Genomic DNA, 72,089 nt, shown 5'->3' with positions numbered 1-72,089 from the left:
GAATTTAGCCTACCTTCAAACCGCGCAAAGACTAAATCCACGGCAAGCTCGTTGGTCTCTGTTCTTTGCTCGCTTCGATTTCGAGCTTCGTTTTCGACCCGGCGACAAAAATGTCAAAGCAGACGCTCTGTCCAGGCTTTCGCAGCCGGAGGACTTGGACGAAGAACCAGCACATATTTTGGATCCCTGCAAGATCATCACGGTGGCACCTTTGAGGATGACCTGTCCCCCTCCTGGTAAGACACTGGTGGCTGAAAACGACAGAGAGAGAGTTCTTCGTTGGGGACATTCCTCTAAATTAGCAGGCCATGCAGGGATAAAGAAGACCTTCCTTCTCATCTCTCGCCACTATTGGTGGCCTTCGTTGCGTCTTGATATTAAAGACTTTGTCACCTCCTGTCCTTCCTGTGCTAAATACAAAGTTCCAAGACAGTTATCTCATGGAGGCCTGCTTCCTCTTCCAGTACCTTCTAGTCTGTGGCAGCACATCGCCATGGACTTCATTACCGACTTACCAAATTCCTCTGGTTGTACAGTCATCCTTACGGTAGTAGATCGGTTTTCCAAGATGGCTCATTTTGTACCCCTGCCTGGTCTACCTTCGGCTCCAAAATTGGCGAAGATCTTCATTTCTAATATCTTCAAACTTCATGGTTTTCCTCAAAACATTGTGTCCGACAGAGGGGTACAGTTTACTTCGCATTTTTGGAGGGCACTATGCAAACTCCTGAAGATTTCTTTAGATTTTTCATCTGCTTATCACCCTCAGACTAATGGTCAAGCTGTATGAACAAATCAGATCGTGGCTACCTATCTTCGTCATTTCTCTAATGCCCATCAAGATGATTGGGTTAATCTTCTGCCATGGGCTGAGTTTGCCTATAATAACCATTCCAATGAGTCTTCTGCTAAATCTCCATTTTTTATCGTGCTCGGACAACATCCTAATATGCCTCTCCCGATCTCCTCTACGTCTGGAGTACCGGCAGCAGATACTTTGACTTTGGACTTTTCGTCTGTTTGGGGACAAGTTAAAAGCGCTCTCGATAAGGCATCTGTGAGGATGAAGAGATTTGCCGACAAGAGGCGATTGGATATTTCTCCGTCTCTACCCGGTGACAAAGTCTGGCTCTACTCACGTTACATTAGACTCAAGATACCTTCCTGCAAGCTTGGTCCTCGCTACATCGGTCCCTTTGAGGTTCTGAGTCGAGTCAACGATGTCGCTTACAAGCTGAAGTTGCCTGCTTCGCTCCGTGTTCCCAATACCTTCCATGTGTCCCTACTCAAACCGGTTACGTTTAATCGCTTTCACCCTTCTTCCTGCGCCTCTCCTCAGCCTGCCTGTGCCGATAATATCTTTGAGGTGAGGGATATTTTAGCTATGAAGAAGGTTCGTGGGAGAAAATTTTTCTTGGTGGATTGGAAGGGGTTTGGTCCTGAAGAGAGATCGTGGGAGCCTCTGGAGAATATCAATGCACCTCGCCTTCTAAACAAATTTCTCTCCAGTTTTGGAAGGGGGGATTTTAAGGAGGGGGGGTACTGTTACGGCCGCTACTCACCTTTGTGGCTCCGTCCCTGGCTCTCGGCGCGCCGCTCCTTCCGCCGGTGCTGCGGCTTCCGTACTCCTCGGCTCCTCTTCTTCCGGGTTCCGGCACGCGTCCTCCTCAGCGTCACGAACTCCTGCCTTCAGAGCGCGCTCCCGCTGTCCTACTACTGGTGGGCGGCGCGCTCGTTCCCGACACCTTGTTTAGCTTCTGCGCAGGCACGCAGGGGTTCGCAGCTGACGCTGATCCTCTATTTCCGGATTCCTTCTGTCTCGGCCAATCCTGGGTAGGTTCGGGGTATTTCAGGCCACCTCCTCTGTGCCTGAGTATCATTTGCTATTAGCCTTTGTCTCTGGCCCTTCTGCTTTGTGCTACTGTGCTTCAGTCAGCTCCGAGTTTTTCTCCTTTGCTCTCGCCCTTTTGTTCGCCTCATTCCCGTTTCTTTTTGTGCTTTCTCTTCCTCTGTTCCTCTCCTGTTCCAGTCCTACTTCTGCTCTTGCTAGTCGTCCTCTTCCAATCTTCGTTGCCATTTGTTCTTCCGCCTCCGTTCCGGTACTCCTGTTTGTGTCTTTTTCTTTGTCCTCCGGAGCCGTCCCTCTTGGTATCTGCTACCGTGGATTAGCGACCTCTGGGCCTGCTCCTGACAGTCCCTGTATAGGGGTTGGTTTCCTTAGGCCTGCTCGCCCAGGGGTAGGTCTCTTCCACAGTCCAGAGGGTCCACTCTCTTTTCACCTAGAACGTGATAGCAATATACTACGTGGCTGTGCAATGTACGACGCGGGCTGTGCAATATACTGCGCGGGCTGTGCAATATACTGCATGGGCTGTGCTATATACTACGTGGGCTGTGCAATGTACTACGTGGGCAGTGCTATACACTACGTGGCCTGTGTTATACACTACGTAGGCGGTTATATACTACGTGAGCTGTTATATGCTATGTGGGCTGTTATACACTCCGCGGGCTGTGCTCTATACTACATGGCTGTGCTCTATACTACATGGCTGTGCTATATACTCCGTGGGCTGTGTTATATACTACGTGGCTGTGCTATATACTCCGTGGGCTGTGCTATATACTACGTGGCTGTGCAATATACTATGTGGCTGTGCTATTTACTACGTGGGCTGTTATATACTACGTGGCTGTGCTATATACTACGTGGCCGGCCACGAACAATCAGCGAAAGGCACAGTCCGGCCGCGAATTGGCGCGGGAGTTGAACCACGCTTCGCTAATTGGCCGCGGCCGGCCATATCCTGTGTATTCAATGTATTATTCAAAAATTATCATAAATAAACTACATACATATTCTAGAATACCCGATGCGTTAGAATCGGGCTACCATCTAGTAAGTCATAAACTTTATAAAACAGAATTGGTGTGTGGTGAGCACACAAACAAGTGAGAAGAGGGTGCACACCAAAAAAGGTATCCAACAGGTGTAAAATATGTAAAAGTTGACTGGGGAAAGCTGTAAAGACGCATTCATTATATCTATTACATGCACATTGACAAACTATTTGTATTAATATATGGGATATCTTACCTTGCTATATAATTTGGTCTTCATTATCGCAGCTGTATGTGGATTGCATTTACTCCACCATAGGCCATCCTATGGTTTATGCATATACATTCAGTTACTGGCTGTTTTTTGCTGCATATATTACACAGCAGGTTCTTTCCCCTTTCTCCAGTCATCTTTTACATACTATTTGATACACGTCTCTTACCCTTTTTGACGTGCAGCCTCTTCTCCCTTCTTTGTATGTTCACTGCATGCCAATTCTGTTTGAGTAATACAGTTTATACCTTTTTATGACTTGATACAACCACTTATTTATCGCTTTTTCTAAATTGTGATTGAGCCCACAACCTTGGGTGAAAAGCAACAACACACATGAACAGTCTGATGATATCTTACTGTCTGTTAGCAGGACACGGAGACTCATGGTAGTGCTCACTTTGCCTTCTGACAATAATGCCTCCGGATGCCACAGTCTGAAGGGGGCTTAATCAGAGAATATAACAGCCAATCCCTGTGCTTTCTGTTAAGTTATTTTCTCTGACGAAGCCCCAAATTGGGCAACAATGGGTTACAATCAGTCAGGATTTGGCCCAGAAGCCAATATCCAACTACCATGGTGAATTGCAGAAAAATAATAAGGATGAACACTGTAAATAGAGTCTTTGCATAAACTTTATATATTTGTCACTAAAAGTTTAAAAACTTATGAAATGATTACAATTCTACTTCAGTAACCATAGAAACAAATGAGTAAAAGATCTAAAAACAATGAAGCAGCAAACCTTGTGAAAATAAAAAGTTTTGTGCCAGTCTCAAAATATTTTCACACCTGCAGCCTAAGGTTCTGTGAACATGTTGCATTTGTCACATTTTTTCTGCTCAGTTGCCAAAAAACCTAAAGGATTTCCTAGTCCCAGCAAAGTGAATGAGATTCATGAAGTCTCATGCAAAGATTGCTTATGTTCTCATTGCAGGTTTAAATCTGCAGAATGTCGATTCTTTCAGCATTTACCCTACAGGTTTCACTCATACTAGTAATGCCGGGGGGGGAGAGATCGGAGATAAAAAAAAACATCTCTTGGTTGGAAAAATGATGCTTAACCCCTTAATCCCATATGACGTACTATCCCGTCCAGGTGACCTGGGAGTTAATTCCCAGCGACGGGATAGTACGTCATATGCGATCGGCCGCGCTCACGGGGGGAGCGCGGCCGGGTGTCAGCTGACTATCGCAGCTGACATCTGGCACTATGTGCCAGGAGCGGTCACGGACCGCTCCCGGCACATTAACCCCCGGCACACCGCGATCAAACATGATCGCGATGTGCCGGCGGTACAGGGAAGCATCGCGCAGGGAGGAGGCTCCCTGCGGGCTTCCCTGAGACGATCGGTACAAGGTGATGTACTCACCGTGTACCGAGCGTCTTCTCCCTGCAGTCCCCGGATCCAAAATGGCCACGGGGCTGCATCCGGGTCCTGCAGGGAGTACTTCCGGGTCGCCTGCAGGTGCTGGTAAGCCTGCAGCGATGTCAGTGAGATTGCCGGTCTTACAGAGTGCTGTGCAAACTGTAAGATCGGCGATCTGTGATGATCCCCCCCCTGGGACAAAGTAATAAAGTAAAAAAAAAATTTCCACGTGTAAAAAAAAAAAAAAAAAAAAAAAAAAACTAAATAAATTAAAAAAAAAGATTATTACCATAAATACATTTATCTAAAAAAATAAAATAAAAAATAAATGTACACATATTTAGTATCGCCACGTCCGTAACGACCCGACCTATAAAACTGTCCCACTAGTTAACCCCTTCAGTGAACACCGTAAGAAAAAAAAAAAACAGCCAAAAAACACTTTATTATCATACCGCCGAACAAAAAGTGGAATAACACGCGATCAAAAAGACGGATATAAATAACCAGGATACCGCTGAAAACGTCATCTTGTCCCGCAAAAATCGAGCCACCACAAAGCATAATAAGCAAAAAAATAAAAAAGTTATAGTCCTGAGAATAAAGCGATGCCAAAATAATTATTTTTTCCATAAAATAGCTTTTATCGTATAAAAGCGCCAAAACATAAAAAAATGATATAAATAAGGTATCGCTGTAATCGTACTGACCCGACGAATAAAACTGCTTCATCCACTTTACCAAACGCGGAACGGTATAAACGCCTCCCCCAAAAGAAATTCATGAATAGCTGGTTTTTGGTCATTCTGCCTCACAAAAATCGGAATAAAAAGTGATCAAAAACTGTCAGGTGTCCAAAAATGTTACCAATAAAAACGTCAACTCGTCCCGCAAAAAACAAGACCTCACATGACTCTGTGGACCAAAATATGGAAAAATTATAGGTCTGAAAATGTGGAGACGCAAAAACTTTTTTGATATAAAAAAAGCGTATTTTAGTGTGTGACGGCTGCCAATCATAAAAATCCGATATAAAAAAACGCTATAAAAGTAAATCAAACTCCCCTTCATCACCCCCTTAGTTAGGGAAAAATAATAAAATAAAAAAAAATGTATTTATTTCCATTTTCTCATCAGGGCTAGGGTTAGGGCTAGGGTTGGGGCTAGGGTTAGGGTTAGGGCTAGGGTTGGGGCTAGGGTTAGGGTTGGGGCTAGGGTTAGGGTTGGAGTTAGGGTTGGAGCTAAAGTTAGGGTTGGGGCTAAAGTTAGGGTTAGGGTTGGGGGCTAAAGTTAGGGTTAGGATTTGGATTATATTTACGGTTTGGATTAGGGTTGGGATTAGAATTAGGGGTGTGTCAGGACTAGGGGTGTGGTTAGGGTTACTGTTGGGATTAGGGTTAGGGGTGTGTTAGGGTTTCAGGTAGAATTGGGGAGTTTCCACTGTTCAGGCACATCAGGGGCTCTCCAAACGCGACATGGCGTCCGATCTCAATTCCAGCCAATTCTGCGTTGAAAACAGTGCTCCTTCCCTTCCGAGCTCTCCGATGCGCCCAAACAGGGGTTTACCCCAGCATATGGGGTATCAGCGTACTCAGGACAAATTGGACAACAACTTTTGGGGTCCAAGTTCTCTTGTTATCCTTGGGAAAATAAACATGTGGGGGGCTAAAAGTCATTTTTGTGGGAAAAATAAGATTTTTTTTATTTTCGCGGCTCTGCGTTGTAAACTGCAGTGAAACACTTGGGGGTTCAAAGTTCTCATAACACATCTAGATAGGTTCCTTGGGAGGTCTACTTTCCAATATGGGGTCACTTGTGGGGGGTTTCTACTGTTTGGGTACATCAGGGGCTCTTCAAATGCAACGTGACGCCTGCAGACCAATCCATCTAAGTCTGTATTCCAAATGGCGCTCCTTCCCTTCCGAGCTCTGCCATGAGCCCAAACAGTGCTTCCCCCCCCCAACATATGGGGTATCAGTGTACACAGGACAAATTGGACAACAACTTTTGGGGTCCAATTTATCCTGTTACCCTTGTGAAAATACATAACTGGGGGCAAAAAGATCATTTTTGTGAAAAAATATGATTTTTTATTTTTACGGCTCTGCATTATAAACTTCTATGAAGCACTTGGTGGGTCAAAGTGCTCAGCACACATCTAGATAAGTTCCTTAAGGGGTCTGCTTTCCAAAATGGTGTCACTTGTGGGGGGTTTCAATGTTTAGGCACATCAGGGGCTCTCCAAACGCAACATGGCGTCCCATCTCAATTCCAGGCAATTTTGCATTGAAAAGTCAAATGGCGCTCCTTCCCTTCCGAGCTCTGTCATGCGCCCAAACAATGGTTTACACCCACATATGGGGTATCAGCGTACTCAGGACAAATTGCACAACAACTTTTGTGGTCTAATTTCTTCTCTTACCCTTGGGAAAATAAAACAAATTGGAGCTGAAATAAATTTTGTGTGAAAAAAAAGTTAAATGTTCATTTTTATTTAAACATTCCAAAAATTCCTGTAAAACACCTGAAGGGTTAATAAACTTCTTGAATGTGGTTTTGAGCACCTTGAGGGGTGCAGTTTTTAGAATGGTGTCACACTTGGGTATTTTCTATCATATAGACCCCTCAAAATGACTTCAAATGAGATATGGTCCCTAAAAAAAAAAATGGTGTTGCAAAAATGAGAAATTGCTGGTCAACTTTTAACCCTTATAACTCCCTAGCAAAAAAAAATTTTGGTTCCAAAATTGTGCTGATGTAAAGTAGACATGTGGGAAATGTTACTTATTAAGTATTTTGCATGACATATCTCTGTGATTTAAGAGTATAAAAATTCAAAGTTGGAAAATTGCGAAATTTTCAAAATTTTCGGCAAATTTCCATTTTTTGCACAAATAAACGCAAGTTATATCGAATAAATTTTACCACTAACATGAAGTACAATACGTCACGAGAAAACTATGTCAGAATCACCAAGATCCGTTGAAGCGTTCTAGAGTTATAACCTCATAAAGGGACAGTGGTCAGAATTGTAAAAATTGGCCCGGTCATTAACGTGCAAACCACCCTCGGGGCTTAAGGGGTTAAAATACAAATCTTGATTAGAGGGTAAGAAGCAGTATTTTACATCAGTGTTTGTAAGCCAAAACCAGGAGTGGGTGAAAAATACAGAAGTGGTGTCATGTTTCTATTATATTTTTCCTCCAATTAAGACAAAACCAGGACCGCAACAGTGAGAGGAAAAGTATAATAGAAGCACGTCACCACAATATAAATTCCACCTTCTATTTTTAAATTTAGGAAATGAAAAAAAAAATTATATACAGTACAGACCAAAAGTTTGTACACCCTTTTTCATTTAAAGATTTTTCTGTATTTTCATGACTATGAAAATTGTAAATTCACACTGAAGGCATCAAAACTATGAATTAACACATGTGGAATTATATACTTAACAAAAAAGTGTGAAACAACTGAAATTATGTCTTATATTCTAGGTTCTTCAAAGTAGCCACCTTTTGCTTTGATGACTGCTTTGCACACTCTTGGCATTCTCTTGATGAGCTTCAAGAAGTAGTCACCGGGAATGGTTTTCACTTCACAGGTGTGCCCTGTCAGGTTTAATAAGTGGGATTTCTTGCCTTATAAATCGGGTTGGGACCATCAGTTGTGTTGAGCAGAAGTCTGGTGGATACACAGCTGATTGTCCTACTGAATAGACTGTTAGAATTTGTATTATGGCAAGAAAAAAGCAGCTAAGTAAAGAAAAACGAGTGGCCATCATTACTTTAAGAAATGAAAGTCAATCAGTCCGAAAAATTGGGAAAGCTTTGAAAGTGTCCCCAAGTGCAGTTGCAAAAACATCAAGCGCTACAAAGAAACTGGCTCACATGAGGCCAACCCCAGGAAAGGAAGACCAAGAGTCACCTCTGCTTCTGAGGATAAGTTTATCTGAGTCACCAGCCTCAGAAATCGCAGGTTAACAGCAGCTCAGATTAGAGACCAGGTCAATGCCACACAGAGTTCTAGCAGCAGACACATCTCTACAACAACTGTTAAGGAGACTGTGCAGCAGGCCTTCATGGTAAAATAGCTGCTATGAAACCACTGCTAAGGACAGGCAACAAGCAGAAGAGAATTGTTTGGGCTTAAGAACACAAGGAATGGACATTAGACCAGTGGAAATCTATGCTTTGGTCCGATGAGTCCAAATTTGAGATCTTTGGTTCCAACCACCGTGTCTTTGTGCGCCGCAGAAAAGGTGACCGGATGGACTCTACATGCCTGGTTCCCGTGAAGCATGGAGGAGGTATGATGGTACTTTGCTGGTGATACTGTTGGGGATTTATTCAAAATTGAAGGCATACTGAACCAGCATGGCTACCACAGCATCTTGCAGCGGCATGCCATTATATCCGGTTTGCGTTTAGTTGGACCATTATTTATTTTTCAACAGGACAATGACCCCAAACACACCTCCAGGCTGTGTAAGGGCTATTTGACCAAGAAGGAGAGTGATGGGGTGCTACACCAGATGACCTGGCCTCCACAGTCACCAGACCAGAACCCAATTGAGATGGTTTGGGGTGAGCTGGACCAGAGTGAAAGCATCTCTGGGAACTCCTTCAAGATTGTTGGAAGACCATTTCTGGTGACTACCTCTTGAAGATCATAAAGAGAATGCCAAGAGTGTGCAAAGCGGTCATCAAAGCAAACGGTGGCTACTTTGAAGAACCTAGAATATTAGACATAATTTCAGTAGTTTCACACTTTTTTGTTAAGTATATGATCCCACGTGTTAATTTATAGTTTTGATGCCTTCAGTGTGAATGTACAATTTTCATAGTCATGAAAAATCTTTAAATGAGGTGTGTCCAAACTTTCGGTCTGCACTGTATATATAAAAAAAATGTAAAATCAGATAGTTTTTTCTTAATATGCTAATTTTCCAAGTGTGGCTTTTTATTTTTTATGTTCATAATTCTGGAAGTATTAATGTTGCCTGATCTGCCATTTACTATAATTAGAGATCTTCTTTACTGCAGCCATGGTGAGCAGGGGACAAATGTTCAGCGACTTTTATAAGTCTTCTAGGGGTGATCTGTGCAGAGGTCACTGTGGGCAGGAAGATTTGAGCACAGAATCACATCGCCCCCCACTAAAACCTAGAATGTGAGCCTAGCATATAATAGGCTTGAAATGGAAAAGCGATTAATCTTTTAATATTAAAGAAGTCCCCCTCCTCCCATCAAAACTTCTATCCGATTCATATATTGTAGTCATATCATATGGCACTGTGTAGTTACAATTGCTCATTTTGCATTTCTACCCATCTGATTCTTCTCTTTTCCATTAGGTCTATGACATCACATGATCATAAATTGACTAGCTGAACCCTTCTAAGCTCTATGTAAAACAGGAGGTTAATTTTTCCTGCATGACTCACTGCAAAAGTCCCTGGTAGTGGGGGGGAGGGTGTGAGGTGGTGTCTGGAGTTGCAGAAGGGAAGACAAATACAGGACAAGAGACTTCTGTATCTACCAAGAGCAGAGAAAAGAACTGAGTAGAAAGGTAAAATGAGCAATTGTGTAAATACACAGTACTATATAGTATGATGACTGCAATATATTAAGATAAAAACTTTGATGTGAGGAGGCGTGCTTCTTTACCACATCCAGCCTAGAAGATACTATTAAAAATTAACTTAATTAAATCATAGCTTAGCAAGAGCCTAAATCCAAACCTAAAGGTACCTTCACACTCAGCGACGCTGCAGCGATACCGACAACGATGTCGATCGCTGCAGCGTTGCTGGAGAGCTGTCACACAGACAGCTCTCCAGCGACCAACGATCCCGAGGTACCCGGTAACCAGGGTAAACATCGGGTTACTAAGCGCAGGGCCGCGCTTAGTAACCCGATGTTTACCCTGGTTACCAGCGTAAAAGTAAAAAAAACAAACATTACATACTTACCTACCGCTGTCTGTCCCCGGCGCTCTGCTTCTCTGCACTCCTCCTGCACTGGCTGTGAGCACAGCGGCCGTAAAGCAGAGCAGTGACGTCACCGCTCTGCTTTCCTGCTGACCGACGCTCACAGCCAGTGCAGGAGGAGTGCAGAGAAGCAGAGCGCCGGGGACAAACAGCGGTAGGTAAGTATGTAATGTTTATTTTTTTTACTTTTACGCTGGTAACCAGGGTAAACATCGGGTTACTAAGCGCGGCCCTGCGCTTAGTAACCCGATGTTTACCCTGGTTACCAGTGAAGACATCGCTGGATCGGTGTCACACACGCCGATCCAGCGATGTCTGCAGGGAGTCCAGCGACAAAATAAAGTTCTGGACTTTCCTCAGCGACCAACGATGGCACAGCAGGGGCCTGATCGTTGGTCGCTGTCACACATAACGATTTCCTTAACGATATCGTTGCTACGTCACAAAAAGCAACGATATCGTTATGTGTGACGGTACCTTAACACCTACTATCAAGATACTACAAACCACAAAAATTCCCATTCTTTAGCAAGAATGCTAGCGAAGGCCGGGTTGAGATTGCGTTGCTGGCGTCCGTTAGACGGACTACGTTACACTGCGGCATAATGCAGTCCGTTAACACCGCCATTAATACCCATGTCGCACACATCGCTAGCGAACGCCCACAATGGGCGATGTGCCGTCATTGAGTGACGGACCCCGAGAAGCAGGCTGCAGCGTTTCCGGGTCCGTCACTGCTAGCGCAGATAGAGCTAGCAGATGCTCTATCTGCGCTAGCGCGCTACCATACCGGCACTTGCATTAACAGCAGCCCGTTAACGTATGTTGTACGGGCTGCTGTTAACGCAATGTGAATCCGGCCTAAGAGGGAACCTCTTTTGGTATAATAGCTCCACTTGGGTACTGCCCTTGTTACGGTAGGAGGAACTGAAGAGGACACGACAGGGCAGAGTGACGGCTGCTTCTACCCATATGGACGTGATCCAGAGAACAGTCTGCACTTGTAACAATTTATTATACTATGAACTAGAGCATCTACACCTTAAACCATTACTTCCCTTGACAGAATAATATATTTTTTTTACTATATGTGACTATTCCCATTTATAGGTGTAATCATACTGAGAACACAGCCACATGCTCATTTTGCACGGTTAAAAACCAAGAACAAACATCCAATAAATAGCCGGCAATGACTGGGTTTTTCACATTGTTTATTTTCCAGCTCGGTAATGACTGCTTTGCTCTGCCGTATTCATATACAGTATATGGGATATCTAACTTTTGAGTCGCATACATAAAATTCCGTTGTACAAGACCGGGTCACCACAGTTCTCACAAGAGGCAGATTGATGCAGAGGCACAACTGTGTAATACAACTGGAATCTTCCTGTAATTAGATTTTCAAAAAACATACAGTTACAAAGAAAGAAATGTTTAACTCAATTTTTTTATATCTATTTCGTGCAGTGCAACCAGAATTTTACATCTGTATGCTAGGTGCAAGAGTGTACCCCATGTGAAATGTAACTTAACAGATCTAATATTCTTTTAAAAAAAAAAAAAAAAAAAAGAGAAAAAAAAAAAGAAAAGAAAAACCCACCAGCAACCAAACAAGTTTCTTTGTTGCATAAAATCATATCATCCTACTACACATTTCTATACATAGAAGGCATATCTAGATTGCTTTCAACCCAAAAATGCCAGTTAATATATGTATATAATATAGGTATACAATAAAGGTTTTTTTTTGTTATAATTTTTTTTTTTTTTTTTTTTTTAAATACAACCTGACTGAAAGTGTGATTAGAAAGATTAATTCAAATTGTCAATGTGTACCATGATTATAGCTCAAGCTTTTGATGGATAAGTATCCAGCAGTAAGGAAATATTATTGTAAAACTAAAAGCCAAGAAAAGAATCTTTAGACTAGAATGAATGGCTGGAAAAATAAAGCCGCTTGTAATACTGGTATAGCACTTGAGGATTGGAAAAAAGGAAGAATTTATGAACCCTAAAGAAAAAGCTTTTTATATTAAAAAAAAAAAAAAATGTAAACCTTCTCAGCCTACACATGCATGTTAGTATATGAACATATTAAAAGGGCTCCAACAGCTAAAACCTACAGAAATGTAAAATGTATGGTTTAGGTCACTTTCACACAAAGGCGCACCATAATAAACTACTAGACAAAAATGTTTGGTGCAGTTTTTATTAAAATTGAGGACAATAGGTGGGAAACAAAAAAAAAATCCACAAAGAGCACGTGGGGGGAATGAAATAGGGAGGGGAAAAAAACAAAACAAAAAAAACTCCAACAGTACAAGTTCAAAACAGTTTTGCAGAGAGAACATCATCCTCTCCTGTAGAGGATCCAGAACATTCTATCCTAAAGTCTGTGGCAAGAAGTGTAGAAAAGAGTAGTTGTCATGTCAGGAGACTGCACCCGTCCCTGACCTCTGGCTTCATCTCAAAGCGGAGTTGACAGGTTGAGGAGACACCGCACATTAGGCCCACCCTGCTGAAATCCCCCACAATGCGGTAACTTCGGGTGCTCAACACCGAGGATAACACCAGATTCCCCCACGCAAATGAACAATCTACACAGTGTGTGTATGTGTTTAATAGGAAGCAAGTACACCGCCACCAGAACATTCCGTATTATACGCCATCAACATCATGTTGGAAGCGTCAAGAAGCCCAAATAGAGATTAGGTGGTTGTCTAGTGGTGCCAAAGCTCGGGTGGTTGGATTAACTCTTCCATACAGCTAGCATCAAACCCAGAACAGTACTCTGTGGTACTGGTCCATCTAAAAGAGCTTTGCCAATCCTTATTTCAACCAGGTTAACTCAGCCTCTCCCAAATAATTGTTTTATGCACTTTAAGATTGTAAAAGAAAAAAAAGGATTAATAGCCCAAATAAGCTGTGTGGCAAAACCATAGGCCTCGATCAGGTCATTTCAACCAGGTTAACTAAGCCTCTCCCAAATAATTGTTTTATGCACTTTAAGATTGTAAAAGAAAAAAAAGGATTAAAAGCCCAAATAAGCTGTGTGGCAAAACCATAGGCCTCGATCGGGTTCAAAGCATTCTTTTTTTTAGGGGGGGGGGGGGGGAGGGAGAGAGAAATGAAGCTTTTTGGGCCAAATATTTAGCAACCAAAATGTGATAGGTGGGAGCCAACTGTGACCATACTGTCACTCAACTCTAGGTGCTAAGTTGGGGCCATTTTATTTTATTTATATGCATATATTTGGGTTTAAAAATATTTTTTTTAACTACAGAGTTAGCTGAGAAATTCTGACGGGAGAATTCTGTAACTCATGAGTCCTTTTTTTCTGAGCTCCTCTAGCCAATTTATGACCACAAAGTTGAATGTGCAGGGAAACAAAGAGCCTGGAAAGACCAAAAATGTGCCATTTTTCATGAAACCCAATAACACCATTTAAGAAAAAAGTTCCCAAAAGGTAGACCCATAGAGGGGCCCCTTTATGGTATCTGCATGCAGGGACTTGGGAAGTGCCAGTCGAAGAGATCGGTGTTAAACATGGGTTCAGGGCGAAGTGCACACACTTAACGTGGCATTAAACACGGTAAGGTCATAACTACAAACACAAAGGGCAATGGTGCAATTAAAAAAAAAAAAGTGTATAAAAGAAAAGCTTTATATTTTTGTGCCTGGTGTACTACACAGACCGGTCAGATAGCTTTACCCAATGTAATATTTCCTCCTAGCTCTCAAGTGCATTTCAATTACTGAGAAATCACATTCTAGTGCTCAGAAAAGATGGGGTTTATGGATTAAACGACTCGATCGCTCCAAAAATCAGATAGTGTTTAAAGATTAAGTATTTCCCACAGCACAGGGTGAACATGATACTGTCAGATTTATTTTCGCCCGTAAAATAGATCAGGGCATTGGTATTACTATAAAATAATTCTGCCACTTGATCAGAAAAACTGCAGAGCTAACAATGTACCGCACACTTGTATAAGCCTTCATCTAAACTAACCATGTGCCAATACTCCATAGAACCACCATTCGCTTACTAACCTCAATCACATACTCTTATGCCAAAATGAAACCGCATCAACCAGAGAAGACAAATGCCAAAGAAAGCTGATGGGAAATATGTCAGTATCCAAATTATTAAAGAAAAGATTTTAAGACTGCCTAAAATTTTTTGAGGATAAACTCTCTATCGAAAGAATTGGAAACAGTGACCAACCTCCAGATGATCAAGTAGGCTTGTGCTGTGTACTAGTCGTAGGGAGGAAATGGTGAAGGAGCACCCAACGTCTGATAACTAGAGAAATTGACAACCATTTCATGCCAGGATGAGTATGTCTGTAGTGCATCAATTTGGTTGCAGATACATAGTCGAGTCATGTTACTATACTTAACTCAAGGTTTGATATCACATGCAAATTACCATGGAAGTGCATTAAAAGCAATTATCTAAACCAAGTGGAGTGAAACCGTTCGATGCACTTCCTCCCTAATTGGTGTTTGGTCTCCGCACTGGCACAAAAGATTACGATAGGACAGGTTTTATTGTTAGACCACTTATGTAGTCATAGGCCTAGTTTCGTAGAAAGATTGTCCGGATAAGTTCCCTTAACGTTAGCTCCTTTAACATATGGAGAATTTAATTTGAGGTCCAGGGTTCGTATTCATAGTAAAAGCTCAGCAATGGGACTAATGTGAAGGGGTGCATCACAGATGCTCTTCGAAAATCTTATCCCACTAAAAAACTATGTTAAAATGCATAGCGACAAAATTAGAAAAACAAAATCTCTACAGGATCAAAAGAAAGTTCTCGTCTAGGAATAAGAAAGGACGAGAGAACAGCATGGCTTTTACATAGGAAGCGTTTGGTTTTTGGTGGCATGTCCAGTCACAATAAGGCGTCTTTCACATACATTCAGAAGTCCTGCTTTTCTTAAACTAATGCTTAGGAGAAATTCACCAGGGGACCTTAGCCTCATCTAAGATCACCTTTCTCAGGTTTGGTAGATTCAGTAGCAAGACCCTACATTTATCTTCTGTGGATAGGTTATAAATTCTGTTAATGGGACTATCCATTAACAGATTGTCCGCTTCAGAAAGTCTTTTATAGAAGTGTCCCAAGACCATAAATAAGAGAAGCAGTTTTATTTCACTGCACTGGAAATAAAGCATTACATAGCGCCCACTGAAACCACTGCACTCAGTGTAATGAATGGACACGCTGGGTCCTCCAGAGAAAGCCTTCGTAGTAGTTCTCCACTCGGCTAATAAAGGCCAACTGAGAACATGTCTGCTTTTCCCTTTGTTAAATCAGAATGCTCTAATCTGGTACATGAAAATGTGCTTTCTAAAACACTATTCAGCAAAAAGCTGCATTTCTGGCTCAGACTGGTTTCACACTTCCAAGAAACCAAGACTGATTGGACTGGTATCTGGCCCAACCGCTGGGTCTACTGACCTAAGCCAACTGCCTGATACATGCCGAGGAGAGAGGTCAGGACTAGAGTTTAGTGAAATTGATCAGGTCCCTGCTTATTCGGCAAGCTACAGCACTTGCCGAATAAGCTGCAAAAGAAACCCAGATACCTGGAGCGCACCGGCTGATCAGCTGTCCGGACCCCAGCTGTGTCACAGTCCATGCATGGAGAGCCTTGTGTTGGGCTCTCCATGCATTTGCTGTGACACGACTGTGACACATGCAGCTGCGGCACCAGACAGCTGATCAGCCAGAGCGATCCAGGTATCCCGGGTTCCCTCTGCAGCTTATTTGGCATGCGCTATAGCTTGCTGAATAAGCAGGGACCCCGATCAAATTCACTCAACTCTAGTCAGGAGAGGACCAGGAAGCTGGGTCGGGTCTTCTGATCGGCCATGAATACAGATCATGTGAAACCGCTTAAAATTGACTAATATAAAAGTATCAGTTACATGTATAATAGAACATAAAGTGGCAGATTGGCTTGTGGCTGCATGATATTGTTGCATGTAGACCCCATTAATGGAGGTGGTCCATTTCCCTCCCCTCCAAAAAAAATAAAAAATTAATACACTTGCTTATAGGAATGCCTACTCCACACATGTATCCCAGTGCACACCATCTCTTTAAATGTCTGGACTCATCAGCTGATGTCCTGCTGCCGAAACCACAGACTCCAGCCTGGCTTGTACTCCTTTGGTTTCTGCCATGTCACCTGACACGCTAAAGTAACTATGTTTGGAAACTGACAATCCCCATGGTGCAGAGCGACCGATGATGCAAAAATTGCAATTTGACAGTGCAGTGTGAAGTTAAAGAGCACTGTTCCCGTACACAGATAGCAAAAACCATGACGGATGCGCTGCAAAGGTGAACAACGCCAATGGCCTCCCCCAAATTCTCCACTGTGATGACACAAAATAAGACACTTTTCAGCTCATTCTTCTGCAACTAAGACCGTGGTAGTATTAAAATTTACATTAAATAGTCAAATCTTCGTGGATCACCTTCAAGAAACTGGCATGGTATTCAGAGATGGCAGCCCACCATTAGTAGCCACGACACTCACTCGGTGACCCGTCATTACACATTAGTGTTCACCAGGTTTCACAATGCTCTGCGTTTTCTGTAGGTCATCGTAAATTTATTTCAGTATGGAAATACATAGACTTTCTCTCAATTCAATATAGAAGCATCGACTACAAGTAAATGAAATTAAATATACTAGGTTGTTAGACTTTGTTTCAGAAGTGTAGATATGTCAACCATTCTTTAAAATGAAAACAAAAAGTAACGGCAAGTAACACAATCGTCAGGATTCATCGTGGACAAACATGATTAGCAGAGAAATACATTTCTACCAGGAAAATGACCTCAAGGTTACATTAGTAGAAGCTAGAAAGCAGCTTTGGAAAGAATGCACGACTACTGCCATATCATCAGGCTCATAGACTTTACATTAATACGTTTGCCTGTAATACATTATCAGATTATTTCTCTATACTAGGACAAAATGAAAAATAAAAATAAAAAGGAGGCACTTAAAATCACAATATGGGCTAAGGGATCTATGGGAGGACATAAAGGTGATAAACGGCGCCGATAGGTTGTAGAGCCGTAACGAAACAGAAAAGTGCCGAACGCCACATGTATGCTCGCGGATTATTATTATTATTTTATTAGCTACTTCATTAAAAAGAAGGTGGTTTCAATTTCATCAGAGCACTTGGTCAGATCTGCAGACGCCCAGGAATAGGAGCAGACGTTAAAAGAGATTGAGAGTTTGGAAAAAGTATCCCGTGAACTGAAGTTCATGGGGATAAGGGACAGAAAGCTCTTATTTAGGCTCCTATGCATACTTCTGGCAATAAGGCTGGGTACACACACTGCGTTTACAGAGGGTAATAGGTTTTTGAGACAATTCAGCCTTTTCCTGTCTTTGGATCCCATTCCTGATGCATTTAAAGTTTAAATATAAATTCAGGCAAAACTGATAGATCTAGTACAGATTTCAATAAATGGATGTATACAGAGAACTGCCGGCTGCATATTGACGATTTATACCCCCACATATATTTTCTACATGGCGACCACAAGCAAAAATGGAGACTATAACTACTGATTTTTATATGACATTGAGACACAGTTCCAGGTATATTTGTGTATTTATTTGTATGGCTTTTTCCACCTTACTGACATTAATGGCACAGGACATAAAGGAAGCTGCATTGGTGCACAGACCGATTTGGGTCCACTATACTATTTCGGAGGCCATGGGGTTGGATAAGGACTAACATGCCAGCCGTTGACCCCAAGATCCAAGAGGCACAGCCCTCTCCGGGCCCTGCAGCCACTCATGTGACTTTACACTAGAAGTCCCAGAAATTTCGAGCTCCAAAGGTTCCAAAAGGTAGAAATGTTAAATGACCCCTCTCTGGGACTTCTAGTGTTAATAGTCAGAACCTCTGCTTATCGGCCACTGATGCAAATCTGTCAGTGTCTAAATTAGGATTTGGTGCTAGTAAACGCCAACACTTCATGATAAGTGTGAGAAAGTTGCTACACAGAATAGAAAAAAAAAAGTGTAAAAAGGGGATGTCGCACTTAACTCCTTCATTGTAGGATGAATGGGGAAGCCATTAGATAGACCCTCAATCAAAGTGATGACATTATTTAAACCCCTTTAAGCTTTGCCCATCCTGGCAAAAAAAAAAAAAAAAAACGCCAAAATCTTCATTGCAAAGACTGAATAACAGATGGCTCCCGGAATAATCCTCGTACCGAACGTGAAGTCTTAAAAGACAAAATGTCAGTTCTGAGCACTTCATGTAACAAGAGGAATCGGCAAGAACAGAGGCTGTGGCCTATTTACTGCTACATAAGGTCTCAATTTAGCTATTAAAACAGAAGGGCCCTATAAAACGCGGTGTGTGAACCCGGCCAAATCATCATTCATATGGAAGTATTAATGCGCATTAACAAGAGGTTGCCACAAATCGCTTTACCATAGTAATGTCACTACAGAAATTCTGGCCAGAGATATCCTTTGAACTCATGAATTAAAGACGGCATGATTTCTTTTTCATTTTCCAACAGCTGAGAGAAAAATAAAACAATTTTTTAAAAAAATTTGTAAAAAAATTAAAATAAATGAAGCCATGATTCTTAAACTTATTAACTAGTACTCAACAAAAAAAAAAGAAAAAAAACGACCACAGGCGGAGGAGACCTTTCATTCGTTGGGACTCCAGCGCTGTAGATTGATTACATAAAGAGCGTGGATATTGGTTAAAAGCTCCAGGACAGAAAGTGCAGGACAAAAGTTAAAAGTTCTCAAGTGTTTGGTGACGAGTACAAGGGCAGATGCACTGATGGAAACCATTATGTAAAAAGAGAAAGGATGGGGAGAAAGAAAAAAAAAAAGTCAATTTCATGTTAAAGTGTTCAAGGATGTTGCCATAAGCAGAAATAAAAATTCATTAATTAGGTTTTCTTCCACAAAGTTGGAGATTTCCAGAGTCTGCATCATTAGTGTTTTACTGAAGGATTAACTCCATCTAATTATTGTTTGTTTCGATTTCTCTCCTGCAAAAGAAAAACAAAAAAGAAAGTTAAAGTCAAGAAACATTAATTTTGTTTAGCAGATCGTTTTGCAGCCACCAACGTTCAGGATTTGTCAAGCAGTGATATGGCTGTAATGCATACAACCCACATGGTCCTACAGCACTAGACTGCCTCTGCATCATAGATCTCCAATAAGGGCCCATGTCCGATATCAGCAGATCTGACCCAGAATTTCTGGAAATAAGAAAGTGATTCAAGTTTCAGAATGTGCAGCAGCAAAGAAAACCCACGAAGTAGGGAGCCACCTGCTGGTAAAAGTGTGCGTCACAGGCCATGGACCAACGTACTATTCCAGAATCTGCGAGATGGAGCAAAATATTGTACATTTGTAATGTAAGGGAAGAGAGTGTTAGGGCTATGTGCACAAGGAAATTTCCACAGCAGTAATAATTGTTTTGGTGTACAAACATTATGGATATACATTTCACTTTTTATATTGCAAAGGGGGAAATCTTAACCCCTTAACGACCGCCGATACGCCTTTTAACGGCGGTAGTTACGGGTACTTAAGCCACAGTGCCGTTGTGATTAGGTTTAGAGGTAGTGTTGGGATTAGGGTTAGGGGTGTGTTGGGATTAGTTATGGTTAGGGTTGGGATTAGGGTTAGGGGTGTGTTGGGGTTAGGGTTGGGAGTTAGAATAGGGTTTACCCCCACACATGGGGCTTCAGCGTACTCAGGACAAATTGGACAACTTTTGGGGTCCAGTTTTTCCTGTTCCCATTGGGAAAAAAAAAAAAAAATGGGGGCTAAAAAAATCATTTTTGTGGAAAAAATGATTTTTCATTTTCACGGCTCTGTTATAAGCTTCTGTGAAGAACTTGGGTTTTCAAAGTGCTCACCACACATCTAGATAAGTTCCTTAAGGGGTCTAGTTTCCAAAATGGTGTCACTTGTAGGGGGTTTCCACTGTTTAGGCACATCAGGGGCTCTCCAAATGCGTCCGATCTCAATTGCAGACAATTCTAAGTAAACGGCGCTCCTTTCCTTCAGAGCTCTGCCATGTGCCAAAACAGCAGTTTACCCCCACATATGGGGTATCGGCGTACTCAGGACAAATTGCACAACCAATTTTTTTGGTTCATTTTCTTTTTACACTTGTGAAAATAAAAAAAAAATAGTTCAGAAGTAAAATGTTTGTAAAAATAAAAAAAAAATGTTAATTTTTTCCTTCCACACTGCTTCAGTTCCTGAGAAGCACATAAAGGGTTAATGAACTTCCTGAATGTGGTTTTGAGCACCTTCAGGGGTAACTTTGGGGTATTTTGTCATATAGATGCCCCCCCCCCCCCCCAAATGACTTTAAATGTGAGATAATCCCTAAAAAAATGGTTTGGTAAGTTTTGTTGTAAAAATAAGAAATCGCTGGTCAACTTTTAACCCTTATAACTTCCTAACAAAAAAAAATTTGTTTCCAAAATTGTGCTGATGTAAAGTAGACATGTGGGAAATGTTACTTATTAACTATTTTGTGTAATACATCTATCTGATTTAACGGCATAAATGGTGAAAGTTTGAAAATTGCTAAATATTAAAAGTTTGCGCCATATTTCCGTTTTTTTTTTTCATAAATAAATGCAAGTAATATCGAAGAACTTTTACCACTAACATGTAGTAAATACAGTGCCTACAAGTAGTATTCAACCCCCTGCAGATTTAGCAGGTTTACACATTTGGAATTAACTTGGCATTGTGACATTTGGACTGTAGATCAGCCTGGAAGTGTGAAATGCACTGCAGCAAAAAAGAATGTTATTTCTTTGTTTATTTTTTTTTTTTAAATTGTGAAGTCTTTTCAGAGGGTCATTTATTATTCAACCCCTCAACCCACCAGAATTCTGTTTGGTTCCCCTAAAGTATTAAGAAGTAGTTCAGGCACAAAGAACAATGAGCTTCACATGTTTGGATTAATTATCTCTTTTTCCAGCCTTTTCTGACTATTTAAGACCCTCCCCAAACAGCACTCATACATGGTCAACATGGGAAAGACAAAGGAGCATTCCAAGGCCATCAGAGACAAGATCGTGGAGGGTCACAAGGCTGGCAAGGGGTACAAAACCCTTTCCAAGGAGTTGGGCCTACCTGTCTCCACTGTTGGGAGCATCATCCGGAAGTGGAAGGCTTATGGAACTACTGTTAGCCTTCCACGGCCTGGACAGCCTTTGAAAGTTTCCTCCCGTGCCGAGGCCAGGCTTGTCCGAAGAGTCAAGGCTAACCCAAGGACAACAAGGAAGGAGCTCTGGGAAGATCTCATGGCAGTGGGGACATTGGTTTCAGTCAATACCATAAGTAACGTACTCCACCGCAATGGCCTCCGTTCCAGACGAGCCCATAAGGTACCTTTACTTTCAAAGCATCATGTCAAGGCTCGTCTACAGTTTGCTCATGATCACTTAGAGGACTCTGAGACTGACTGGTTCAAGGTTCTCTGGTCTGAAGAGACCAAGATCGAGATCTTTGGTGCCAACCACACACGTGACGTTTGGAGACTGGATGGCACTGCATACGACCCCAAGAATACCATTCCTACAGTCAAGCATGGTGGTGGCAGCATCATGCTGTGGGGCTGTTTCTCAGCCAAGGGGCCTGGCCATCTGGTCCGCATCCATGGGAAGATGGATAGCACGGCCTACCTGGAGATTTTGGCCAAGAACCTCCGCTCCTCCATCAAGGATCTTAAGATGGGTCGTCATTTCATCTTCCAACAAGACAGCGACCCAAAGCACACAGCCAAGAAAACCAAGGCCTGGTTCAAGAGGCAAAAAATCAAGGTGTTGCAGTGGCCTAGTCAGTCTCCTGACCTTAACCCAATTAAAAACTTGTGGAAGGAGCTCAAGATTAAAGTCCACATGAGACACCCAAAGAACCTAGATAACTTGGAGAAGATCTGCATGGAGGAGTGGGCCAAGATAACTCCAGAGATCTGTGCCGGCCTGATCAGGTCTTATAAAAGACGATTATTAGCTGTAATTGCAAACAAAGGTTATTCCACAAAAAATTAAACCTAGGGGTTGAATAATAATTGACCCACACTTTTATGTTTAAAATTTATAAAAATTTAACTGAGCAACAAAACTTTTTGGTTTGTAAGATTTATGCATCTGTTAATAAATCCTGCTCTTGTTTGAAGTTTGAAGGCTCTAACTTATTTGCATCTTATTAAACCTGCTAAATCTGCAGGGGGTTGAATACTACTTGTAGGCACTGTATGTCACGAAAAAACATTCTCAGAATCAGGGGGATCCGTTAAAGGGAACCTGTCACCCCCAAAATCGACGATGAGCTAAGCCCACCGGCATCAGGGGCTTATCTACAGCTTTCTGTAATGCTGTAGATAAGCCCCAAATGTAACCTAAAAGATGAGAAAAAGAGGTTAGATTATACTCACCCAGGGGCGGTCCTGCTGCGGTCCGGTCCGATCGACGTCTTAGTCCGGTCCAGGGCCTCCCATCTTCATAGGATGACGTCTTCTTGTATTCATGCTGCGGCTCCGGTGCAGGTGTACTTTGTCTGTCCTGTTGAGGGCAGATCAAAGTACTGCAGTGCGCAGGCGCCGGGAAAGGTCAGAGAGGCCCGGCGCCTGCGCACTGCAGTGATTTACACTGCCCTCAACAGGGCAGACAAAGTACGCCTGCGCCGGAGCATGAATACAAGAGGACGTCATCGTAAGAAGATGGGAGGCCCCAGACCGCGAGGCCCATCATACCGGGACCGCCCCTGGGTGAACATAATCTAACCTCTTTTTCTCATCATCAGGATACATCGGGGGCTGCTGTAGATAAGCCCCTGATGCTGGTGGGCTTAGCTCACCTTCGATTTTGGGGGTGACAGGTTCCCTTTAAAGCGTTCTAGAGTCATAACCTCAGTGACAGTGGTCAGAATTGTGAAAATTGGCCTGGTCATTAAGCACCAAATTGGCTCTGTCACTAAGGGGTTAAGGGCATGTGCACACGATCAGTAAATGCTGAGGGCTGGAAGCTACATACTTGTGCAGCGTCCAGAAGTTACAGCATAGTGGATGGGGATTTCAAGAAATGCCTGCTGCTCACCCACGGAGACGGATGTTCGGTGCGCCTCTCCAGACCTTAGCATGTCTAATTCTCTAGTAGAGAAATTACATTAGCCCAATGTATTGGCCACGGTGAATCCGCACGGTTCAGTGATCACATGCTAATTCACCTGCGTTCAATAGACGGTAGCACTTTGGAACATGGGTTCGCCAAGAGCACTGCCAGTTCTGGATCGTCGGCACATACCCTTCATGAAAATCTGCAGCATAAGTTAAAGGGGTCAATGGATGTAAATGTTTTTTAAAAGTGCTGGTCTGCAGTACCTGGCAGCGCCACTACGCAGAATGGAGCGGCGCAGTTATGTTCAATGTGTCCGATATCTATCTAATCTGCAGGATCAGCATTCGGCTGAACGACTCCCAACTCCAGCAGGACTCTTCTAGCAGCCACTTATCTGGAAGGGAACAAAAGGATCGGCCGCTGAAATTCAACAGGCTGGATCCTTATGTCCCTCCAACATTTGTCGTGGGAGAATTGGGAGACCCTCATACCATTAGTTCTTCACTTATCTAATGGGTATGTGGGCATTAAGAGGAGAGAGTGGGCCAGTCATGAGATTGCAGTGTGTTTGCACCGATGTAGCAGAGATAGACGGGCTGTTTTGGGGCCTAAAATGGTCTAATAAATCACCTGCAGTCCTATGAAAAATTGAGGAAACAATATGCTCATTGCGTTTTGCATAGTCAGCTCTGCTACATCTACACACTACGTCCAACTTTATATAATTATATCTATCCATCTATCTACACACACTTAGCATATTTGTGGCTTCATCTAGGTCTGCATATCATCATTTGTACTATGACCTTATGCAAATCCACAAACAATATTGTAACATCCGAGTACGTAGATGCAGCAGAGCTGAGCGTCTAACAATTCTAGGCAAAATCACAACTACCGTAAAATCCAAGTGTGGCCAGAAGTAGCTGAAGCGAAGCACAATCTGCAGTTACCCTGGGCACCACGCTATGGAGGGTAAGGCCTCTTTCACACTTCCGTCTTTGAGCTCCCGTCGAAATCCATCGATTTTTCAAAAAACACGATCCAGCTAATTTTTCTGCAGGATCCTGTTTTTTCCCATAGACTTATATTAGCGACGGATTGTGACGGATGGCCATCCGTTTCATCCGTTGTGCACTGGATCCGTCGGAAAATCAATGTCCGTCGGGCGGAGAAAACGTTCAGTGGAACGTTTTTTTCTGTAAGTCGGAAAATCGCTCAGCTGACTGTCTAAAGCAGGAATCAGACGACGGATGCAGTCTTTTGAAATTGAGCATCAATAGTAACAAGAAATAATGTAAAAAAATAAAAAAAAAATCACAATATTCTTACCTTCCTGCATCCCGCGCGGCGTTACCGATGCTCACGATGTTCCTGGTAGCTGGTGTTCCCAGTAATGCATTGCAAAATGACCCGATGACGCTCGCAAGACCGCTACGTCATCAGAGGTGATTGCACGCAAGGCATTACTGGGAACACCAGCTGCCAGAAGCATCGAGAGCATTGGTAACGCTGCGCGGGTCGCCGGAAGGTAAGAATAATATTGCGATTTTTTTTTTTATTATTATTTTTAACCTGGGTTGTTTTCTGTATGCGTTTTCGCAGCGGAAAACCGCTGCAAAGACGCATATACAACAGGTGCACATAGACTCGACGGGTCCGTCAGAAAAACGGGCCCAGTGCACCCGTTTTTTTTACAATCTGCACAGGATCCGTCATTTCAACATTTTGACGGATCCTGTGCAGATTGTAAAAACGGAAGTGTGAAAGAGGCCTAATGTGGATAGATGTAGCTGGACCTTTAGAGAAGCCAGGTTCAGCTGACTTGAACGGGACTGAGCAGCAGAGCTGCATCTGGTACACAACGAGGGAAGCGTTCTACTAACATCGACTAATGGCTTTTCCTTACTACAGGCGATCAATATCAAAGCCTAGAATCCCAATGATATTAGTGCTCAGGGTGCAATAACCTATTAGGCCACGTTCACATGCAGCATTTTTTTCTGCAGCCAAAACCTGCTCTCTTGGCAGGAAAAATGCCAGGGGCCTGTTAGGCTATGTGCACATGGTGCGGATTTTTCCGCACCGTTTTTGCTAAATCTGCAGGTAAAACGCACTGCGGATTTACAGCGGATTTCCTGCGTTTTTTGTGCGGATTCCTATTGAGGAGCAGGTGTAAAACGCTGTGGAATCTGCAAAGAATGGACATGCTGCGGAAAATACAACGATGCGTTTCCGCGCAGTATTTTCCGCAGAATGTGCACTGTGGAATAAATTTTCCATACAATTACATGGCACTGTAAACCGCATGGAAAACGGTTGCAAATCTACTGCGGTCAATCCGCTGCGGATCTGCAGCCAAATCCGCACCGTGGGCACATAGCCTTATTGATGCAGTTTACATGTGCATTACTTACCGTACGTGCTTTGTCTACAGCCATTTAGTAAAGTTAATTTCAATCACCAAAAATACTTCAAATAAGCCATTGTGGTTTTTATTTAGTTTTTATCACTCAATTTATATGCATAAAAAAAGCTGCAAAAACACAAAGAATTGACATGCTAAAGATTTAAAAAAAAAATGCTGCATTTCTCAAATTCAATCAGGAAGACAAAACAAGTGTGTGTATGAGAATTCTGACATCTCACAGCTTTTGCTACCAGATGTCTCATGCACACGTAAAAATCTCAGGCACGTTGCTTATTTTTTCCTTGCAGATTTGAAGCAGTTTCATATCTGCACTTTGGCAATTCTATGTGCACACGTTGCGGATTTGCCGCTAGAATTTTTTGTGCGGATTCTGCATCTCTCGGCAGAAAACCCAGGTGCGTTGATGCGTTTTTTTAATGCGGATTTTGTGCGGATTTCATATAATGGAATGGGTACAAAAACGCTGCAGTTCCGCACAAGTAAATGACATGCTACTTCTTTTAATCCGCAGCGTTTTCCGTGCGGAATTTTCCACACCATTAGCACAGCATTTTTTTCTTCCATTCATTTACATTGTACTGTAAATCACTTGTGGATCTGTAGCGCTTCTGCGCGGGAAAAAACGCTGCGGATCCACAGGAAATCCGCAACGTGCGCACATAGCCTTAGTACTTTCACCTATTCCAATAAAGAGGGAGAAAAAAAATCATCGAAAAGACATGCAAAATAAAATGTTTCAAAAATGAGCGTATTTTATGCTGTGCTTCTTGGGCATGCGCCGCAAACATGAAATGTGTGATTATAGCCTTAGCCGCATGTGTGGTATTCACACTTATTTTTGATATGCACATTTGCCATTATGTCTTGGAGGTAATGATAAAACAAAGCGCTGAAAAGTGAGAATCAACTGACTTGCCTATGTGCCAAAATATCATGGACTAGTTATGAACTCACTCAAACTTTGCAGGCTGAGAGCAGTCATGGACAGCACCTGTGGGAGTCATTGCCCATGTTATGCTGATTGACAGCTGGCTCCTCGGTGTCAATCAGCAATGACGCCCCATCAACAGAGCAGCCTAGAAGAGGAAGAGCTGCTCTGCTAACATGCTGTAAAGTGAAGCAGCAGAATGGCGGACAGGAGCAATCAGTGACGGCTGAGCCAGCACTGGGCAGAACAGTTCAGTAATGAGCAACTACCTGCCTGTCAGTTCAGTTTATAGCTCAATGGAAAAAAAAAATAACCCCAAAAAAGTCCTGGACAACCCCTTTATATATGCTCTAAAAGGAATCATCACTAAACCCCAATAACCGAACGATATGAATAAAACCTAACACCAGGGACCTATGGACATGAGAAGAATGAGCGGACAGTCTATCCTGGACAGGCGTGAACAGCTTTACCTGGTCAGAGTGAGAACTCAGCGGGTCACACATGGCAAAAAGCATCGAGAGACCCCCAAAACAACAAACTGCACACGTTTAGTGTCACAAAGCAATCTGCTCTACACTAATTCATACAAGGGGCCCAAAGTGAGAGCCTATATTTAGAGGCGTGGAATTTCCAGAACAGAAGCCGCACTTAGGGAATGACTGATGACTTTCCTACAGAGCGGGAGAGGAGCCGCTCTCCACCTTTACGGCCAAGCATCTCTACCCAACACACAAATCTAACCGTGGAAGGAATGCTCGAGACAAGACCTCGTTCGGGCTATGGTCACACGGTGCAGTTTTTGTAGTGTATATACGTAGTGACAGACTTTCCACACTACCAGCAAAAGCTCAGATGTCCAATCTCGTGCATGCACGTTTTTTCCTGACTAAATTGGAAGACTGCTACAACTTTTCTTTTAAAATCTGCAGCACGTTATTTCATTCAGCATTTTAGCAGTGTTTAGAAAGAAATGAGTGTAAAACAATGCAAAAAAGGAAACGGCATTTTTTTGTTGCGTTTTTGGTGAATAAAACTAACTTTATTAATATGTACTGTAGAAAAAGTAGACAAGCAATCCGGACCTAAAACATGCAGCAAAAACATGTATTTTCAACAGTGTTTTTCTGGTCAAAACAGCAGGTTTTAGCTGCAAGAAAAAATACAGCAAAAAACTCTGCATGTGAACATAGACTTAAATGACGAACTCGTAATAAGAATCCCTGCAAGACAGATTCATGACACTACACATACAGTACCACTAAGGCATTGCAAGAAGTCGCCAGTAGCATAAGTGACAAATGTTCAGCTGAGGAGGTCACAGATTAATGACACTTCAACCTGTAAAGGTACCTTCACACATAACGATATCGTTAACGATATCGTTGCTTTTTGTGACGTAGCAACGATATCGTTAAGGAAATCGTTCTGTGTGACAGCGACCAACGATCAGGCCCCTGCTGGGAGATCGTTGGTCGCTGAGGAAAGTCCAGAACTTTATTTCGTCGCTGGACTCCCTGCAGACATCGCTGGATCGGCGTGTGTGACACCGATCCAGCGATGTCTTCACTGGTAACCAGGGTAAACATCGGGCCGCGCTTAGTAACCTGATGTTTACCCTGGTTATCAGCGTAAAAGTAAAAAAAACAAACACTACATACTTACCTTCCGTGTCTGTCCCCGGCGCTCTGCTTCTCTGCACTCCTCCTGCACTGGTTGTGAGCGTCGGTCAGCCGGAAAGCAGAGCGGTGACGTCACCGCTCTGCTTTCCGGCCGCTGTGCTCAGTCAGTGCAGGAGGAGTGCAGAGAAGCAGAGCGCCGGGGACAGACAGCGGTAGGTAAGTATGTAGTGTTTGTTTTTTTTACTTTTACGCTGGTAACCAGGGTAAACATCGGGTTACTAAGCGCGGCCCTGCGCTTAGTAACCCGATGTTTACCCTGGTTACCCGGGGACCTCGGGATCGTTGGTCGCTGGAGAGCTGTCTGTGTGACAGCTCTCCAGCGACCAAACAGCGACGCTGCAGCGATCGACATCGTTGTCGGTATCGCTGCAGCGTCGCTGAGTGTGACGGTACCTTTAGGATCAGGTACCAAAAAAGGTCCAGCAATTGGGCAGCGGCACATCTAGTGTACAGCCGCTACAACAGGAACACCTTCTCTTTAGCAGATACACAGAGCTCAAAATTGCTGTAAAAAAAGACTCATCTCTGAAGACCAAACCATACAGATCATTAACCCCTTCACGCCGCAGCCTTTTAATGTTTGTGCGTTTCAGTTTTTCGCTTCTTCCCAGAGGCATAACTTTATTGTTCCGTCAATATGGCCATGCGAGGGCTTGGCTTTTGCGGGACGAGTTGCACTTTTGAACGACACCATTGGTTTAACCATGTCGTGTTCTTGAATAAGGAAAAAAAAAAAATTTCAAGTGCGTAGAAATTGTAAAAAAAAAAAAGTGCAATTCCACAACTGGTTTTTTGTTTTTACTATGTTCACCAAATGTTAAAACTGACCTGCCATTATGATTCTCCTGATTATTACGAGTTCATAGACACTAAATTTGTATAGGTTGTTTTTTATTTACATGGTGAAAAAAAAAATCCAAAGTTAAAAAAAAAAAAAAAAAAATTGCGTTATTTTCCGAGGCCCATAGCGTCTCCATTTTTCATGATCTTGGGCTGAGTGATGGCTTATTTTTTGCGTGCTGAGCTGACGTTTTTATTGATACCATTTTGGTGTGGATACGATCTTTTGATCGCCAGTTATTGCATTTTACTGCAATGTTGCGGCAGCCAAAAAAGGCAATTCAGACATTTTTGACTTTCGCTACACAGTTTACCGACAGATTAGGGTACTTTCACACTAGCGTTTTTTGTAAATCCGTCACAATGCGTCGTTTTGCAGAAAAAACGCATCCTGCAAAAGTGCTTGCAGGATGCGTTTTTTCCCCATAGACTTCTATTGGCGACGCATTTGCGACGGATTTGCACACTTCGCATCCGTCTTGCGACGAATGCGTCGTGCTTTGGCGGACCTTCGGGAAAAAAAAACCCTACATGTAACGTTTTTTTCTCCCGACGGACCGCTTTATCCGACCGCGCATGCGCGGCCGGAACTCCGCCCCCACCTCCCCGTACCTTACAATGGGGCAGCGGATGCGCCGGAAAAATGCATCCGCTGCACCCATTGTGCAAAGCGTTAAACGCTAGCGTTGGAATCTCTCCCCGACGCATTGCGACGGGGAGATTCCGACGCTAGTGTGAAAGAAGCCTTAATTGTTTTTATGGCCTGATAGATCGGGCGATTCTAAACACAGTGAAATGTTGGATGGGAATGAGAAAAGAGCCAATATGCTAAATGACTTTTTTCAACAGTATTTACACAAGAAAATCCCATGACAGACAATATGATCAGTGATAACAAAAATTCTCCATTAAATGTCACCTGCTTAATCCAGCAGGAAGTGCGGCGGTGTCTAAAAATCACTGAAGTTGACAAATCCCTGGGCCCAGATGGGATCCACCCCCGAGTACTGCAGGAACTAAGTACAGTAATTGATAGACCATTATTTTTAATCTTTAACCCTTTAGTGACAGAGCCAATTTGGTACTTAATGACCAATTTTTACAATTCTGACCACTGTCAACCTTTGAGGTAATCACTCTGGAACGCTTTAACGGATCCTGGTGATTCTGATTGTTTTTTCGTGACATATTGTACTTCATGTTAGTGGTAAAATTTCTTTGACATGACTTGCGTTTATTGGAAATAAGGCGATCATTTTTAAAACTTTGCAATTTCCAAACTTTGAATATTTATGCTCTTAAAATCAGAGAAACGTCACAAAATAGTTAATAAATAACATTTCCCACATGTCTGTTTTACATCAGCACAGTTTAGGAAGTTATAAGAGTTAAAAGTTGACCAGCAATTTCTCATTTTTATAACAAAATTTACAAAACCATTTTTTAGGGACCATCTCACATTTAGGCTATGTGCACTCGTTGCGGATTTGCCTGCGGATCTGCAGCGGATTGGCCGCTGTGGATTTGCAGCAGTTTTCCCATCAGGTTTACAGTACCATGCAAACCTATGGAAAGCCAAATCCGCTGTGCCCATGGTGCGGAAAATACCGCGCGGAAACGCTGCGTTGTATTTTCCGCAGCATGTCAATTCTTTGTGTGGATTCAGCAGCGTTTTACACCTGCTCCTCAATAGGAATCTGCAGGTGTAAAACCACAGGTGAAATCCACACAAAAAACGCACGAAATCTGCTGTAAATCCGAGGGTAATCCGCAGGTAAAAAGCACTGTTTGGGCGCACGGAGGAGTGTCGTTTGACTTTTTCAATGCAGAATTGGCTGGAATTGAGATCAGAAACTGGAAACCCTGCACAAGTGACACCATTTTGGAAACCAGACCCCTTAAAGGGAACCAGTCACCGCCAAAATCGAAGATGAGCCAAGCCCACCGGCAACAGGGGCTTATCTACAGCATTCTGGAATGCTGTAGATAAGCCCCCGATGTATCCTGAAAGATGAGAAAAAGAGGTTAGATTATACTCACCCAGGGGCGGTCCGGCCCGGGGCCTCCCATCTTCATCGGATGACGTCCTCTTCTTGTCTTCACGCTGTGGCTCCGACGCAGGCGTACTTTGTCTGCCCTGTTGAGGGCAGAGCAAAGTACTGCAGTGCGCAGGCGCCGAGAAAGGTCAGAGAGGCCCAGCACACTGCCGTAATTTGCTCTGCCCTCAACAGGGCAGACAAAGTACGCCTGCGCCGGAGCCGCAGCGTGAAGACAAGAAGAGGACGTCATCGTAAGAAGATGGGAGGCGCCGGACCGCGATGCCCATCGGACCGGACCGCAGCGGGACCGCCCCGAGTGAGTATAATCTAACCTCTTTTTCTCATCTTTCAGGATGCATCGGTAGCTCATCGGTGATTTGGGGGGGGGGGGGGACAGGTTCCCTTTAACCCCTTCATGACCCAGCCTATTTTGACCTTAATGACCTGGCCGTTTTTTGTAATTCTGACCAGTGTCCCTTTATGAGGTTATAACTCAGGAACGCTTCAACGGATCCTAGCGGTTCGGAGATTGCTTTTTCACGACATATTGAGCTTCATGTTAGTGGTAAATTTAGGTCGATAATTTTTGCATTTATTTGTGAAAAAAATGGAAATTTGGCTAAAATTTTGAAAATTTCGCAATTTTCAAATTTTGAATTTTTATTCTGTTAAACGAAAGAGTTATGTGACACAAAATTGTTAATAAATTACATTACCCACATGTCTACTTTACATCAGCACAATTTTGGAAACAAAATTTTTTTTTTTGCTAGGAAGTTATAAGGGTTAAAATTTGACCTGCGATTTCTAATTTTTACAGCAAAATTTACAAAAACATTTTTTTTTAGGGACCACCTCACATTTGAAGTCCGTTTGAGGGGTCTATGTGGCTGAAAATACCCAAAAGTGACACCTTTCTAAAAACTGCACCCCTCAAGGTACTCAAAACCACATTCAAGAAGTTTATTAACCCTTCAGGTGCTTCACAGCAGCAGAAGCAACATGGAAGGAAAAAATGAACATTTAACTTTTTAGTCACAAAAATGATTTTTAGCAACAATTTTTTTTTATTTTCCCAAGGGGAAAAGGAGAAACTGGACCCCAAAAGTTATTGTACAATTTGTCCCGAGTACGCCGATACCCCATATGTGGGGGGAACCACTGTTTGGGTGCACGGCAAGGCTCGGAAGGGAAGGAGCACCATTTGAATTTTTCAATGAAAAATTGGCTCCAATTGTTAGCGGACACCATGTCGCGTTTGGAGAGCCCCTGTGTGCCTAAACATTGGAGCTCCCCCACAAGTGACCCCATTTTGGAAACTAGACCCCCCAGGGAACTTATCTAGATGCATAGTGAGCACTTTGAACCCCCAAGGTGCTTCACAAATTGATTCGTAAAAATTAAGTTGTTTTTTTTCCACAAAATTTTTTTTAGTCTCAATTTGTACATTTCCACATGGGCAACAGGATAAAATGGATCCTAAAATTTATTGGGCAACTTCTCCTGAGTACACTGATACCTTACATGTGGGGGTAAACCACTGTTTGGGCACATGGCAGGGCTCGGAAGGGAAGGAGCGCCATTTGACTTTTTGAATGAAAAATTAGCTCCAATCGTTAGTGGACACCATGTCGCGATTGCAGAGCCCCTGTGTGCCTTAACATTGGAGCTCCCCCACAAGTGACCCCATTTTGGAAACTAGACCTCCCAAGGAACTAATCTAGATGTGCGGTGACCACTTTAAACCCCCAAGTGCTTCACAGAAGTTTATAACAGAGCCGTGAAAATAAAAAATCATTTTTCTTTAAATTTTTTATTTTCAGAAGAGTAACAGGAGAAATTGGACCCCAAAAGTTGTTGTCCAGTTTGTCCCGAGTACGCCGATACCCCATATGTGGGGGGAACCACTTTTTTGGCACACTTCGGGGCTCGGAAGGGAAGTAGTGACGTTTTGGAATGCAGACTTTGATAGAATGGTCGGCAGGCGTCATGTTACGTTTGCAGAGACCCTGATGTGCCTAAACCAGTGTTCCCCAACTCCGGTCCTCAAGAGCCACCAACGGGTCATGTTTTCAGGATTTCCTTAGTATTGCAAAGGTGATAATTGCATCACCTGGACAGGCAAGCATTCAATCACCTGTGCAATACTAAGGAAATCCTGAAAACATGACCTGTTGGTGGCTCTTGAGGACCGAAGTTGGGGAACACTGGCCTAAACAGTAGAAACCCCCAAATGTGACCCCATTTTGGAAACTAGACCCCCCCAAGGAACTTATCTAGATGTGTGGGGAGCACTTTGAACCCCCAAGTGCTTCACAGAAGTTGGGTAAACCACTGTTTGGGCGCATGTTGGGGCTTGGAAGAGAGGGAGCACCATTTGACTTTTTGAACACAAGATTGGCTGGAATCAATGCTGGTGCCATGTCGCGTTTGGAGACCCCTGATGTGCCTAAACAGTGGAAACCCCTCAATTCTAACTCCAACACTAACCCAAACACACTCATAACCCTAATCCCAACTCTAGCCATAACCCTAATCACAACCCTAACCAACACACCCCTAACCAGAACCCTAATCCCAAGCCAAATCCGCACCATGTGCACATAGCCTAATTCTAACGCTAACTCTAACCCTAATTGCAACCCTAACCCTAGTTCTAACCGTAACCCTACACTGTGTTCCAAATTATTATGCAACTTGGATTTAAGTGTCATAAAGATTTAATTGTTTTTCAAATAAACTCATGGATGGTATTGTGTCTCAGGGCTCAATGGATGACTGAAAACAATCTTAAACACATGTGATAATTAGTTTTCCAGGTGATGCTAATTAAAGGAAAACTACTTAAAAATTATGTTTCACATTATTAAGCAGGCCACAGGTTTCAAGTAAAATGGGAACTAAAAAGGATCTCTCTGCTGCTGAAAAGCATTAAATAGTGCAATACCTTGGACAAGGTATGAAAACAGATATTCCACGAAAACTTAAAGGGAACCTGTCACCCCGTTTTTTCAGTATGAGATAAAAATACCGTTAAATAGGGCCTGAGCTGTGCTTTACAATAGGGTATTTTTTGTCCCCTGATTCCCCACCTATGCTGCCGAAATACCTTACAAAAGTCGCCGTTTTTGCCTGTCAATCAGGCTGGTCTGGTCGAAAGGGATTGGTCACAGCGCTGTTTCTCCCCCACATCTTGCTTATCTTCCCGTTGGTGGTGGAGATGCGAACTCGGCTTCAGGAAAATGGCCACCGCGATCTCCATCTGCACACGCGCGGCATCCCGCGTTCATTTTCCTTAAGCCCCGGGAAGCAGAACACTCCATCTGCGCACGCGCGGCCTCAGGAAGATGGCCGTGCCCACCGATAAACCGCTGAATAGCGCTCTTTTTCTACAGCTGCGCAGTGCATTCGGCACTTGCGCATGCAAGAAGCACTACGCCACCAACGGGAAGATCAGCAAGATGTGGGGGAGAAACAGCGCTGTGACCACGCCCTTTCGTCCAGATCAGCCTGATTGACAGGCGAAAACGGCGACTTTTGTAAGGTATTTCGGCAGCATACGTGGGGAATCAGGGGACAAAAAATACCCTATTGTAAAGCACAGCTCAGGCCCTATTTAACGGTATTTTTATCTCATACTGAAAAAACGGGGTGACCGGTTCCCTTTAACCCCTTCATGACCTTGGGATTTTTCATTTTTCCGTGTTCGTTTTTCACTCCCCTCCTTCCCAGAGCCATAACTTTTTTATTTTTCCATCAATTTGGCCATGTGAGGGCTTATTTTTTGCGGGACGAGTTGTACTTTTGAACGACATCATTGGTTTTAGCATGTCGTGTAGTAGAAAACGGGGAAAAAATTCCAAGTGCGGTGAAATTGCAAAAAAAGTGCAGTCTCACACTTGTTTTTTGTTTGGCTTTTTTGCTAGGTTCACTAAATGCTAAAACTGACCTGACATTATGATTCTCCAGGTCAGTACGAGTTCATAGACACTTAACATGACTAGGTTATTTTTTACCTAAGTGGTGAAAAAAAATTCCAAACTTTGCTAAAAAAAAAAAAAAAAAATGCGCCATATTCCGATACTCGTAGCGTCTCCATTTTTCATGATCTGGGGTCGGTTGAGGGCTTATTTTTTGCGTGCCGAGATGACGTTTTTAATGATAGCATTTTGGTGCAGATACGTTCTTTTGATTGCCTGTTATTGCATTTTAATGCAATGTTGTGGCGACCAAAAAAACGTAATTCTGGCATTTCGAATTTTTTTCTCGCTACGCCGTTTAGCGATCAGGTTAATGCTTTTTTTTAATTGATAGATCGGGTGATTCTGAACGCGGTGATACCAAATATGTGTAGATTTGATTTTTTTTAATTGATTTATTTTGATTGGGGCGAAAGGGGGGTGATTTAAACTTTTATATTTTTTTGATTTTTTTCAAATTTTTTTTTTTAACTTTTTTCACTTTTGCCAAGCTTCAATAGCCTCCATGGGAGGCTAGAAGCAGGCACAGCACGATCGCCTCCTGCTACATAGCAGCGATTTGCTGTTCGCTGCTATGTAGTAGAAAATCAGGTGTGCTGTGAGCGCCGACCACAGGGTGGCGCTCACAGCTACCGGCGATCAGTAACCATAGAGGTCTCAAGGACCTAGTTAATAGGTGCGGGAAGATTGCGATTCTGCCCGCGCCTATTACGGGCACATGTCAGCTGTTCAAAACAGCTGACATCTCCCGGCTTTGACGTGGGCTCACCGCCAGAGCCTGCATCAAAGAGGGGCTTCTGACCTCGGACGCACTATCCCATCCGAGGTCAGAAAGGGGTTAAGAGTGGTCATCATACTGTGAAGAGATTTGTGACTGAAACAGAGCACAGATAAGAGTTCATGCAGATAAATGCATAATGAGGAAGGTTTCTGCCAGACAAATTCATGGGATTAAGAGAGCAGCTGCCAAAATACCATTACAAAGCAGCAAACAGTTATTTGAAGCTGCTGGTGACTCCGGAGTCCTTCGAACCTCAAGGTGTAGGATCCTTCAAAGGCTTGCTGTGGTGCATAAACCTAATATTCAGCCACCCTTAAACATGGTTCACAAGCAGAAAAGGTTAAAGTGGGCCCAGACATACATGAAAACTAATTTCCAAATAGTCTTGTTTACTGATGAGTGTCAAGCAACCCTGGATGGTCCAGATGGATGGAGTAGTGGATGGTTGGTGGATTGCCACCATGTCCCAACAAGGCTGCGACGTCAGCAAGGAGGTGGAGGAGTAACATTTTGGGCCAGAATCACGGGGAAACAGCTGGTAGGGCCCTTTAAGGTTCCTGAAGGTGTGAAAATTACCTCTGCAAAGCAAATAGAGTTTCTGACTGACAACTTTCTTCCATGGTCTAAAAAGCAGAAACGTGCCTTCAGGAGCAAAATCATCTTCATGCATGACAATGCCCCATCTCATGCTGCAAATAATACCTCTGAGTCATTGGCTGCTATGGGCATAAAAGGAGATAAACTCATGGTGTGGCCACCATCTTCCCCTGACCTCAACCGTACAGAGAACCTTTGGAGAATCATCAAGCAAAAGATCTATGAGGGTGGGAGGCAGTTCACATCAAAACAGCAGTTCTGGGAGGCTATTCTGACTTTATGCAAAGAAATACAAGCAGAAACTCTCCAAAAACTCACAAGTTCAATGGATGCAAGAATTGTGAAGGTGATATCAAAGAAGGGGTCCTATGTTAACATGTAACTTAGCCTGTTAGGAGGTTTTGGAGTTAGGCTAGGTTCCCATTGCGTTAATGTGACCGCGCTAACGGACAGCGTTGCACGGCGAAATTAACGCCGTGCAATGCGTCCGTTAGTGCGCCCGTTAACAGCAATGGGGACGCGCATCACTAGCGCAGAGATCTGCGAGAGCGGGGACGTTTAACGCGACCCCTTTACAACACATTGCGTTAGCGCAATCCGCTAGCGCTAGGCGCTAAACGGATTGCACTAACGCAATCTGAACCTAGCCTTAAATAGCTGTTTGTTCAGTGAATGTGACCTCCTAATGCTGCAAATTCCACAAATGAGCATTTTCAGTTCTTTAAAACATATCAAATGTATAGAAATTCTACTGTGCCTAATAATTTGGAACAGTGCATTTTGAGTTTTTATTTTGGAGATTATACTGTTATCATTGGGAGGTTTCTTCAATAAAATTTGTGGTGATGACTTTTATTAGAATGACTGTCATTTGCACCGACCATTTAGGAAAATCCGAGAAAAATATAATTTGCATAATAATTTGGAACACAGTGTAGTCCTAACCCTAACCCTAGTTCTAACCCTAACCCTAGTGGAAAAATAAAAGTAAATATATTTTCTTTATTTTATTATTGTCCCTACCTATGGGGGTGATAAAGGGGGGGTTCATTTACTATTTTTTTTATTTTGATCACTGTGATAGGTTTTATCAGTGATCAAAATGTACCTGGAATGAATCTGCCGGCAGATTCGGCGGGCGCACTGCGCATATGCCCGCCATTTTGGAAGATGGCGGCGCCCATGGAGAAGACGGAGGGACACCGGAGCTCGGCAAGTATGGGGGTTGGGATCGGAGCAAGGGGATAGCGGACAGGATGGAGGGGAGCGGAGAACAGTACAGGACAGGACGGAGGACTGGGGAGATTGGTGGCAGGAGCACATCGTGGGCTCCAGCCATGGCCGATTATATTGCAGCATCGGCCATGGCTGGATTGTAATATTTCACCAATTTTCATTCCCCCTGTGGGCTGAAGTACCACTCCCCTTGTCCCTGCAGGTCAGGTGAAATTACAGTTAACGCTTTCACCCGACCTGCTGGACGCGATCATTCTGTGACACAGCATATGCGTCACAGGTCGGGAAGGGGTCCAGAATGCTGTAGATAAGCCCCTGATGCCGGTGGGATTAGCTCATCTTTGATTTTGGGGGTGACAGGTTCCCTTTGCATCCCTAGATGTATGGTGAACACTTTGAACCCCCAAATGTTTCACAGAAGTTTATAACGTAGAGCCGTCAAAATAAACAATTTTATTTTTTTTCCACACAAATGGTCTTTTCGCCCCCAAATTTATATTTTCACAATGGTAAGAGGAGAAATTAGATCACCAAAGATGTTGTGCAATTTGTTCTGAGTACACAGATACCCCATATGTGGGTGTAAACCACTGTTTGTGTGCTCGGGAGAGAAGGCAGTATATATTAGCTCACACATACACATAATAGACAGGTCATGTGACTGACAGTTGCCGTATTTCCTATATGGTACATTTGTTGTAGTTTGTCTGCTTATTAATCAGATTTTTATTTTTGAAGGATAATGCCAGACTTGTGTGTGTTTTAGGGTGAGTTTCATGTGTCAAGTTGTGTGTGTTGAGTTGCGTGTGGTGACATGCATGTAGCGACTTGTGTGAGATGAGTTTTGTGTGGCAACATGCGTGTAGCAACTTTTTTTGTGTCGAGTTGAATGTTACAGGTTAGTGTAGCAAGTTGTGTGCAGCATGTTTTGTACATGGCGAGTTTTGCGCATGGCGAGTTTTATGTGTGGTGCCTTTTGAGTATGTGCAAGTTTTGTGTGAGGCAACTTTTGCATGTGTTGCAACTTTTGTGCATGTGGCAATTTTTCCGCGTGTGCAAGTTTTGCGTGTGGCGAGTTTTCCATGAGGTGAGTTTTGCACTTGTGGCGAGTTTTGCGTGAGCCTAGTTTTTGCATGTGGCGAGTTTTGAGTGGCGACTTTTGTGTTTCGACTTTTATGTGGCGAGTTTGGTGTATGTGTTGTGAAATGTGTGCTGAGGGTGGTATATGTGTTCAAGCACGTGGTAGTGTGTGGCCCATTTTGTGTGTGTGTTCATATCCCCGTGTGTGGTGAGTATTCCATGTCGGGGCCCCACCTTAGCAACTGTACGGTATATACTCTTTGGCGCCATCAGTCTTGTTCACATCTGGCAGCTGTCAATTTGCCTCCAACACTTTTCCTTTCACTTTTCCCCCATTATGTAGATAGGGGCAAAACTGTTTGGTGAATTGGAAAGTGCGGGGTTAAAATCTCACCTCACAACATAGCCTATGACGCTCTCGGGGTCCAGACGTGTGACTGTGCAAAATTTTGTGGCTGTAGCTGCGACGCCTCCAACACTTTTCCTTTCACTTTTTTCCCCATTATGTAGATAGGGGCAAAATTGTTTGGTGAATTGGAACGCGCGGGGTTAAAATTTCGCCTCAACATAGCCTATGACGCTCTCGGGGTCCAGACGTGTGACTGTGCAAAATTTTGTGGCTGTAGCTGCGACGGTGCAGATGCCAATCCCGGACATACATACACACACACACATTCAGCTTTATATATTAGATATTTTTTTTTTATTATTTTGAATGAGGCGAATGGGGGGTGATTTGAACCTTTATTTTTTCTTTTATATTTTTAAAACTTTTTTTTTTTCTTATACTTTTTGCATGCTTCAATATTCTCCATGGGAGACTAGAAGCTGCAGCTGTCCGATCGCCTCTGCTACACACAAGCGATGATCAGATAGCAAGTGAGCATTTCTGCAACATACAAGCTATGAGCGCAATTGACAGCGGCATTTAATGGGTTAACAGCCATGGGTGGATCGCGGCCATCCGCAGCTGTTAGGGGCACATGTTAGGCTACGTTCACATTAGCGTTGCGCCGCTGTTGCGTCGGCGACGCAGCGGCGACGCGCCCCTATGTTTAACATAGGGGACGCGTGCGTTTTTTGGGTGGCGTTTTTCGCCACGTGCGTCGTTTCCGACGCTAGCGTCGGACGCAAGAAAATGCAACAAGTTGCATTTTCTGTGCGTCCGATTTTCGTCAAAAACGACGCACGCGTCGCAAAATGCGCGCGTTTTTCCGTGCGTCGCGCGTTGCGTCGCCGACGCAGGGCGGCGCAACGCTAATGTGAACGTAGCCTTAGCTGTTCAAAACAAAGGGTGGGACAAGACATGCACCGTATTAGGACGGCGCATGTCGTGAAGGGAATAAAGAAGCCCTCGCTTCCATGAAAGGTTCCTTTTAAGAAGTCTGTCAGCAGGATTGGCTCCGTTATATTGAGTAAAATGGATACCTTGGTTGATGAAAACAGTCTTGTGGTTGTTTAATCTTTATTTTCAGTTTTTAGTTAATGATATGCTCGTGCCGAGGGGCGGCCTGTGGGGGTCTTCATGTGGTGCTCTGATTAGGTATTCATCAGTGTGGCTTCTGACAAGTCTCTGATCCCTCAGTGATCTGCCCTTATTACTGTATATAATGTGGTTTGGAGAAAAAAAAAAAAAAAAAAATCACATTTAGCAGGCACCGGCACTGTAGCATTATGACATCTGTAATATCCATTTACCGTATATACTCGAGTATAAGCCAAGATTTTAAGCCCAAATTTTTGGTATGAAAGTGCCCCCCTCGGCTTATACTCGAGTCATGGTCGGCGGCAGGGTCGGCGGGTGAGGGGGAGAGAGGACTGGTGCTGTCCCTGCATGTCCCATGGTCTTCGAGTGCCGCAGCTCTTCCTCTGTTCAGCGGTCACGTGGTACCGCTCATTAAAGTAATGAATATGGACTCCACTCCCATAGGGGTGGAGCCGCATATTCATTCCTGTGATGAGCGGTACCAGTGACCGCTGACAGAGGAAGAAGCTGCAGTGCCCGGAGACCATCTGTCCGGGAGAAGGAGCAAGGGACCGCGCCGGAGCAGGTGAGTATTTTATATTTATCTGTCCGCGTCCCACCCGCCGGGCACCGCTCCGTCTTCCCGTCCTCTTGCTGTGACTGTTCAGGTCAGAGGGCGCGATGACGTATTAGTGTGCGCGCCGCCCTCTGCCTGAACAGTCACTACAGAGAGACGAGAGGATGTCATTTGTTTTGTTTGTTTTTTTTTTAATTGCAGCAGCATGTGGCACAGCTTTATATGGAGCAATATTGAACGGTATGGAGCATTATATGTGGCACAGTTTTATATGGAGCATCTATGGGGCAATAATGAACAGTATGGAGCATTATATGGGGCCATAAAGAACTGCATGGAGCATTATATGGGGCCATAATGAACTGCATGGAGCATTATATGGGGCATCTATGGGGCCATAAAGAACTGCATGGAGCATTATATGGGGCATCTATGGGGCCATAATGAACTGCATGGAACATTATATGGAGCATCTTATGGGGCCATAAAGAACTGTATGGAGCATTATATGGGGCATATTTTGTATGGAGCATCTTATGGGGCCATAATGAACTGTATGGAGCATTATATGGGGCATATTTGTATATGGAGCATCTTATGGGGCCATAAAGAACTGTATGGAGCATTATATGGGGCTCCGGATTCAATATGGATATTCAAAAACACTTAACCTACTGATGTCTCAATTAATTTTACTCTTATTGGTATCTATTTTTATTTTTGGCATTTACTGGTAGGTGCTGCATTTTCCACCCTAGGCTTATACTCGAGTCAATAAGTTTTCCCAGTTTTTTGTTGCAAAATTAGGGGGCTCGGCTTATACTCGAGTATATATGGTATTTATTTTATTTAGCTTTATAAATTTCTTCAGAAAAAATACATTTCTCTCCCAAAATAGGTGCTACTACGCAGGCGTGGCTGGGGGCATTTTGAGAAATAAAATTATTTCTCAAAATGCCACCAGCCGCGCGCCTGTGTAGTAGCGTCTATTTTAATAGAGAAATTTATTTTTTCTGAAGTTTATATCACAAAATAAAATATTTAAATGGATATTATAGATGCGATCATCCTACAGTGCAGGCGCCTGCTAAATGTTTTTTTTTTTTCAAACCACATTATATACAACTAGCTACTGAACCCGTTCTACGCCCGGATGGCGAACATTTATATTGGTATATGGTCTCCATCCTGGTATGTGCTGCTCCATCCTGCGTCCCCATCCTGTCATGTGCTGCTCCATCCTGCTCCCCCATTCTGTCATGTGCTGCTCCATCCTGCATCCCCATCCTGTCATGTGCTGCTCCCATCCTGCGCCCCCATCCTGTCATGTGCTGCTCCCATCCTGCGCCCGTTCTGTCATGTGCTGCTCCCATCCTGCACCCCCGTTCTGTCATGTGCTGCTCCCATCCTGTCATGTGCTGCTCCCATCCTGCGCCCCCGTTCTGTCATGTGCTGCTCCCATCCTGCGCCCCTGTTCTGTCATGTGCTGCTCCCATCCTGCGCCCGTTCTGTCATGTGCTGCTCCCATCCTGCGCCCGTTCTGTCATGTGCTGCTGCCATCCTGCGCCCGTTCTGTCATGTGCTGCTGCCATCCTGCGCCCGTTCTGTCATGTGCTGCTGCCATCCTGCGCCCGTTCTGTCATGTGCTGCTGCCATCCTGCGCCACCATTGTATTATATGCCCCCCATAAGACGCTCCAGAGTGTATGCCCCCGTATGCTGCTGCCATATAAAAAAAAAAAAAAAATACCATACTCACCTATCGTCCGGCTCCACTGCAGGTGTGTCTTCAAGAAAATGGCGCCAGAAAGCGCTGACTGCGCAGGCGCCGATTGCGGCAGCAGGAATCGGCGCCTGCGCAGTCCGCGCTTTCCGGCGCCATTTTCTTGAAGACACACCTGCAGTGGAGCCGGAGTGTGTCTTCAAGAAAATGGCGCCGGAAAGCGCGGACTGTGCAGGCGCCGATTCCGGCAGCAGGAATCGGCGCCTGCGCAGTCCGCGCTTTCCGGCGCCATTTTCTTGAAGACACACCTGCAGTGGAGCCGGAGTGTGTCTTCAAGAAAATGGCGCCGGAAAGCGCGGACTGCGCAGGCGCCGATTCCGGCAGCAGGAATCGGCGCCTGCGCAGTCCGCGCTTTCCGGCGCCATTTTCTTGAAGACACACTCCGGCTCCTCTGCCTGTGACTGGTAAGTCAGAGGGCGGCGCCGGCGCGCATTAAGCGCGTCATCGCGCCCTCTGAACTGTCACAGCAGAGGAGCCGGGAGACGGAGCCGCACGCAGCGCTGGAACGGGGAAAGGTGAATATACTTACCCTCCTGGCGGTCCCTGACTCTCCGGTGGAGATCGCGGTATGCGTTCAGTGCTTACGCATACCGTGATCTCCTGGGAGCGTCACTCTGGGGGGGCCAGACTGCGCCGGCGCTTGCGCCTGCGCAGTCTATAAAGGCTTCGGACAGAGTGACGCTCCCAGCGTTATATTATAGATATGTAAAATAGGGGGCAGATCACTGAGGTCACTGCACTCTGAGCCAGCCCCTGTGCATGCATATAAGCCAAAAACTGTATACCGAGGAATAAAATGCTGCTGCTTGGTGGGAGGGAGGCGCAAGAGAGCTGCCATGCAAGATTTGATTAATTTATAGAAAGGAACAGGAGAGAAAACTCTGGACTAGTGGAACAACTTTCCAAAATGAAGGAGGAATAACAGAATATTGCTACTAAGTTATGGTAGGTAAAAAAAAAAAATCATCATTATAAGTTAAAAAGATTTAATTTTTTTTTTCTTTAGCAAGGAGGCTGAGGAGAGGCATGAACCCTCATTGAACATACTCATCTAAGTATGGAGACCTATTTTCCTGTGGAACATGGCCATGAAAAATAATGTGAAAATTAACTCATACCAGCAAAACCCGAGCGCCATCTTTGCATGCTTTGAGTAATGACATATCCACAAGTATTAAAATGTATTTGAGCACAGTATTAGAAATGTAATTACCGGTACTAATAATGGGCTGAACATCAGAGATCTTGTGTTTATAGTTCCACATCAGGCCTGATGAAGGGCCCGCATCATTGACAGGAACATATGGGATACATCTGCTCCCAGACTTTCCTATTTAAGGACTTGATGCATCTATTATTCATCCCCTCCTTCCATCTCCTTTTATAGCTGACTTTTTGGAACCAATTAATTTTTCATAGATCCATTATCTTGAGCTACAATATATTGTACTTGCTATGGTCATGTTAGAATGAAAAGGTTTATCCAGTTAAAAGAACAAAACTTGTTCTAAAGTGTTTAAAGTAAAAATAGACAAAACAGTGCTGATATTTTAAGCTGCCTCAATGTTGAGATAGCTGTGCTACCAGCTTCATTTCAAAACACAAAAGAAGACCTCCTCTCCCTCCCAGCATCTGAGAAGTGTGTAAGGGGGCTGTCTTACTAGCTCATTTTAATAGCCAAGCCTGCCCCTTTCCCTGTCTGTGCATTAGCAGTGATGGTTTTTGGGGTGGCTGAGGCACTGAAATGTATCAGCCCCCTAAACACATTTCCCCTATAAAGGAGGTGTCAAAACAAAGCCAGAAGTGGGGCTTTTTTGCTGCGTTTTTTTCTATAGCCAAAAGCTGCTCTCTTGGCAGTAAAAATGGCCCGTTCAGAACACTCATTTTGCATAGTTTTTGAAGCATTTTTGGGGTGCAGATTACATGCTAGCTTTGACTATATCATAAATTCTTTAATAAAGATATTTTTGTTCACCAAAATTGTTAGTTGCATTTTTGAAGCCTTTTTTTTCTTACTTTCTCATTGCTTCCTATGGGCAAAAAACACTGCAAAACACTAAAAGATTGGACATCTTACATAGTTAAAAAAAAAAAAATCCACGATCCGGAGTTGTTGCAGGTTTGACGCTGCGTACATGTGTAAATCCGCAGCGGCCAGATGTGACAGCACAGTGGATGGGATTTGAAGAAATCCCATGTCCACTATGAATCCACAGATGCCTGCGGATCACCCGCGGAGACTGACATGAAGAGTATCTTTCCAGACCGCAGCATGTCAATGTCTCTTGCAGAGACGCTATTCACCTGCGTTCAATAGACGGCAGCGCTTTGGACGTAGCAAACATATGCTGCGTCCAAAGCGCTGCTAGCTCTGGATCGTGGCCACCCGACCTAAAAATGAGCAATTAATTTACATGAAAACCGCAGAATGAACATATAGGCTATAAGTACATTTGATTATTTTCACATTAAAATCCAATACAACAGATTCTTTTTCGAGCTGAACTCTATATTGTCACTTGAGGAAACACCAGTCTTAAAATGCGGAAACATTTGGACACGAAATTAAAAACACCCAAAAGAGCTGCCACATCCTTACCCTACGCATGGCTTCCTCCTCTTCTTGACGCTTCTCGTAATGTGCAAAGTCATCAAAGATAGAGGTTGTATGCTTGAAAGTCGCAATTATTTTAAGGACTTGCTTGGCTTTTTCTAGGGGTACCTCTTGAGTGTCCCTTGAGTTGGTAACAGGCTTATTATCGTTGTTTTCCAAACGAATGTGTCGCAGTTGATTATTAGGAACGTCTTTAACAAAGACCCATTTGACTTCGAACTTTCCCTTCCATTTGTCTTGCGACCAGACTCCAGCATAGGCATTATAGTCTACAACAGACTTCATCTCTGCCACACCACAAAAATGTCCACTCCCATTCACGCTGAAGAGTAAATAAAGTGGGCCTTTACCATTCAGGGACCGGTAAGCAGCATCCAAACGCTTATTGCCATGTTCAGTACTGCACCAGATTGAGTACTTGATAGAACGGTGAATATCGTCCTCAGAGTAGCTTTTGATTATAAACACGCGCCCATTTTTCAGACTCCAATCAAAGTCTTTGGGATTATAGTTGTTTATGGCCTTCAGTTTCTCCAGAACAGGGTGAACCTCAACACCAGGTGAGGAGCTAACAGGCACAACCCCTAAGCTAAAGTTCTCATTGCCAGACACATTGTTCTGATTGAATCCTATGCCCCTATTCCTAGGTGCCACCCAGCGATTCTGAAGCTGCTGCTGCACCTGGTGGCTCGGGGCCCCCTGCTGAGGTCCTAGTTGCTGCTGTGGCTGTTGCTGAAGCTGCTGTTGAGGCAGTTGGTTTTGCACCATGGGTAGAGGCTGAGTTAATGGCTGAGGCTGCTGAAGTACAGGCTGAGGAGGCATAACTGGCTGAGCAAGAGGGGCCTTTACCACGGCCCCCTTGTCGTCCCAAGTTCCAATATTGATGTTGTGTTTTATAGGCGGAGGAGGAACTGCAGAGTTACCAATACCCATATTGCCCTTGGGCTTAAGTTTCGGCTGAGGTTTTGCTGGCTTTCGAGCAATGGCAGCCCAAGAGGTTGGTTTGGGTGCAGAACTGCTAACGGGTGGCACGCTATTTGCGGCTATACTAGTCATTCCTACACTTGTCAAGGCTGATCCAACAGTTTTTGTTACAGCAGCAGTCATGTCCCCGCCAATTTTCAGTCCAGTCATTCCTTGCTCGATGCTGTTAATCCCTGGTACCTTGCTTAAAGTATCACTGCCAAAACCAGCTTGCCCATCCGCAATGGCTCTACCGAGAGAACTAGGTGGGTATCCGTAGCTGCTGCTATATGCAGAACTTTGAGTTGATTGTCCCTGAGATCCACTTGTCCCCCATGTGGAGAAGTCTGCATTCCCAGGAAAAAAGTTAAACCCATGCTGACTGAGGAAAGGAGGAGTGTTCCCCAAAGCGCCCGGCTGACCAAACACTCCATCTGGTATGTAGTGGTGTTCCCCATTGCTCATCTGTCCATACAAGTACGGCATTGGTGGGTCTCCTGCTGTAGACCATGCTGCCTCACCAAGAGAGTAAGGAAAGCCAATGGATGGAGCATAATAACTAGGCATGTAAGGGTCTGACATTGGTGGATAGCTATTACTCTGTAAGAAAACACAAAGAGGATTAGCCCCTGGAGATATAGATATTGTGGAAATAGGTTACATGGAAAATGGCTGCAAATCACAGAGTAAAGCATTTTCATCTAACAATAAAAATCTTGGCATTATTCTATGCACTTATACTGGGTAGTAAACTAGTCATGGACGGAAAGTAGTACAATCCTTACAGAATTTACACCACTTTTGTGACGTAAAGGATAGTGAATCGTTGGTCCACAGCCCTTTTGCTAGGCTGCACCCACTAACCAAAAAGTTAACAAAGCTGGTGTAAAAGCCCAAAGCCTCTACACTATTGTGTTGCTACTACAACCCCTGGCAAAAATCATGAAATCACTGGCCTTGGAGGATGTTCATTCAGTTGTTTAATTTTGTAGAAAAAAAGCAGATCACAGACATGGCACAAAACTAAAGTCATTTGAAATGGCAACTTTCTGGCTTTAAGAAACACTAAAAGAAATCAAGAACAAAACATGTAGTAGTCAGTAATGGTTACTTTTTTAACCAAGCATAAGGGAAAAATTATGGAAATTTTCATACCCATAACAAACACTGCATCAAATTAGATCTGCTCGTTAGTCTGCATCTAAAATGGAGTGATCACACCTTGGAGAGCTGTTGCACCATGTAGACTGACATGAATCATGGCTCCAACACAAGATGTCAGTTGAAACAAAGGAGAGGATTAACCAACCCTTAAAAGAGGGTAAATAATCACGCAATGTTGCAAAAGATGTTGGTTGTTCACAGTCAGCTGTGTCTAAAATATGGACCAAATACAAACAACATGGGAAGGTTGTTAAAGGCAAACATACTGGTAGCCCAAGGAAGACATCAAAGCGTCAAGACCGGAAACTTAAAGCAATATGTCTCCAAAACAGGAAATGTACAACAAAACAAATGAGGAACGAATGGGTGGAAACTGGAGTCAACGTCTGTGACAAAACTGTAAGAAAACGCCTAAAGGAAATGGGATGTACATACAGAAAAGCCAAGCGAAAGCCATCATTAACACCTAAACAGAAAAAAACAAGATTACAATGGGCTAAGGAAACGCAATCGTGGACTGTGGAAGAAAGTCATATTCAGTGATGAATCACAAATCTGCATTGGGCAAGGTGATGATGCTGGAACTTTTGTTTGGTGCCATTACAATGAGATTTATAAAGATGACTGCCTGAAGAGAACATGCAAAGTTCCACAGTCATTGAGGATATGGGGCTGCATGTCAGGTAAAGGCACTGGGGAGATGGCTGTCATTACATCTTCAATAAATGCACAAGTTTATGTTGATCAATTGAAAGGATGTTTGGGGATGATGAAATCATTTTTCACGATAATGCATCCTGCCATAGAGCAAAAACTTGGCAAACATTCCTTGAAAAAAGACACACAAGGTCAATGTCATGGCCTGCAAATAGTCTGGATCTCAATCTAATTGAAAATCTTTGGTGGAAGCTGAAGAAAATGGTCCATGACAAGGCTCCAACCTGCAAAGCTGATCTGGCAACAGCAATCAGAGAAAGTTGGAGCCAGATTGATGAAGAGTCCTGTGTGACACTCATTAAGTCCATGCCTCAGAGACTGCAAGCTGTAATAAAAGCCAGAGGTGGTGCAACAAAATACTAGTGAGGTTTTGGAGTGTTTTTTTGTTCGTTTTTCATGATTCCATAATTTTTTCCTCAGAATTGAGTGATTCCATAATCTTTGCCCTATGCTTGGTTAAAAAAATTAACCATTACCGACTACCACATTTTTTGTTCTTGATTTCTTTTAGTGTTTCTTGAAGCCAGAAAGTTGCCATTTGAAATGACTTTAGTTTTGTGCCATGTCTGTGATCTGCTTTTTTTCTTCAAAATTAAAACAACTGAATGAACATCCTCCAAGGCCGGTGATTAAATAATTTTTGTCAGGGGTTGTATACATGTTGTGCAAAAGTTGGCAGTGTTTTCTGGAATAAAATGCTTAAAAAAAAAAAAAGTAAGAAACCAAACGTAGGGCTGATCCCTTCCACAGAATCAGGCATTTCAGTCTACTTACACGTTTATTTTCCGGCATGCAATTAGGAAACGTCAGAATATAATTGAGGGCCAATCAATCATCCTGAGTATCGATGTTGTATAATATGACATACCGACTCCGGTCTACTATGTAAGGGGGGAATAAGCTAATTAACCACCCCTGATGCAATTTTCGATGTCCATTGATGGATACATCTGCTCTTGGTCTGCACATCGTCTTTAAGATTTCATGTGAAGTATTTGATGCTGAATATAAAATAAAATGGACGTAACATAACCTAGTGCCTCGTACTGCACGGGATAAATGTGCGCTCACCGAGGTCTAATAGACTGATTTCGGGTAGGCCGCGCTGCCACCAGATGGTTCCTTTCAGCTCAGTCATTAATTATTCATCGCATTTCAGAAGTCAACAGAAAGTACAATGGTTTTTCACACAAGTAAACAGTGAATGAACTCCTTGTTTGTCAGTAACTTGACACGCACATTTTTTACCTCTGTAACTAGCTGACAAGAAGGTGCAGCCTTGAATTTTACTAGCGCGTTGCTTCCTAATAAACCTGAGAATGTCATGATTGGAAAGTAAACATTCAAAACAAGGAAAACATTGGAGAAGCAGTCAGGAAGACTTTACTACTGAGACTAGTGCTATGGCTGTATGGGTCAGAGCACAATATAAGTTATGCCATTCTGTAGTAATCTGATGTGCCAGGGCTGACAAGTCAAGCTTAGAAGCATCACTGGTACCGTCACAACCAAACCAGTAGCTCCACTAGTAAAGACGTCCTGACAGATGCACATCAGAAGGGGTTGTCTGGTGAAGATAGCTGATCAATTACAGATCGGTGGGGGTCTAACCTCTGGGACCCGCACAGATTGGGAGAACTAGACCCTTCTCCCCGTTCGAATATATCAGCAGCACATGTTCTATTCATCATCTATGGGGCTGCGTGAAAAATCTGAGCACAGCGCTATGCAGCCCTATGAATGGAGTGACGGTCAAGAATGCTCTTTCGGTCAGTGCGGGTCCCAGTAGTTTGGCCCTCACGATCTATAGTTTGTCATCTGACAGCCCCTTTAATCGGTAAATAGACTGTAAAGCAAAAGAAAGCGGTGTTGTAGCCATAATGCCTATGGTGTGGGGTGGGGGAAAGAGTCTTCACTGCACCAGGAAGATTGGGCTTCCTAATATCCCAAGCTTCCAAACATGACCATATGCTAGAAGAATCTGTCAGCATTATTCTCCTTTAACAAATTAGCACACATATCTAATGTATAGCTGACTATAGCTTTTTGGGGTCTAAATTTGGCCATACATAGACCAAAGCTGGTGAAAATAGACAATTTAAATTACAAGCAATGTACCATCAGATGAAGTTTAACAATGAAAGTTCATTTTAGATAGTGACAAACTGTTATTATCTAAAAAGAAGTCAGCCTTGGTAAGAAAAAATAAAATAAAATAGTCATCCCGCAGTCGCTTGTTCACAACAGCTCTTTCTTTGACTAAATATTGCCCAGAAAGATCATTCATCCTTCTCCCGTTGTCACTGAACACATGCGGAAAGTTTGAAGGACAAACAATCAAGACTAAAAGGTCGGTGTCTCCTTTTGGTGAATGATCATTACGCTGACAAATCAAATGATCCTTCAAGGATTGCACAACCATCAACGTACGTCTACCTGTAGTGTAAGAGGACCACTGTCAGCCTGCCCTACACAATAAGGTCTCGATAAGATGTTGACTTAGTGATCATTTAATGGTGGTTCATTACCTGGACAACCTCGTTTTAAATGTAGTCTCCCTTGTGAAATAAAAACAACTACTCACATTCCGCACGTCTTCATGCCACTGGAGCCCTGCAGACAATCAGCGGATGCTTTTGAGCTATTAACCTTTCACTTCTACCACTTGTCCGAGGCTCGGCCAAAGGAAACGAGAGTGCAACACTGGTGCTGACTGGCTGCAGGGTTCACAGAATAACATCACGTGACCTCAAAAGACCGCTGCAGGAGGTAAATAATTTATTTTACAAGGGGAATTTATTTAAAAAGGCATTGTCGAGGAGGTAGGACAACCCCCTATGAAGGCGTTATTCACAACTTTGATTTATGTTTTCATTTGTGGCCAAGAACTAACTGGCAGGTTAGGTTTCTACCTACCAAGTCTGCCTGGAAATGATCTGTTGTGGCTCAGAACAATCACAGACCGTCCCGGCCAGAAAGTCTCCCGATTCTGATGACCTCCCGTTAATAGAGCAATTCGCTCTCTTCCGGTCTGCTCTGTCTACAGGGTGTCACTGCCAAGGTCATGCCGACTGACAGCCAGCTCCGCTGCCTGTGGGGAGTCGTGTGTCAATCGGCATGATGTCGGCAGTGACATCCCACTGATACAGAAGAAGGAGAGCTGCTCTACTGATGTGAAGTCAAAGGAAGCAGGAGAATATCTACCGAGTTAGGCCGGGCTCACATTTGCATTGAGGAGGGCTGCGGCTGGCTGTGTACCTCCTCCGTGAAGCTCCACCTACTTGTCTATGCGTCCTGCGTATTTATCTTTAACCTTGGATGTGCAGGGACATGCGTTGTATGCGGATGCGGTGATGTTACGTGTGCGGCGACCGCACGGAAACACATCTGCATACAATGCATGTCCCTGCGTACCCAATGTTAAAGATAGGTACGCAGGGAAACACAGGACGCATACAGAAGTAGGCGGAGCTTCACAGAGGAAGAGGGGAGGAAGTACGCTGCCATCCGCAGCCCTCCTGAACGCAAATGTGAACCTAGCCTTAGAACAGAGTCACTGGGCACAAAAAGTTATTGGCCAAAAAAAAAAAAAAAAAACACAAAGCCCTGGTTAACCCCTTTAACCTATTCCAAGCCCACTAGTGAGCAGCTCTATCATATTGCTCTTCATTATGCACTTCAGTCACTTACCTGATTCGTCTGGCTGGTTAGATATGGCTCAAAGTCATCATCGTTTACTGCATCTTTCTGATGCATTGAACCGTTCTGTACTGCAACTGAAGAGAAAACGTATTGTTAGGTCATGACGTAAGAACAGTCCCCACACACATCTATAATTCACTCTAAAGAACGGCACGACACGTAAACGTATTACCCGACAAAAAGCACCCTGGGCCAGACACAAGAAATGGAGTGTTCTGCTTTCTTGTGTGTCATTTCATTACACAAGTGGATGGAGACATTGTAACACATAGAAAATAAGAAGTGTCGGATCGATCAGTGTCGCCTGCAGAGTATCAGTGACTGCAGACCGTACACAGCAATAAATAGAGGCACAAAAGATAAATAGAGGAAGGGGTCCACTCATGTGGTCCCCATCACACCCTTTCAGCTCAGTCTTGGTGACCCAGCTAATCAGGGAGTTATATGTACCATTATGATCTTATTTTAGATTTGTAATTCTATTTTCTGGATACAATTCCCGAGGCAGCCATCTTGACTGAACTTTCCATTACTAGAGGACCGCCATATAAAACTTCTATAAAGAGTTTTCTAAGCATGCTCAGTGACCTGTGCAAAGGGCATTGTGCAGGAAGAGGGAGGAGGTGAGCTATGATCTACACAAAAGGTTTAACTGATGACTACGGAAAACAAAAATAAACACATCAAATACTTGATTTAAACAAGAAAAATAATTTTATGATGACATTTGTTTTCAGATTAAATAGAGGATCAAAATGTTTTATTTTCATTATCACTGGACCGCTCGTCAGTGACAACTTGCCAAATAAAGTGTATGAGGCCATTCCAAAACCACAGACATTTGTTTAAAGAGGAAAGAGGTTTCCAGCGACAGTGTGAGGAGGATAAAAATCCAAGTTTATTGATTCATTTTAAGATCGTGTAAATGTTCACCACGTCCAGCAGCTCATATCATAAACCTACGCGTCCCAGCTGTTAACAGCCTTACTCATGGACTCCTCCTATGACTCCGCTCACACTCAGATCGGAGTGTGCTGCTGCCTCCTGAGCTGCCACCTTCTAAGATGCTTGTTAAGCAATCAAAAACTCAGTATTCACGCCTCTAATTTCTGCAAAAAAAAAAAAAAATACAGCACCTACAACATGTTAGAAAAATGATCAAAAAGTTACTCTAAGGGCAAGTTCAAAGTTTTCGGTGACATGTGCAGCACTGATCCTGAACTCCAGCAGAAAATACGGTCCAGGCGTGCATTCACAAGGCTGCGGAGATCACATCCTGCTTTATCAGGGTCGGTACAGAGTTTGCTCTGCCATTTTAACCACTTTAGGACCAGGCACATTTTATTTCGTTTTGGCACTACTTCCGCATCCACATGCCTGAGCTCTTCTCTATTGTAAGATGCTGTAAGTTACGGTATACTTTTTGGTGATTGTGCGCCATTAGCATTTCTTGTGTACATACCAAATAGGTTGCTCTTTGATTTTACTTAAAAAAAAAAATGCAATATATTTCCCCCAAAAATAAAAATGTATTTTCTGATAGTGCTTGTAGTCTCTGTTCATCCTGTTCTTTCTCTATAGACATATGAGCGCTGCAGCCAATCATTAGCTGCAACGGCCATATGCCCGCAGAGTCAGAAAATAAGCAGAGGTCGGAGCGGTGGGGACCAGCAGGAGAGTACACATTATGATGAAGGTTTACTAACTAAAATGCCATGCACCAAATTCATTAAGGGTTTAAGACACTATTTGTGCCTCAATAGACTCTTCTAGAAAAGAGCCAAGAGATTATTGGTAAACTCCTAGGCAGACAAGTAGATTGGGATCTACTGGCTGATCCGACAGATCCTGAGTGGATCACAACCCCTGGGCAGAACACAGTACGGATTTCAGAGCTGGTTTTTCCATTGATAGGCTTTGCTGTTGCTTAAGTAAGGACTTCCAGTTAAAGTGGTGGCCTCATCAAAAGTAATATACAAAACTCAGAGGGTGTGAAAGTATAATTGGAATTTACATCAATTACAAGAAGTGCACCATTTTGTAAATGTAAGACATGATGGACACGTGCTCAGTAGCTTCCATGCAGCGCAGTGATCGGACAGCGAGGAGGCCGATACTATACAGTAATGGCAGATCTATTGCACCTGCAGCAACGGGAACATTAAGGCTATGTGCACACGTTCAGGATTTCTCGCAGAAAATTCCTGCGAAAAACCGGACATTTTCTGCAAGAAATCCGCAAGAAAACTGCATGCGTTTTTGCCGAGATTTTGACGCGTTTTGGCCGCGGTTTTTTCCGGACACTTCCCAATGCATTTTGTAGTGGGAAATCCGCAAAATTAATGAACATGCTGTGGTTTTTACCGCGATGCGTTTTTTTTTTCGCGGAAAAAAACGCATCATGTGCACAAAACATGCGGAATTCATTCTAGATGATGGGATGCTTATTGTATGCGGTTTTTTTGCGGTTTTATAGCGTTTTTATCGGGGGAAAAACCGCAATGTGTGCACAGAGCCTAAAGGGAACCTGTCACCCACAAAATCGAAGGCGAGATAAGGGGCTTCTCTACAGCATTTGTCAACAGGGCACACAAAATACGCCTGCGCCGGAGCCGCAGCGTGAAGACAAGAAGAGGACGTCATCGTAAGAAGATGGGAGGCGCCGGACCACGACGCCCATCGGATCGGACCGCCCACTTAAGTATAATCTAACCTCTTTTTCTCATCTTTCAGGTTTCATCGGGGGCTTTTCTACAGCATTCCAGAATGCTGTAGATAAGCCCCCGATGCCGGTGGGCTTAGCTCACCTTCGATTTTGGGAGTGACAGGTTCCCTTTCACAAGCGGGGAGGCAAGAGACGGTATAGATAGACATAGATGAGGTTGGAGATAGGACACTATTCTGTGGGATAGCTGGGGCTGTATGTCAGGGACTATGTTCTATGACTGTCTGGGGAGATATATTGTAGCACAGGATTTAACAGAAAATGACTGCAGGTCCCTCATGGTCACATAGGACAAGACACTGCCCCCACACAAGGAGGGAAGAAATCAGAATTGCAGAAGAGTGAACGTTTTGGCAGTCACTGAAGGACAGTGTGCTTTCTTATTGCTATGGTTATAGTAATAATGTGGATCACTATGGGTGGATTTACTTTTCTGCTTAGATCTGTGCTTTTGATGACTTCAGACAAGAATCACGCATCACCAGTGAGAGGATCTGAAAGTCGGTAAATCTGATTTTTCGCTCGTCTGTCTTGCGTGCACCACGGCCTTTTTACTTTAAATCTGGGTGCACATCGCATGTCTAGATTTACTTACAATTTTGTTCCACCTTGCAGCATCATTATTTTTTTATATTTGCACCAGTGAATTGAGGAATGCACAATTGCAATTCAAGCAAGACTTTCTGGGGCCAGGGTTGCCGTTTAGCAGTGTGGTTTCTGTTCATTGTTACTTTTATTTGCTTGTAACATCACCACTATGGGCCTATGCAATTAGCAGGTTACTATGTGTCTACGGAGATCTTTGTTCACACCATGGTGAAGGAGTTGGAGAAAAGCTCAAGTAGAGATGAAACAATATCCCGGGACGGCGGCATGCTTTATAATGGCAATACAAGATATGATTACTGGTCTTTCCCTTTAATGGTTTGTGGCTGCACAAAGGCACTTACTAGGACAAGCTACAAGAATGCCTCATAGGTTAGCACATGTCCAGGATATTATAAAGCTCTCCAGGACCGTCTCCACAGTAAAACCAGCACTCGATGGGACAATCGATAACTACAAGGGGTCTCGTCACTTATAGTGCAGAGATCAGGATTTAAAACAGCACTAAAGGCGTAAAAGGGTATTCCCATCTCAAACATCCTAACCCAATATATAGTAGGTGTAATAATAATAGCAAATACCTCCAATTAGAAATGTAGTATAGTTCTTCTGATTTACTATGTAGCTTACCCCATGTGCAGTAACTTAGGTATCCATGGTTACAACCACCAAGAACTGTTTAACTGTCACTAAGTGACCATAAACATGGATACCTAAATTACTGCAATGCCCTGCACATGGGGTAAGCAACATAGCAAATCAGAAGGAGAGAAGGACTTGGGGATCCTAGTTAATGATAAACTTACCTGGAGCAGCCAGTGCCAGGCAGCAGCTGCCAAGGCAAACAGGATCATGGGGTGCATTAAAAGAGGTCTGGATACACATGATGAGAGCATTATACTGCCTCTGTACAAATCCCTAGTTAGACCGCACATGGAGTACTGTGTCCAGTTTTGGGCACCGGTGCTCAGGAAGGATATAATGGAACTAGAGAGAGTACAAAGGAGGGCAACAAAATTAATAAAGGGGATGGGAGAACTACAATACCCAGATAGATTAGCGAAATTAGGATTATTTAGTCTAGAAAAAAGACGACTGAGGGGCGATCTAATAACCATGTATAAGTATATAAGGGGACAATACAAATATCTCGCTGAGGATCTGTTTATACCAAAGGAAGGTGACGGGCACAAGGGGGCATTCTTTGCGTCTGGAGGAGAGAAGGTTTTTCCACCAACATAGAAGAGGATTCTTTACTGTTAGGGCAGTGAGAATCTGGAATTGCTTGCCTGAGGAGGTGGTGATGGCGAACTCAGTCGAGGGGTTCAAGAGAGGCCTGGATGTCTTCCTGGAGCAGAACAATATTGTATCATACAATTATTAGGTTCTGTAGAAGGACGTAGATCTGGGGATTTATTATGATGGAATATAGGCTGAACTGGATGGACAAATGTCTTTTTTCGGCCTTACTAACTATGTTACTATGTTACTAGAAGAACTACACTACATTTCTAATTGGAGGTATTTGCTAATATTAATATTACACACACTACATATTGGGACAGGATCTTGGAGATGGGAATACCCATTTAATAGCCCCTTAACCAGGACCAGAGCTTTATCTCTTCCCAGAAAGAGCAGAGACGTATATTACATATGATCCTCTGGATGTACCGAGACCAAAAAGAACACTCATCATTGTGCAGGAGCTGCCTACAGAGGACATTTCTGCAAGCGCCTACTTATTTTAGGTTATTTCTCGAATAGAAACATAAAACATCCTTACAAGAATTATCATAAAAGGTAATAATTGTAGGGAGAAAGGCAAAAACACAGGATGTAATACACACAGGAATGTTTGTAGAATAGAGAAAAAGCCCTTACCTTTGTTTCCCTGTCCTTTAGGTCTCTGCAACAACGTGGAAAAAGAAAGAAAAAGGTCACTGGAATTAAATACATAGAAAACTCTTTAGAAGTTAGAATAACAGACACACCTATTCTTCAAAGCATCTCTAAAAGACATCATGTCTAACAATCCTTACCCCGGCCCATAGTAGAGAAACGGGTAGGAAATCGGTCAGCACAACAGCAAATACAGAAATGGCTACACAACATAAGATGTGAGATCCTGAACATCATGCACAAAGCCCAGCAACAGCACCATGAAGGGTATATTCACACCGGCGTCACAGCTCCAGAACAAGTGCTTGAGAGGTTAATGGACTCATAATACAACTCATTAGGTTTCTTCCGGTTTATCAGGTCGAGTGGCTCCGTACAGAGCATTATACTACAAAGAGGAAAACCTGATGGGGCCGGTTACAAATGTAAACAGAGCCTTAAAGGGAATCTGTCACCAGGTTATTGCAACATAATCCGAGAGCAGCATGATGTAGGGGCAGAGACCCTGAATCCAGCAATGCATCACTTACTAGGCTGCTTAGTGTAGTTTTGATAAAAACTCTTATCAGCAGATCATCATTAGAAGACTAGTAACCCTGCAGCAATTCAGCCTCCATATTAATGAGCTTTGTATAACCCCAAAACCACCAATGATTGGCAGATCTCTGTATACTGTGCATAGGCAGAATGCTGCCAATCAGTGGTGTTGGGGCCTATACAAAAAGGAGAACATTCAGGGTATGTCCCCACGGTCAGTAAACGCTGTGGGGTAAACGCTGCATGCATCCGCAGTGTCCACATGCTACAGTATAGTTTATGGGATTTCAAGAAATACCATCTCCACTGTGTATGCACCGGCACTTGCGGCTTCCCTGTGGAGATGGACATGCGGCACGTCTTTCCAGACTGCAGCATGTCTATTTATCTTGTGGAGACGCTCAGTCTCCGTAAGACCAATATCACCAGTACAATGTATTGGACGCGGTGACTCCGCACGGTTCAATGAACCAATGCTTTGGACGGAGCGGACATGTGCTGTGTCCAAAGCGCTGCCGATTACTGACCTTGGGGACGTAGCCTCAGAAAAGCGCTAGATCTACAGCTGATATCAGTTTGATGAAATCACAGTTGTATCAAGCAGCCCAGTAAGTGACACTGCTGAAATCAAGGTCTTTGCCCCTACATCATACAGCTCAGCTGGGGTTGCAAAAACCCAATGGCAGATTCCCATTGAGGAGGACTTGTTCGTTCTCCTGATATTTCCAGTCGGATTTACTTTTGGATTCTACTCAATTTCTCATAACGGACAAATCGGATTTCTACATTAAAAAGTAGCATTTTTATTGGCGCCCTTACAGCCATACCACTAATTCCATATGCAACTTCAGAGCACCAGTGTTACACGCCGGGGCCCTTTATGCTGTTCTCCAATGGGTGTATTTGTGATACACATTTTATAGATGTATAAAGATTGCTAAAAATTTACATTTACACCTAATAACCAGCCTGGACAAACCTTAACAGCTCTAAAAAATTGTCCTTTGCTACCAGGTTCGTACATTTCAAGAGCAACTGATGCAACTGGGAATGTGTTAGTCCGACCTTACACAAACATCAGGAGATAGAAGTCATGGGTTTTAAGTCATCACTTACAGCCATAAACATGAGGCTTCATATCTATGATTAATCGTCCTGGCTGGCATAGTAGTCACACAGAACATCCACGCAGGATGCAGCCAGCATTTCATTTTGCATCAATATTCCCCAAAACCTTAAAGAAACACTAGTTTATTTTTTTTCACCGCTAGAGTGGTGCTTTAAACACTCTGCCCCTGGTCATATACTCACCCTCCAGCATCTTCACCAGTGTCGCCGCTTCGGTCCCAGGGCGCCATCTTGTGAACTCAGAAGGTACTTCACGAGTCTATGTGAGGCAGAACGAGGCTCAGACTGACTCTGATCAATGACCTCCAGCTCCTCCAGGTCACAAACTGCAGGAGACAGACCGGAGAGGCGGCGAAAAACAGATGAAAATGCTGGAAGGTGATTATCGGACAGGGGACTTGGATTTTAAGCACCACTCCAGCGGTGGGAAAAAAAAACCTGGAGTGGTGCTTTACGTGGAACCTACAAAGAACCTAAAAGCTTTGGACACATGCTTTGCAAAAACAGAGGCAAAATACTAACCTGAATACTCAAAGTGGCTTTAAAAATTAATTTCACGTCTAAGGTAAATCAGGCCAAAAAAAAGTGATTCCTCGTATGAGGCTTATGGTGGAAGCACCAAGTTTCCTGATTGTCATGGCAATATACCGTACCAGTATGTGCACACGTTAAGTATTTGCAGCAGGCATCTCCAAAATGCTGCATTTCTACTCTACCAGCAAAGTACAGTAAATGAAATCTCATGCCCATGTTGCTTATTTTTCCCTTGAAAACTTGTAGTTTCATATATGCAGCAAATAATATTTTTCACCCATTCAAATGAATAGGGGAAAAAAAAATGCATGCAAAAAGCATATATAAAATGTGCGGATTTTTTGCAGCTTTTTCCTCCCAAGAGATGCCTTTTGGTACAGAAATGTCTGTAGCAAATACTCAGCGTGTGCACATACCGATTCCACAATGAGCATTTGGTGAGTTTTTGATGTTGCAGATTTCTTTATTTTTGTCACTTCCTGGTACTCGGCTTTGACAAACCTTTATTGATGCAGCCATGCTGGAATTACATGTGTGGAGGCGCCAGATCATGGACCCTCACCGCCATTCTCTTTTGAGGTCTCTATAGCTGGTTAGAATACAAGTAAAGCTGGAAATCCCCAGATGCCAGTGGCACTCGTTATTAACCTGACACTTGCCACTAATTGTGTAATCCTACTGCTCTGCCCACGTCATTTATTTCCTGCAGCGAAGCGGCCACAGACATGGAATAATTACCGACAGCTAAATACAACCTGTTAATTAACATCACTCATCTCAAATAGGCGCTAGGTGTAAAATCATTGTGGGGATCCACACCAATCACCAGAATGGGGAACTTAGGACCCTCACTCTCCGCTGGACCAAATGCTCAATTCTGGCAATGAGGGGCCCACAAAATGGACCAGTGATCATTTCTTTGTAGACTGGAATACACTTTATTTTAACTACGGTACATGGACCTTCCCTAGCATGGGGTCAAACAACATTTTGACTGCATGGTGAGATTATGTGTTCTTTGCATTTACTCTTATAAAATCCTGATCTGACTAGACACACTGCTGTTAAAATAAAATGCCATCTTCATACATTTCCATCCTAAAGGCAAGCTAATGAAGAAGGTCTTCATTCCTAATATAAGCCACGCTTTACAAATATTGACAAATAAAAATATTTAAAAAAAAGAGAAAAAAAAGTTCAAACCCCAATTACAATTTGTGTGAAGCATTATTGAAGGCCCCCAATTAGTCACATGTTTAGTGTGTGTCCCAGACTTTGTCTAATTCAGTGGTCAAAACCAGGGGTGTCAAACTGCATTCCTCGAGGGCTGCAAACAGGTCATGTTTTCAGGATTTGCTTGTACTGCACAGGTGATAATTTAATCACCTACACAAATAATGAGTTGCTGATTAAATTATCACCTGTGCAGTACAAGGAAATCCTGAAAACATGACCTGTTTGCAGCCCTCGAGGAATGGAGTTTGACACCCCTGGTCAAAACAGTTTGGTAACAAGTAAGATTTCCTCTAGAAAAACATGCAGGTGACTCTGCCCAGAACTGTACGGATTTCAGATTATAGAGCAGGGGTCTCGAACTCGGCTGAGTAAATGGGCCGCACATAGAAAAAAAAGTTCAATTTGGGGGGCCGCCTTCTTTGCAGGACAATTACCTTCTTTTTTTTTCTATACATCTTTTCATTATTTCTGGCAGGTCTATTTTTTTTTTTAAATTGGATTCATCGTATGAGTTATAGCTGTTTTATAGCTTGGGTTGTTATGGGTGTGGCAATAATAAACATGCACATTTTTGTTTAGTTTAAATATAAAACAGTGTTTTTAGTGGTAAAACTTTTCATACTTTATTTTGAACATCTTTTTATTTTATTTTTTACAATTTGCTTCCCCAATTAGCAACATACAGTAATATTGAATATAATTATAGAAATATAGTAATTCTGGTACCCATCCCGGTCCCCTTCTTGTAGCAATGCGCCCAATCCCGGTCCCCTTCTTGTAGCAATGCGCCCCATCCCGGTCCCCTTCTTGTAGCAATGCGCCCCATCCCGGTCTCCTTCTTGTAGCAATGCGCCCCATCCCGGTCCCCTTCTTGTAGCAAAGCGCCCCATACCGGTCCCCTTCTTGTAGCAATGCGCCCCATCCCGGTCCCCTTCTTGTAGCAATGCGCCCCATCCCGGTCCCCTTCTTGTAGCAATGCGCCCCATCCCGGTCCCCTTCTTGTAGCAATGCGCCCCATCCCGGTCTCCTTCTTGTAGCAATGCGCCCCATCCCGGTCCCCTTCTTGTAGCAAAGCGCCCCATACCGGTCCCCTTCTTGTAGCAATGCGCCCCATCCCGGTCCCCTTCTTGTAGCAATGCGCCCAATCCCGGTCCCCTTCTTGTAGCAATGCGCCCCATCCCGGTCCCCTTCTTGTAGCAATGCGCCCCATCCCGGTCCCCTTCTTGTAGCAATGCGCCCCATCCCGGTCCCCTTCTTGTAGCAATGCGCCCCATCCCGGTCCCCTTCTTGTAGCAATGCGCCCCATCCCGGTCCCCTTCTTGTAGCAATGCGCCCCATCCCGGTCCCCTTCTTGTAGCAATGCGCCCCATCCCGGTCCCCTTCTTGTAGCAATGCGCCCCATCCCGGTCCCCTTCTTGTAGCAATGCGCCCCATCCCGGTCCCCTTCTTGTAGCAATGCGCCCCATCCCGGTCCCCTTCTTGTAGCAATGCGCCCCATCCCGGTCCCCTTCTTGTAGCAATGCGCCCCATCCCGATCCCCTTCTTGTAGCAATGCGCCCCATCCCGGTCCCCTTCTTGTAGCAATGCGCCCCATCCCGGTCCCCTTCTTGTAGCAATGCGCCCCATCCAGGTCCCCTTCTTGTAGCAATGCGCCCCATCCAGGTCCCCTTCTTGTAGCAATGCGTCCCATCCAGGTCCCCTTCTTGTAGCAATGCGTCCCATCCAGGTCCCCTTCTTGTAGCAATGCGCCCCATCCCAGTCCCCTTCTTGTAGCAATGCGCCCCATCCCGGTCCCCTTCTTGTAGCAATGCGTCCCATCCCGGTCCCCTTCTTGTAGCAATGCGTCCCATCCCGGTCCCCTTCTTGTAGCAATGCGCCCCATCCCGGTCCCCTTCTTGTAGCAATGCGCCCCATCCCGGTCCCCTTCTTGTAGCAATGCGCCCCATCCCGGTCCCCTTCTTGTAGCAATGCGCCCCATCCCGGTCCCATTCTTGTAGCAATGCGCCCCATCCCGATCCCCTTCTTGTAGCAATGCGCCCCATCCCGGTCCCCTTCTTGTAGCAATGCGCCCCATCCCGGTCCCCTTCTTGTAGCAATGCGCCCCATCCAGGTCCCCTTCTTGTAGCAATGCGTCCCATCCAGGTCCCCTTCTTGTAGCAATGCGTCCCATCCAGGTCCCCTTCTTGTAGCAATGCGTCCCATCCAGGTCCCCTTCTTGTAGCAATGCGTCCCATCCAGGTCCCCTTCTTGTAGCAATGCGCCCCATCCAGGTCCCCCTCTTGTAGCAATGCGCCCCATCCAGGTCCCCCTCTTGTAGCAATGCGCCCCATCCCGGTCCCCCTCTTGTAGCAATGCGTCCCATCCCGGTCCCCTTCTTGTAGCAATGCGTCCCATCCCGGTCCCCTTCTTGTAGCAATGCGTCCCATCCCGGTCCCCTTCTTGTAGCAATGCGCCCCATCCCGGTCCCCTTCTTGTAGCAATGCGCCCCATCCCGGTCCCCTTCTTGTAGCAATGCGTCCCATCCCGGTCCCCTTCTTGTAGCAATGCGCCCCATCCCGGTCCCCTTCTTGTAGCAATGCGCCCCATCCCGGTCCCCTTCTTGTAACAATGCGTCCCATCCAGGTCCCCTTCTTGTAGCAATGCGTCCCATCCAGGTCCCCTTCTTGTAGCAATGCGCCCCATCCAGGTCCCCTTCTTGTAGCAATGCGCCCCATCCCGGTCCCCTTCTTGTAGCAATGCGCCCCATCCCGGTCCCCTTCTTGTAGCAATGTGCCCCATCCCGGTCCCCATATCATAGCAATGTGCCCTATCCCGGTCCCCATATTGTAGCAATATACCCCATCCCAGACCCCTTATTGTAGCAATGTGCTCCATCTTTTAGCAATGTACCCCATTCTGGTGCCCATCTTGTAATAATGTCGCCATACCGGGTAATCAGAGGCCAAAAGTTCATATCGGTATGCTGGCGCATGGCAGTAACATCATATGCCAGAACGCCAATATCAGAGATTGGCATCTGGCCTCTGATTGGCCAGCGGCTGGCATTGGTATTGCTGTGTAGAGAGCTCGTCTCTGCACATCAATATATTTCAATTCAATGTACGTCTGAGGTTGCACATTCGCCGAAATTGGAGGACCCCCGTATCGGGCCGCGATAGTCAAGGGGTCTATGGTGCCTGCAGGCCACATGCAGTCCGCTTGTTTGAGACCCCTGCTGTAGAGTCTGAGATCAAAATGATGCATAAAAATAAAGAGGAATCTCCTGTGAAATGAGAATTCAACTGAATATGATCCCAAAAATATTGAATTACAATCTAATACCCTATTCTCTTTATTAATTATTCTTAATGCTTTATTCTGATGAGGTCAACTAGACTGGAAGAGATCTCTGCAGAAAAATGGAAGGTTCATCAAACTAAGATTTAAAGGGACACTGTCACCTGGATTTGGAGGGAACAATCTTCAGCCATGGAGGCGGGGTATTGGGGTTTTTAATTCACCCTTTCCTTACCCGCTGGCTGCATGCTCGCTGCAATATTTGATTGAAGTTCATTCTCTGTCCTCTATAGTACACGCCTGTGCAAGGCAAGATTGCCTTGTGCAGGCGTGTACTACGGAGGACAGAGAATGAACTTCAATCCAATATTGCAGCCAGCATGCAGCCAGTGGGTAACAAAAGGGTGAATTAAAAACCCCAAAACCCCGCCTCCATGGCTGAAGATTGTTCCCTCCAAATTCAGGTGACAGTGTCCCTTTAAAAAAAAAAAAAAAGAGTTGTACCAAGATTGGAAGTTATCGGCTTTCCACGGGATATGGGATAACAGCTGCACCCCACTGTTCCTGAGGTTCAGAAAAGCCCTGGATGAATTGAGAAGGGGGTTGATTAATCATTCATTCTTTCTGGGAGTGCCGGTGACCATCTGAATGCTGTGTTCAGCTAGCTCTGGAGGTCACAGAGAATGGATGGAGCAGAGGTGTGCACGATTGATCACCGCTCTATTCAAACAGAGCCCTTTAAAGCCTTGATTCTCAGGATCGGTGGTGATCCCAGCATTTAGGATGATATTTCTTGGATAGAGAATAAACTGCCAAACTTGGTACAAACCCCTTTAAGTGGGGGTCCGTGCCACATCACTCCTAGCAGTCACTATTAAAAAAGGGCCTCCAACAAGCAATTAAAGTGCTACTCCACTTTTACAGAGTGCTATTGCTTGTATTACGAAAAGTTCTACATTTTTCCAATAGGAATTTTGGCTTTTCTATTCATGTTGAATGAGTACAAAAAAAAAAGCTTGTAACACCAAGCAACATTTGGATTTTACTGCATATTAAAAATAATCTTTGTTCAAAAGGAGAAGGATTTTTATTCCTATAAGTTAATATTTGCTGCTGCGACTACCAGGCGCCTCAGTAATCTCAGCCGTGCTCTTAGCCAAGGAGCGCAGCACTTACAAGCTATTTGTTACAGAGATTGCATTAGCAGGCGTGTACTACGGAGGACAGAGAATGAACTTCAATCCAATATTGCGGCCAGCATGCAGCCAGCGGGTAAGGAAAGGGTGACTCAAACACCCGAAAACCCCGCCCCTATGGCTGAAGATTGTCCCTTGAATTTGGAGGGAACAGAGTCCCTTTAAGGAGACAGGTTCCCTTTAAAAGGAATCTGTTCACAATGGTTTTTGCCATCCCATCTAAGATCAGCACACTGTAGAGGCAAAGACCCTGATTCCAGTATTTATTTTACTTGCTTAGGCTACTTTCACACATCAGGTTTTTGCATCAGGCACAATCCGGCGAATGTTGAAAAAATGGATCCAGCGCAGGTTGTGAAAAACTGATGCGACGGATCTTTTTTTGACTAGCACATCCAGATAACTGGATAAAAAAAAATTTGGCGCATGCTCAGTTTAAAAAAACGGAATCTGGCATTTTCCGGATACGGCACCTTCCGGCTCCCATAGGCTTCCATTCTAGCAAACAGCTGGAAGCGCCGGATCCGGCGCTTCTGGCTTTTTTGCTGGAGACAAAAAAACGTTGCTATGGACGGAAATGGCAGATTTGCCGGATCCGGCGAAAACCGGATGAAACGCAATGTCGTCCGGCGTAATACAGCACTAATACAAGTATATGGGGAAAAAAACGGATCCGGCGGCAACATTCAGTGGATCCAGATTTTTGAAATTTAGCCGGATTGAGCCCAACAGCGAAAACCTGAAAGTAGCCTTATATATCACCATTCACAGCGCTTTACATAATCGCTGTCCCCATTGGGGCTCACAATCTAAATTCCTTTATCATTAGGTCTTTGGCGTGAGGGAGGAATCCAGAGAACCCAGAAGATACCCAAGCAAACATGGGCTACTTTCACACTAGCGTCGTACGACGCATGTCGCAATGCGACGTACCGACACATACTGTGAAAGCGCCGCACAACGGGGGCAGCGGATGCAGTTTTTCAACGCATCCGCTGCCCCATTCTGAGCTGCGGGGAGGAGGGGGCGGAGTTCCGGCCGCGCATGCGCAGTCAGAAATGGCAGACACGACGCACCAAAAAACGTTACATGCAACTTTTTTTGGTTTTGATGGTCCGACGCAACATGACGCAACTGTCACACGACAGTTGCGACGTGTGGCAAAGCGGCGCAAATGTTAGTCTGTGGAGAAAAAACGCATCCTGCAAGCAATTTTGCAGGATGCGTTTTTTCCCCAAAACGACGTATTGCGACGTGCGTCGTGCGACGCTAGTGTGAAAGTAGCCTTACTGGGCTGCGTGTGGGATTTTTTTTTATAAAATCAGTTTTACCTACCACAGATCCGCCAGTTCCCTGAACGATGATCTATGTATAACCCTGCCCACACCACTGATTGTACACTCTGCATAGACAGAAAGCAGCCAGTGTTTTACAGAGCTGATGAATATAAAGAAATATCTGGCAGAATCTTCAGTAATTTTATGGTGACAAAATACGGTAGATGTTTTAGCAACAAATATCAACATTACAGAGAAGCCCAGTAAGTTAATTCACAGGAATCAGGGTCTCTTTCTCTACATTATGCCACTCTCAGATAAAACCTGGTGATAGGAGAGCTTACTGGATGAGCAGCTACAGGGAGAAAATGAAGCTCTACTCCCTGTAGCTGCTCTATTCCCTGGAGCTGCTCTCCTCCAGTCATCGGGGCGCTGCAGGGAGCGACTGTGGTCACCACTCACTATACACAGAGCGCTGTAATCACTCCAACACACACATGGCAGCTGCTGTGAGAACACGCTGCAGAGAAGACTGCCAGTGTGCCGGAGAGGTTACACCGCTGTGAGCGGCTGCAGGGAGAATAAAACTTCATTTTCTCACAGTAACCGCTGCTCCAATAAGACGGTCTAGCATGATTTGAGGTAAATGGAGTTTGTGGATGTGACATGATCTTTAGAAGTAGCCGTCTGCTCTTCTGACAGGTCTGGTAGAAAATCGTATTCTCCAATATTACAATTCAGGAGAATCTCTCTCCTTAGAACAACGCAGCGTGTGTGGGGATCACTGGAAGGAAGCAAACATATTTGTGACACCACGGAGGTGACGTCTTCCTCAGAGTATGGATTACACACGTGTAACAGTTTATGATTACACACGTACAAAAACAACCTCCCAGTGAATGGTTAATATGGCACGCACTGACCATTGTGACGTGTAGTGTGACTGGCACCACATTGGGGACCGGCGGAGGTGCAGATGAGGAGAATAGTAGCTGATCAACATATGTACATACAAGTGATGGCAAGAATGATGGCCAGCTCCACACTGCAGACAGACGGCAGTGCAACTCACGCATGCACACGCAGACAGACAGCGGTGCCTTTCACACACACACCCGTCATACACAGCAGAGGGGTGCACTTAGACAACGGCAAGGTTCACGGGCACACCCACCATACATATATACAGACATAACACATGCACACCCACTAAAATATAATATATATACACACCGTGCACGATGCACAGACAGCACGGATGCGGTTCACAATCACACACCAATTATTTGTGTACAAACAGATATTGTGCACGACACACACACCCATCATGTGCAAACACAGACATTACACACACAGCAGCGAGCACACACCCCATACAGACAGCAGTGCACACACACATTCACACCAAAGTGTGCACACACCATATACACACCATACATCCACCCAGCAGTGCGTGCACACACCACACAGAAGTGCGCACACACCACATACACACATCCCCACAACAGTGAGGCACGCACACACGCACCATACATACATGCAGCAGTGGGTACACACATTATATACAAACATCCCCACAGCAGTGCGGTGTATGCAGAGACAGCAGCGAGCACACACATCATGCACACAGCAGTGCACACACAGCGGTACACACACACACACAGCGGTACACACACACACACACATCATACACACAGCAGTGCACACACACACACAGCAGTACACACACACACAGCAGTACACACACACACACATCATACACAGAATTACACACACATCATACAGCAGTACACACATCATACACACACATCATACACACACATCATATACAGCATTACACACACACGCATCATGCACACACATACACGCATTACACACACACATCATACAGTACACACACATCATATACACACCACACACGCATCATACAGCAGTACACACACATCATATACACACCACACACACACACATCATATACACATCATACACACATGCACACACGCATCATACACACATGCACACACGCATCATATACAGCATTACACACACGCATCATACAGCAGTACACACGCATCATACAGCAGTACACACGCATCATACAGCAGTACACACGCATCATACAGCAGTACACACGCATCATACAGCAGTACACACGCATCATACAGCAGTACACACGCATCATACAGCAGTACACACGCATCATACAGCAGTACACACGCATCATACAGCAGTACACACGCATCATACAGCAGTACACACGCATCATACAGCAGTACACACGCATCATACAGCAGTACACACGCATCATACATCATACATCATACACACACACACATCATACACACACACACACACACATCATACACACACACACACATCATACACACACATCATATACACACATCATATACACACATCATATACACACACATCATATACACACACATCATATACACACCACACACACATCATATATACACACCACACACACATCATATATACACACCACACACACATCATATATACACACATCATATATACATCATAAACACATACCATACACAGCAGTATAAACACCATATGCACACACATCATGCACACACACATCATATACAGCATTACACACGCATCATGCACATACAGCAGTACACACACATCATATACACACCACACACACATCATACACACACATCCCATACATAGCAGTATAAACACCATATACACACACATCATATACACACATCATACACAGCAGTATAAACACCATATGCACACACATCATATACACACATCATATACACACACATCATACACACCATATGCACACACATCATATACACACACATCATACACAGCAGTATAAACACCATATACACATCATATATACACACACATCATATACACACACATCATACACACATCACATATATACACACATCATACACAGCAGTATAAACACCATATGCACACACATCATGCACACACACATCATATACAGCATTACACACGAATCATGCACATACAGCAGTACACACACATCATATACACACCACACACACATCATACACACACATCATACATAGCAGTATAAACACCATATACACACACATCATATACACACATCATACACAGCAGTATAAACACCATATGCACACACATCATATATACACACACATCATATACAGCAGTATAAACACCATATGCACACACATCATGCACACACAGTACACACCCACATGATCGCGGCGCTCGCGGGCCTCCTCTTCTGTTACCTGATCCACGCTGGTCGCAGACATTCTCCTGTGGAGCCAGAGATGATGGAGCCGCCGTGTGATCCCTCCCTGTAATGTCTGCCGTGTACAGTGCGGGCCGGGCGTGGACTACAGGCCTCGGGGGCGAGCTACAGCATGTACGGACACACACAGACGTGTACACATCAGCGGCGCCCTGGCCATACACACATTCGTGTCCCCGGGATCGTACAGCGCTGCCAGGCGCAGCTACAGAGTAACGTATATGTGTGTGCACACCTACAGCACACTAATGTGGGGACACAGGGAGCGGTGGGGACCGCGGCGGCCTCCTCTCTTTGGCGCTCCTCGCCCCCCGGCTCTGACTCTCGCTCTGGCCGAGCTCTCTCTTCTCCACAATGGCGGACGAGGCCTCGCACTCTCACTTCCTCTCCGGAGCTCCCTGACCTTCCGCCGTGACGTCAATCCAGAACCACTTCCCTGTCATGTGACCGGCGACGTGGGCGTGGCCCTGCTGCAGGACTCAGGAGCACGTGACCGGTCGGCGCTCCGAGCTCCGCGTGTGGCAGACACTGTCGTGTGATGATAGCTGGTGGTGACAGGCAGGAGGCGGCCGGGGACGGGTCTGACCACAGTCGCGACAGCAGTCGTGACCCCACTGCACTCTGTCAGTTTTCTGCACTCTGTCAGTTGTCTGCACTCTGTCAGTTGTCTGCACTCTGTCAGTTGTCTGCACTCTGTCAGTTGTCTGCACTCTGTCAGTTTTCTGCACTCTTGTCAGTTTTCTGCACTCTGTCAGTTGTCTGCACTCTGTCAGTTTTCTGCACTCTGTCAGTTGTCTGCACTCTGTCAGTTTTCTGCACTCTGTCAGTTTTCTGCACTCTGTCAGTTGTCTGCACTCTGTCAGTTTTCTGCACTCTGTCAGTTGTCTGCACTCTGTCAGTTGTCTGCACTCTGTCAGTTTTCTGCACTCTTGTCAGTTTTCTGCACTCTGTCAGTTTTCTGCACTCTGTCAGTTTTCTGCACTCTGTCAGTTGTCTGCACTCTGTCAGTTTTCTGCACTCTGTCAGTTTTCTGCACTCTGTCAGTTGTCTGCACTCTGTCAGTTTTCTGCACTCTTGTCAGTTTTCTGCACTCTGTCAGTTGTCTGCACTCTGTCAGTTTTCTGCACTCTGTCAGTTGTCTGCACTCTGTCAGTTTTCTGCACTCTGTCAGTTTTCTGCACTCTGTCAGTTTTCTGCACTCTGTCAGTTTTCTGCACTCTGTCAGTTTTCTGCACTCTGTCAGTTTTCTGCACTCTTGTCAGTTTTCTGCACTCTGTCAGTTGTCTGCACTCTGTCAGTTTTCTGCACTCTGTCAGTTGTCTGCACTCTGTCAGTTTTCTGCACTCTGTCAGTTTTCTGCACTCTGTCAGTTTTCTGCACTCTGTCAGTTTTCTGCACTCTGTCAGTTGTCTGCACTCTGTCAGTTGTCTGCACTCTGTCAGTTTTCTGCACTCTGTCAGTTTTCTGCACTCTGTCAGTTGTCTGCACTCTGTCAGTTTTCTGCACTCTGTCAGTTTTCTGCACTCTGTCAGTTTTCTGCACTCTGTCAGTTTTCTGCACTCTGTCAGTTGTCTGCACTCTGTCAGTTTTCTGCACTCTGTCAGTTTTCTGCACTCTGTCAGTTTTCTGCACTCTGTCAGTTGTCTGCACTCTGTCAGTTTTCTGCACTCTGTCAGTTGTCTGCACTCTGTCAGTTTTCTGCACTCTGTCAGTTGTCTGCACTCTGTCAGTTTTCTGCACTCTGTCAGTTTTCTGCACTCTGTCAGTTTTCTGCACTCTGTCAGTTTTCTGCACTCTGTCAGTTTTCTGCACTCTGTCAGTTTTCTGCACTCTGTCAGTTTTCTGCACTCTGTCAGTTGTCTGCACTCTGTCAGTTGTCTGCACTCTGTCAGTTTTCTGCACTCTGTCAGTTTTCTGCACTCTTGTCAGTTTTCTGCACTCTGTCAGTTGTCTGCACTCTGTCAGTTGTCTGCACTCTGTCAGTTTTCTGCACTCTTGTCAGTTTTCTGCACTCTGTCAGTTGTCTGCACTCTGTCAGTTTTCTGCACTCTGTCAGTTGTCTGCACTCTGTCAGTTTTCTGCACTCTGTCAGTTTTCTGCACTCTTGTCAGTTTTCTGCACTCTGTCAGTTGTCTGCACTC

General features: G+C 44.2%; 1 protein-coding gene across 3 annotated transcripts; it reads right to left on the bottom strand.

Moving 5' to 3' along the window:
- Positions 1 to 12,672: 12,672 nt before the first annotated feature.
- Positions 12,673 to 70,378, bottom strand: YTHDF3 (YTH N6-methyladenosine RNA binding protein F3). Of its 3 annotated transcripts, none has more exons than XM_069731407.1 (5): positions 69,926 to 70,378; positions 57,452 to 57,510; positions 52,225 to 52,310; positions 45,676 to 47,253; positions 12,673 to 19,551 (listed from the first exon to the last, which is right to left on the bottom strand). In XM_069731407.1, the coding sequence occupies exons 3-5, from the start codon at positions 52,288 to 52,290 to the stop codon at positions 19,528 to 19,530; spliced, it is 1,668 nt and encodes a 555-aa protein (XP_069587508.1). In that variant the 5' UTR covers positions 52,291 to 52,310; positions 57,452 to 57,510; positions 69,926 to 70,378; the 3' UTR covers positions 12,673 to 19,527. The 3 variants fall into 3 exon arrangements, with proteins under 3 accessions (XP_069587508.1, XP_069587507.1, XP_069587509.1); XM_069731406.1 differs by having other exon boundaries at positions 57,452 to 57,476; XM_069731408.1 differs by having other exon boundaries at positions 57,452 to 57,476; positions 70,188 to 70,367.
- Positions 70,379 to 72,089: the final 1,711 nt, after the last annotated feature.

This window comes from Ranitomeya imitator, chromosome 6, assembly GCF_032444005.1.
Source record: "Ranitomeya imitator isolate aRanImi1 chromosome 6, aRanImi1.pri, whole genome shotgun sequence".
NCBI classification, from domain to species: domain Eukaryota; kingdom Metazoa; phylum Chordata; class Amphibia; order Anura; family Dendrobatidae; genus Ranitomeya; species Ranitomeya imitator.
Note: the sequence above shows the minus strand (reverse complement) of the source record. Positions and strands in the feature narration are given on the sequence as shown.

What these genes read in the sequence shown, in the direction of transcription:
- YTHDF3 (XM_069731406.1), bottom strand. Translation starts at nt 69,949, where the DNA reads ATGTCTGCGACCAGCGTGGATCAG. An exon ending in CTGCGACCAGCGTGGATCAG is followed by an intron (nt 57,477 to 69,925) that starts GTAACAGAAGAG and finishes ACGTTGTTGCAG; the next exon opens with AGACCTAAAGGACAGGGAAA. An exon ending in TAACCAGCCAGACGAATCAG is followed by an intron (nt 47,254 to 52,224) that starts GTAAGTGACTGA and finishes GTTTTCTTACAG; the next exon opens with AGTAATAGCTATCCACCAAT.